Source organism: Scleropages formosus, chromosome 4, assembly GCF_900964775.1.
Source record: "Scleropages formosus chromosome 4, fSclFor1.1, whole genome shotgun sequence".
Classification (NCBI taxonomy): Eukaryota; Metazoa; Chordata; class Actinopteri; order Osteoglossiformes; family Osteoglossidae; genus Scleropages; species Scleropages formosus.
In genome coordinates, this window is record NC_041809.1 from 9,675,697 (window position 1) to 9,739,289 (window position 63,593).

At 42.6% G+C, this 63,593-nt stretch overlaps 4 protein-coding genes across 4 annotated transcripts; 2 read left to right on the forward strand and 2 right to left on the reverse strand.

The window, feature by feature from the left end:
* Positions 1–345: 345 nt before the first annotated feature.
* Positions 346–4,635, forward strand: pcbd1 (pterin-4 alpha-carbinolamine dehydratase/dimerization cofactor of hepatocyte nuclear factor 1 alpha). Its single transcript, XM_018749373.2, has 4 exons — positions 346–595; positions 2,065–2,196; positions 2,615–2,695; positions 3,940–4,635. The coding sequence occupies exons 1-4, from the start codon at positions 593–595 to the stop codon at positions 4,030–4,032; spliced, it is 309 nt and encodes a 102-aa protein (XP_018604889.2). The 5' UTR covers positions 346–592; the 3' UTR covers positions 4,033–4,635.
* Positions 4,636–6,551: 1,916 nt separating this feature from the next.
* Positions 6,552–26,655, reverse strand: sgpl1 (sphingosine-1-phosphate lyase 1). Its single transcript, XM_018749588.2, has 14 exons — positions 26,438–26,655; positions 19,425–19,590; positions 18,839–18,906; positions 17,939–18,086; positions 17,327–17,406; positions 16,528–16,656; positions 15,332–15,420; positions 14,634–14,742; positions 13,076–13,174; positions 12,406–12,552; positions 11,823–12,061; positions 11,536–11,682; positions 11,178–11,298; positions 6,552–10,804 (listed from the first exon to the last, which is right to left on the reverse strand). The coding sequence occupies exons 1-14, from the start codon at positions 26,465–26,467 to the stop codon at positions 10,661–10,663; spliced, it is 1,716 nt and encodes a 571-aa protein (XP_018605104.1). The 5' UTR covers positions 26,468–26,655; the 3' UTR covers positions 6,552–10,660.
* A 14,164-nt stretch (positions 26,656–40,819) lies between these two features.
* On the forward strand, positions 40,820–41,581 carry neurog3 (neurogenin 3). Its single transcript, XM_018749412.1, has one exon. It carries the CDS (start codon positions 40,904–40,906, stop codon positions 41,534–41,536), a length of 633 nt encoding a protein of 210 aa, XP_018604928.1. The 5' UTR covers positions 40,820–40,903; the 3' UTR covers positions 41,537–41,581.
* A 2,301-nt stretch (positions 41,582–43,882) lies between these two features.
* Positions 43,883–58,317, reverse strand: pdlim1 (PDZ and LIM domain 1 (elfin)). The gene is made up of 7 exons (XM_018749560.2): positions 58,152–58,317; positions 54,594–54,745; positions 52,005–52,089; positions 48,446–48,633; positions 46,123–46,268; positions 45,804–45,921; positions 43,883–44,956 (listed from the first exon to the last, which is right to left on the reverse strand). The coding sequence occupies exons 1-7, from the start codon at positions 58,242–58,244 to the stop codon at positions 44,770–44,772; spliced, it is 969 nt and encodes a 322-aa protein (XP_018605076.1). The 5' UTR covers positions 58,245–58,317; the 3' UTR covers positions 43,883–44,769.
* Between the last annotated feature and the right edge of the window lie 5,276 nt (positions 58,318–63,593).

Consider the following 63,593-nt stretch of genomic DNA (forward strand, 5'->3'; position numbering starts at 1 on the left):
CTTTTCGTTTCAGTAACTAGGCAATTTCCTGCTGTACATACCAAGTATGTACTCCCGACCTTCAGACAAACCTAACAGACTCATCTCAGCGGACAGCTGACTGTTTGTGTATCACAGCATAACACAACATGATGCAGTGTGAAATACGTGACACAAAACCAATTAATATTTGAAAAGCAATTTCACATAAAGACACATACAGAGTGTCTGGTGAATCACTTTGCTCTGAAAGTGAGTTCCAGCTTGGAGCACGAGGGCGAGACTGGGACATGCTGGGACACTTCCTTGGAAAATGATTAACCGATGAAGTCCAGGCGGACCTTCTCTGCAATCGAGGACGCAAGACATGTGCGGCATTGTCAGTTGCCCACATCAAGCATGGCCCCTGGGACTCTTGTGTAACCCAGAGCCTGTTGTCGAGACCGCCTCCACGGCATTCCTCCCCCGAGCTCATTTTCGCTCAGGCTTCCCCACAGCCATCTATTGTGGGCCTCGTGATCAAAGGCAGCTGTTTCGGCGAGGAGCTTAACGCGGTGTGGCGGAACAAGGACCGGAGGTGGGAACGCTCCCTTTGAGAACACACTCATAAAACATGGTAAGAGCAGTACTTCCTTCGTCTCCCGTATTCAGATAAAGATGCTTGTGGGTGAAAAACGGCTTGCTGCAAAGAGATGCCTGTTATCCACTTAGTAATTCCAAGAGATCTGCTCTTGCGGAGCAGTCAGTGCCTGCAATGGGTTATTGGGTTAGGGCGAAATCAGTGCTTAGTGGACCATGGCAAAGAATGACAAGAATTTCATCATGTTTACTGATTCATATTCTCGTCGACTAATAAGCAGCAAGTACCAATCAGGTTCTGGATTTGCCGTTGTAACAAAAGCGCCGTGCGAATGGCTCGGCAACCTGTTGAGCTACAGCTATTATTATTACAGTTATTAGGCATTAAATGTAAGTTGTTAAAATGTTACTGTCAGGCCACTCTGGACATACTCTGTGAAAGGAATAATAGTGTATTTCACAGACGATAATGTCAATTAATCGGTCAACATGCAATGAAATAAATAAATAGTCATAGATTTTCATAGTATTGCATTTTAATATGGAATAAGAAGCATTTTTTAGCATTTTTATCTGGCTTTATGAGTTTGTGCTCAGGGAAAAAAGTAGCTTTTATGCTGCAGGCTGTTCTCTCTCTGCAGCATCCAGACATTGTCTCTTTCTATTATTTTCCAAGCTCGCGTGCGATCACAGCAAACAGCGAGATGGTTCAGTTGCCATGGTACCTAACGTCATATCTATCCGCTCTGCACGGTTCATTGTGAAACGTGTTTGCTTTGAGTCAATGTTTAAAGCTCATTTTTCACATGGATTGGGGTAAAGGTGAAGGGATGGGTCTTTTTACCTGACTATGTTTTTTGAATTTAAAGTATTCGCATGTGCAAATATTTTATAAACTACATTTGAACATTAAACCATTGTTTACCCTTTTCACCCCCATCTGTACTTATTTCTGTTTTAAACATTTTATTGCTTAAATTCAAGGCAGCTGTACAGAACTGTAAAACTTTCGTCAATATGCTTTTGCACTTTCCACAAATATTTTGCCTTTTTCAGACCGTATTATATATTTTTTGTGAATGTAGATATCCTGTGAAGACTAGAGCGGCAGTAAAATCAGGAATGTCACACCAGCTGTAATGAGTTCCAGAACTGGTTGACTGCAGCCAATAAAACTTCTTGTTTTACACACTGCCCCTTTCAGAAGCTTGAATTTATACACTTCAGTCAGACTTCGCAAGGAAGACAAGCAAGCCATTGCCTGGGAAATGAGAACCCTTCCTATACCTTTACTCTCACCATTAAGCTGAAAATGGCCATAATCAGGCATTTCCCTGTACAAAGGTAAATAAAGACAAAACGATCACAAGAAATGTTGTAGGCATCTCAGTATGAACTCTAAAATATTTCTTAAAAAAAAAAAATGGAAGATTTTCGCTTGCAATAGAACTGATATGCACACCCTGGTTCAGTTGAGTGTTGAAGTAGTTATTGGTTTCCTTACAGGCTGGTAAGATCCAGAGCCTGACAGCAGAAGAGAGGGAGCACCTCCTCCCGCTCCTGAGGAATGCCCAGTGGGTGGAGGTCGTGGGCCGAGATGCCATCTACAAAGAGTTCATCTTCAAGGACTTCAACCAGGTACTTAGAGTAAATCATAGCATCCCTAGATGTTACAGGCCAGTAAACTTTTATGTATCTATCCATCCAGCTTCACCAACTGCTTATCCAGTACAGGTTCATAATGTGCAATTCTACCTCCTTTGTTGGTCTTCATTTTTGGACAAGTGCTATATGTAGGTATTGAAACTTGGGCATGGACTTGAACAATAGCTCCTGGGGCAAAAGTCCATTGGTGGAAGAATGTGTGCATGATGACTTTGATTCTAGTAAATTATTTTGGACAACTTTAGCTACAATATTACCTATTTTTTCCATAGTACCCTGCAATAAGTATACTTAACGGCTGTAACCCAGTAATGGAAAAAAGAAAACGCTAAACTCTATGCATTTGCTTTATCACGGCTGCTTCAAAAGCCTTAATTGTCATATCCACCAGGCTTTCGGCTTCATGTCCAGGGTAGCCCTGCAGGCTGAGAAAATGGACCATCACCCCGAGTGGTTTAATGTGTACAACAAGGTAAGCCTGATAATTGGGGAGTGGTGCTCATACATGCTCACTTGTTTCTGGGGGTACATGGAGATGAGGAAGAAAACAACCATAATTTATTCACAAGGACCAGCTCCTGGAGACCTACATGTCTGCAGCATGCAGGTAGAACAGCAACTTAGCACATCGCCTACAGAGGCAGAATGAATGCATGCTGAAACAATGAGCAAATGTAATGAGTAGCTTTTCTCCCTGCTAGGTTATGAATTAAAAGCATCAACTATGAAGAACTAGTTCTTAATCAGGCTGAAATTTTTTCCCAAACATTTATGTGAAATAAGAATCTTTAGGTACAAAAGTTAGTCGAGCACCTGAAGACATCTAACTTTTTCTATTTGCACTAAATTAATTAGTTTTGATTATTCAGTAGAGCTTGTGTACAACACAGAGCAACATAATTATCAGAAGCCCTCATCTTTCAAATTGAATTAAGGGTCAATTGATAGAAAAGCAGTCAAATTAGTTCACTGCAGCCAAAGTGCAAACATTTGTATATTGACAAATAAGAGCTCAGTCAACAGCTCGGTCCACCATAGTTATGAAAATGGTAATGTCAAAAATCAACATCCATAGTGAGTTAGAAGCAGCAGCTATAGAAACAGAACCAAAACAGGTGTAGTACATTGGAAGCAGAGATTTGAAGAGAGATGATCTGGGAAACCAGGTGATGTGTTGGCACAGTGGGTTTGGCCAGATCCCACTCTCTGGTGGGTCTGCGGTTCGAGTCCTGCTTGGGGTGCCTTGCGACAGACTGTTGTCCCGTCCCGCATGTATCCCCAGCTCCAGCCCCCCCTAGCCTTGTGCCCTGTGTTGCCGGGTTAGGCTCCGGATCAGCGCGACCCTGCTCGGGACAAGCAGTTTCAGACAGTATGTGTGAGATCTTGGCAACTGAAACTAAACCAGGGGTCTACAGCAATTATCAAAGAGGGGAAAAGGCAGCAGGTAGCATAGTGGTTACAGCTATCAACTTATATTCTGAAGGTTATTGGTTTGAGGTCTGGTCCCTGCTTCTGTCCCCTTGAGCAAGATATTTGTCCTGAATGCTGTAGTAAAAACACTAAACTAATGCATAAACCACTATAAGCTGATGGATAAAAAAAGAAACATATTTCTGAATGTTTTGTTAAGAAAAATGGCAGAGGGTACCTGGAAAACTGTCTGGGGTCTCATAGGTTACTGCATTTTCTATAACCCTCTGTTGCTGTTTGTCTCAGGTTCAGATCACTCTGAGCACACACGAATGTGGGGGCCTTTCGCAGAGGGACATCACTTTGGCTACCTTCATTGATCAAGCATCTGTCTTCTGAGATGCAGTTGGGGACCATTCCCAAGTTGTCCTTCATTTAGCAGTCCATGAATTTACATCTGGGGCTGGAACAAGAAGACTGCTTAAAATGTCAAATCGACACGTTTCACTCTAATAGGAAATGTTCAAATGCAAGAAATTTGTGGTCTTTGTCCAGCAGTTTTCCCCATGACTTACATTACATGTAAAGTTCTGTCAGCCTAACGATGCCAAAGAGTAGCAGGATCCTGCACAAAATCATGCTGCATGGAAGAGGAAAAACGTGAAAGGAATCTAAGATTTCATTCATTTTAAACTCAAGACTGAATAAGGCTGTGACCAAACTGATATGACAGTATTACTTTTCTCATGAAGCAAGCATGTATTGTATGTCAGTTGACTTGGTTATTCTGTGCTATCTTTAGTGTGCAGAAGATTTTCATGCAGGAAGTTGAGCTAATCGGTTAGGGAAATGATACAACGGTTGCTCCAGTACCTCTCACATAATTTACAATACATTTTGTCTGTTAAAAAGAGACGTTAGTCCTTAGAGTAGAAAAAGTGCCTTTCATTGCCATGTACCCTTGTACTTCTATTGTCAATAAAGCTGTCACATATCCCTTTCCTTCAACTTTATTTTTTTATTTTTTTTTAAAAAACTTCAGTGTTGTTAAAAAGCTATGGCTAGAAAAATCTGAACTGGTTACGGAATAGTTGCGGCAAGGCTAAGAATAAGCTGTATATGCTCAGAAACTCACAGATGTTGCTGAGCTAAAATATTTATGCATGGAGGAGTGGGCCAATATTCCCCCACAACTATGGGAGACCCAGGTCAACAGCTAAGGGAAGCATTCAGTTGCAGTCATTGCAGCTAAAGGTGACATTTTTTTCTACATGTCATTGAACATTTACCTTCTGCACCAAAGAAATTACCATATTTATCACTTTTAGTCTTCATTCATATACTGCTAGAACTGACTAAGAGGATCACATTTAATTCCATAAAGCTGCATTGAGAAAACTGGAACTACTTTTTTCACAGCACCAAAAGTGCTTTTTTCTTTGGCTCACTTCAGGTCTCAAGGATAAAGCTTTCATAAATAAAAATGCAAACAACTGTCCTTGCTGCTTTTATGGTTTGTATTTGTTACTGGTCCCTGGAGCAGTCCTGCAGGTTTTACTTTTTTGTTATTGCCTTTGCTAAGTAGGTGACCTATTCTATAAATAAATTACCTAAAGCTATTTAAGGGGAATTTAGCCTCAGTGAATTGTACTTTTCCCCTTTATTCTTATTACTGTATTGCTATTGTGTTGGTTTTGAAGGGTTTGCCTGAGCTGCTCTGAAAAATAGATTCCAGTGTGAACTAAATTTAACCTGTTGAAATGGAGGATAAATACACACATTCAAGATACAGAGGACAAGATGTTACATGCCATATTACAACGGCTGTACACAGGACCCATTTCAACCGACCTTCCCACGAAACCACAAACTAAAACATCCATCATTGCCAACATACAGCTCCATGACTTGATACCAAGAAGCTTAATTTCCTCCCTCAACCAGGGTGCCAATATGGGTATTTCATCAAGGTCGTCAAGTAGGCACCTACCTTCATTGGTGTTTTGTTGAATTAGGTCCAAGACACCTCAGGAAGGCTCAACAGTGCACTCTGGCATCCAGACCCACCCCCTTCCACCCATGTTAAATGCCCTTTACCCTCAACACCACAAACTCAACTACCCCAATTAAGCCACAGCTCCATCAATATCTTCAAACATACTACCTTCACAAACTCAAGCCATCCTGTATTACCACTATTCCTCCCACAAAAAGCTACAAATGCACCACTCCACAAACTTAAACTATCCTAATTAACAAGGCCATGCCTCCGTACCACCAGCTGCCTCCCATTACTAGCCACCTGCCACTACATCCCTCCCTCTAGCCTATAACCGCAACTACCCTGCTCTCTCCTCAACCGTAATGAATAAAATGAACAGCTTGTTGAGGGAAACTTAAGACAAGCCATAGGCCTTCAATGTGTGGAACTGTGTGCAGCAGATAGCACTGACACCTCCTAGGGTGTGGGTTGTTCAGACATGGATTCAAAATTGTCAGAGGACATTGCAGGTTAACTTCACATGCGTTTCCTTTGGGTGCTTAGGTGTCCAGTCAGTTTAAAGATGTTTATGGCTACCCTGAGATGGAGTGCTGTCCCGCCTGGGCTGTATTGCTCAGCCTGGCCACCAGTGATTGAGGCTCTAGACCACCGTGACCCTGATAAGGACAAGCAGTTAACCAAAGAAAGAGTAAGATCCTTGAGGTTGAGCAACAATGGTCTTCACCACAAACAAAGATGATGAGACCTTCTGACCATCTCCCAACTTCAGATATATGATAAAGGAAGTGAAAATTCAACCAAAGACCACATTTGTTTCCTTTATATACCCTAACTGCTAAAATTTGTCTTTTGCGAAAGCAAAGCTAAGCAACACTATACATAATAATTACAATACAAAGACACTGAAGATTTAACATAGTGAGGAATTGTTTTATTCTTTTCCCAAGGACAAAAACTCATACAAAACATGGTAGTTTCTTTCACCTACTTATAGGACTTATTTCAGATTAACAGTAAAATTGATGTCCCTGAGGTGATGCTACCTTGCTCATTCGCTCAGGCATCTAGAACAGTGGTCCTCCCTGTGGCCCTGGTGAACTCCTGGGGTGCTCTGGGTTTTCGATCCAACAACCTTCATTATCCTTCTCTTTTTATCCAATTCAAATTCACACTATTCAAATCACATTACACCAGCCACCTTACTTTAGAAATCTCGTTTTTCCACATTTTTCTGAGAGAACAACTATAACGGTGCAAAGACGGGTTAAGCAACACAAATTCGTTCCTGTATTCCACATCTATTATCAGTATTAATTACATTAAATATTAGTATTTGCTTTCATTTTAGTAAGTTTGAAAATGAACTGGAAGTACAGCTATTTTTTATAAAATGGTCTTCCAGTTCCACCAATTCATTAGACAGATTGTTACATCATGGTCAGCAAAGAACTGTGGCCAGCTAACACACAGGACATCACCAGGGCTCCGTCACTGGTCTAGGCCAAAAATGTTTGAGCTTTGAAGGCATACAGGTGAATGCAAACCACCTTTGCTATAAACTAACAAAAAACCATATTGCATTTGCAGCCTTTTTACATACAAATGTACTTGATGTTTAATGAGACAAGCATAATGTGAAATCATTCATGAGGACATTTTTGCATTTTTATAAAATAAACATATCCAAATGAAAAGGAATGGAATTAGGCTGATTTTCCCCCCATACTAGGCCTATATGACAATGTAATTTGTGGATTCTTGCCAATACTACTAACTGGAATACAATTCATTACATTTTAAATTGTTTAGATTTTTTGTGTAAATACACATCGGCTTTGTTATGTTTTAGTGGTAAAGATTCTGCATTGTTAATATCTACACCAAGTCATCCACCCATTTACTGATCCATTTATGAGTCTGAATATTGTTGTAATGCCAATATCAAAAAAAAAAAAAAATTTGCTGTGATCCACATTGCAATACTCACATTTTTAGGTTAAAAAGTTGAAACAGCCAACATTGTATTGGTGAGTAATAAAATAACTGTGGTTACAAACAGTACTAACTCTGTTGTTTATAGAATCACAGATTTGCACTTCAGGTCAAGTGTTATTTTTTGTTCATTTTGTCCCAGAGCTCCAGTGAATAATGAGCCAGAAGTAATCATTTCTGAATTATTTGGCCACCACTATAAACAGTCTAGTGCATGCATATAAAAACAACAGACAAATTAGTGGTTCTATATTAAATGAATAAAAAAAATTAACACAAGTTTTACAATAACAAAAGTTGACAAGATACAGACTACCAATTGTTAATTTTTGTATTATCTGCAAACAGCTTTCATTCCAACTTCATTAAGACAACATTTAAGAGGTCTTTTTCCCCATCTAAACTGAGATCATAAGGGGTTCTGTGCCTTTTGCAAATTGAGTACAAACACTTGCATTTTTAAAAAAAAAAAAAAAAAAACTGAGGTAGATACTGAATTGAAATACGTTTCTGAAATGACCAAAATCAAGGCAGTCAACCTACATAAAAATGGACAGTGCCGTCAACTCACACCTGCTGCACACCTAGAATTACCTCTCCCACCGTACTCGAGCACAATGTTCAGACTCATGAAGTTACAGTATATCAAATTTTTAAGGACAACTAAATGTTACTGTAGGAAAGGTCTAAAAACCAAGATTGCTCCCCTTTGCTACACCGGATTACAAGCACCTTAGATGTACATTAGTTTGTCGAAACAACACGCGTAGAACATGGTAAGAGGTTCAGGTATGAATTTCACACAGAATATCAGTGTGCCTTCCCATAACACACTGCAGCCTGTGCAGGTGTGTATCAAACATGACTCCTTCTCTGTTGCCGGAACACAGGGGCAAGGTTAGGTCTTTCTGTCTGCGACATTTAACGCATTGGTAAAAAGTGACAACTACAACTTATACTCTTTGCATAAAGGTTTGTCATAAAACTGTGACTACCTAAAAAAAAATAATTTCCCCACTTAATCTGGTATCTTAAAAACAGAAGAAATGTTCTGCAAAACCCTGCTTCGCATCTCACACGACTCATGTCCTCGCTGCATAAGATTAGTGAATTTAATGATAAGAAGAAAAAAAATACAATTTCGCTAGTTTAAACCACAGTACTGTAGTACAACTAATTGATAGTGGTTTTTAGTGTGGGCATCACTTCTGCCATTTTTTTTTTTTTCAGCGAAATTAACCCCTATCTTATTTCTAACTGCGAAGGAGACATCGTTGCTTCGAGCACATAGTGGTTAACAAGAAAATTTTTTCTAAAGGCACTTTCATTAAACCTGCAGAACCTCCACTTTAACAAGACCAAACCGCAACATCCAAAATAATAATAGAAAAAGCTATCGCTAAAGTACCCTTAAATTTCATAAATACAAATCTACCATCCTGAAACGAAGATGTGTGTGTTGCCACCAATTTGCTTTCACCTTCATAATCCCTCATGTCAGAACATTATTTTACTCTGGTAAACATTAAAAAGAATGATAAAACATTACATTAACTTTACATCTCAAAAAGCTTCACAACCACTCAAAAATACTTTCCTTTCCCTTTCATTCCCATCTTTTAATGCAAGTTTAGACAACACGTTTTTAGAAAGAAATTCCTTGGACTGACTTATTCACCTGACAGTAGAGGGGAAAAGATGTGATGTTCTATAAAGTGCATAGAAGATTTTGCAGTATGTGGGGCAAAGAAGTGTGAAAGTTCTGGTCTGCTATTTTGATGAAAGATTTTCTGTACAAAATTCTGCAGAATTCATTCTACACAGATAAGAAAACAATATATGAGCGTGAGCTGGAGACTTGAGCAGCTGTACCATCACTGAATCTAACCGGCACGATAGGTTACTACTTTTAGGTATTCATTATTATTATTATTAGTAGTAGTAGTATCATCGCTACTTAACTGATGCATAAATTCAAAGTCGCTTTAATCAGCTGGATATTTTACTGGAGCTACTCAAAGATCTGCTCAATCAGCAGGATGCATTTTGGGACTCAAAGTGGTAACTTTCAGGCTACAGTGCCTGCTTTCAACCACAATGTTAAATTTTTGCCATGGTTGCATAGCGGTTAAGGACACTACAAAATTAAAAAAAATAATTTCATTTTCAGCAAACCATGCCATATTGTTATAATGTTTTTTCCCCTTTCTAGGACTTTTTTTTTTTTTTAAATATTCCTGTGTATGTAATAGGAAAACAGGAAATGGGGAGCTCACTGCTGCTAGCTACAGTATTTTGTAAAATTTATTTCCTGCTCAAGCACTGATCTGCATTGATGCAATATTTTTTTTTTTTTTTTCAGGCAACACTCACAACTCACATTAACAGCTCAAAGAGCATTTTAACTGAAGTTTTTCATTAAGGAGTTACTTTATTAGTGGTAAGGGTGATCGAATCATACTTGAAGGGCTTCTGTACGTGTGGGCTCTCATCCTATCAAACAAGACCGTGATTAATCAATACTTCAATTTAATGAACTTGAATTAATTCTGTATACTATAGTGAAAAGATGTTTACAGTGCTATAAAACTCAAACATACACAGGCCCAACAGGACAAGGTATAAGTAACCCTTGTTTTGTACATGCCTGTTATATTATCATTTATTACATATGAATATATGTAAGCCATCTTCATAAAAGATGCTCACAATCACAGAGAACAGTATTAAACATAAGAGAGGAAAACTACCGTTACACACCGACACTCCCATCACTACCCTTCAGTTAGTATCACGTTTACAAAAAAAACAAACCATAAAAAATTTGCCAAAGTTATACTGCTTTGCACTGTTTGAGAGAATCCCAAAGCAATACCTTTCCAGGCAGCTTTTTCTAGACGTAGGACATCGAATTGTGCTTTGACAAAAATTAAAAACTCTATAGAGATTAAAACTGGTAAGGCAACAAATGATCAGATGCTAGGGGAGGGGCCCCCATCCTGAGGACTGGCTTCAGTCTCCACCCTCATGCCCTTAGTGACCCTTGGAGGTGCCATTCATGTGCTTCAGGTCGGAGGAAGGGAGTTCAGTGCTGTAAAGGCAGTCGAGGAACCCGTACGAGACCTCTGTGACCATGGATCGGTCAGGTATGGTCTGGGCCATGCCGTAAATCGCCCCCTGGAGGAGACAACACATTAAACACCAAGTGGACTGGCCAATGGTCAGATTGGACAGGGATGTGCTTAGAAGACCAAAAAAAAAAAGGATTTTTACAGAAAAATAGCCTATATACTCAACTTTACACTGTATGCTGAATTCATTTTCCTTAAAAAGCTACCATATTTAAAGTTACTGGCAAAAAGATGTTTTTTAATGCTTCTGTACAACAGAAAAAATCCTAGAAGATTTCTAAGCACTTGAGTACAAATTTGGTTAGAGAAATTCTCATTGCAGCACCTAATTACAGTGATTATATTTGTTATTGCAGTGAAATGAACAAGGTGGATATGAGAGGCCTGGCGGAGTTCAGCAGAGCACTGACATAACTCACCATGCCGGTAGTTTTCTCCTTTGGGTTCTTCATTATTATCGCCGCCTCTTGTTTAACATCGCTGACAAACTGCTCGGCAACTCCTGGCTTCGTGTGCAGCAACGTCACACAAATGTGGATGCTGTAGAGGTTAAGTGTCAAAACAGGTACGTGAATTAAATGGAACAAAAATTTTAAAAACTGACTGAATGAGCACCTTTTTTCCCCATTTACCTTCCATAAACTGGGCAAAATTTTACAGTTGTGCAGATAATTTCAAACAGACAAACCGACTAATTTTAACTGAAGATACTGAAGGTTACGAGGACAAACGATTTAGCTCATATAAAGCTGCAAAAGCTAAGCATGAAATTTCTACCTGGAAGGAAACTGTAGTGTGTTCAGACTCCAACCCCTGGACGTAAGAGCGTTGGATAACCGGAAGATATCGAAGACTTCCGAGCCCAGAGCCACGACAGAGACTTTGGGCTTCCCGAAGACAAACAAGCCGTTCACTTTGCGGATTCTGCACGCAAAAAAATCAATCGAAAACAATATGCTTTTGTCTCTTCCCAACTGATGAAATGAGCACAAGAGTCTTCTCCTGCAGTTAATTTCAGTAAAAACAAAACAAAAATTTGTAATCGTAAACAACGTAACACGTACTCCGCCTCAATGAATCGGGCAGTTTTGACGATCTTCTTGGTGGCCTCGATGTAGCCGTCCTCCCCCATGTGCATCATGGTGGCCCAGCAGGCAGCGATGATGCCGCCAGGACGAGATCCCGCCATAGAGGGCGAGGCGTAGATACCCCCCTGCCAGTCAGGGGCCACAAAGTACTGGTAATGCCTATACTTCTGATCACTGTACAAGATGACGGAGGAGCCCTTTGGCGCGTAGCCGTACTGAGGGGGAACACAGGTAATGTTAACCCATTGGCAGATATTTAAAACAATTAAGCACCATAACCATGTTATGCATATTTCTATTGAAAAAGGGTTCTTAAAAAAAAAAAAAAGCAAACTTTAGTACTTCAGTCAATGTAAAAATTATATTTTCATGCAAAAAATATCAGTAGTTATGGCAATGGATGTCTTTTGGTTAATGAAAAGAACAAGTTAAGTTTGTGTGGCCTCATAAAATTCAATCTGAGCAATTGTTTACACAACCCAGTTTTATTTTTTCCCCCCAGAAAAAGGCATATTGCTGTAGCACTACAACTGTTCAGGTAAGATCCTATTCAACTGACCTTGTGGGTATCTGCGGAGATGCTGGTCACCCCTTTGACCCGGAAGTCAAAGGGAGCCAGAGGGAAGCCAGCTTTGTCCATGAACGCGATGAGGAATCCCCCTAGACACGCGTCCACGTGAAAGGGAAGGCTGTACTTCAGCGCCAACTAGAAATGAATCAAAAAGGAAAAACAACGTACCAAACATGTTACTAAGCCAATATTCACATCAGTACCCGTCAGTCCTGAAAGGTGAATGTCAGGTTAGAATGGTTTTACTTTTACTACAAAAATTTAAAGTATTCCATGTCTCACGGTTGGGAAATATTTTTTTTGTATGTGCAATAACCGTTATCCATGCAATATTTATTGAAATTATTTTTCCGTAATGTTGGTGGATGTACTGCAAATTCCCTTGTCAAGAAGAGAGTAATACATTTTTAGTATAAATAATATTGAGATTGGGGGGCGCGGTGGCACAGTGGGTTGGACTGGGTCCTGCTCTCCGGTGGGTCTGGGGTTCGGGTCCCGCTTGGGGTGCCTTGCGGCAGACTGGCGTCCCATCCTGGGTGTGTCCCCTCCCCCTCGCGTCCTGTGTTGCCGGGTTAGGCTCCGGCTCCCCACGACCCCACACGGGACAAGCGGTTTAGACAATATGTGTGTGTGTGTGTGTGGCAAGTGCAACTCTTACCTTTGCTACTTCTTCAACGGGATCCACTACTCCATGCGGAAACTGTGGCGCAGAGCAGACCAGCATGGCCGTGTTCTTTGAGATGGCCCTCCTCATGGCCTGGGAGCAGACAGGGCAAATAAGCATTGTTTAAAAAGGAACAAAGGAAACACGTGGTGGAGGTGCGATTTAAAAGCTCCAGCTTCGTATCCTGACAGCCGCCAGAGGGGGGAGGGGGAAAAAGCCATTCAAGTTAACATGCTTCTCCCTGGATGGAACTGTGGACCGGTACGACCTTGAGGTGCTGGGAGCTCAGCAGAGGTGCAGTTTCCTTTATGGTGACAAGAGGAGACATGGAGGTCTGCAGGTGTGTTTTTACAAAAGGGATCTGGACCACTGGGGAACAGTCACGTTGCTTCAGGCCAACAAAGTCATTCAAAAGAGGGGGGTTGGACTTTGTGCAGAACAATGGATCCTCACAATTTCTGGACACCTGTGTCATGAAAAGCTATCCAATTACACAAGTTTCGTACGGAAACTTGAGAACTGACAACGGTAAGACACTGGTATACAAGTAAAATTAGTTCATATCCAAAGACTGTTTAATGTCCCACTTTTCTTGATGTCTTGCTTTTCACAGAAGACATTTCTGCATCATCAAAAAGGGGATGTGAGAAAACAACTGGATCTGAGTTACAGTGCACTGCAGGATGGCACAGCAGGTAGCACTGGTGCTTCAAAGCCCTGGGGATGTGAGTTTGGACATGGGCTGAATCTGACAGTCTGTGTGGTTTTTCCACGTCTTCCCCATTTCTTTGTTGGATTCCTCCGAGCTCTGGTTTCCTCCCACAGACCAAAGAACCTGCGACTAAGTTACCCTCAGTGTTACCCTGCCCCACTGTAAACACGAGAGTAAATAACTGTAGGTTGTTTAGCATAGGAAGTAGCTTCAGACAAAGGTGTCAGTCGGTTGTTGTTTGTTATTGTTACTAATAATTAGCTGTTTAATAATAACAATGAAAAAAGCTCCATATGACCATATCTGCTGCAGCTGCACAGTGGGGAAAAGGACTGACCTTGCCCAAACACGTGGACTAATAGCTAATGATGCAGACCGGCATGAAACAGGTTCTGTGTGGCCTTGGGGAATAAATCACATTTGTTTCCATTTTGCCGTTTTCTCCACTCTGTGAGATGAAAGACTCTGCTATGGGGGGGGTTCTTGAGCGGTTAGACCAAAACACAGTGACGCATACATCCTTTTGTTTGGACTCAAGGTCCAGACATGCTTTCCCTCTGCTGGGATCAGTTCAAAACTCCAGTGGAAAACCCCAGAAACCAGTTACATCAAGTTGCTGCGTGAACGATTACATTGTTTTAAACACAAACCGTTGGGAAAAAAAATGTTAACGAACCACTAAGGAGATCAGTCTTATCAAACCAAAAGATTGTGTCACTAGCAATTTCTGAGAAACATCAGTGTCACCTGTATGATTCAACAACTCCAAGTTCTGCTGAAATTCTGAAGGAGTATGAACCAATGGGGGGGGGGGGGGGGGGGGCGGCAAGGCGGGCGTACCTTTACACTGACTTCCATGGTTTTCGGGTCAACTGGTATGTGAACGAGTTTCATCCCGAAATAGTGCGCCGCTTTATCAAAAGCTGCATGGACGCTTAGTGGTGCAAGACTGCAGGAGGAAACAAAACAGCAGCGGAATCGATAAGCGAAGAACTTAAGAACAAAGGTAAGGTAATCGTACTGTAGTAAAACAAGTTATGCAACAAGCCGTGGGTTTGGTCAATCGTAATTAGCGTTTGCTGCTAAATAGCCGTTTAAAAAGCATGCGAGTGATCGCTATGATCTGGACTCCACTGGATGGCACTTCCGTTCATCATACCCTCTATGTGACACACAGTGTCCAGTTCACAGCTAACCCATATTTTACCCACATTAACTATAGTACAGAATGTTACTCTGATCTGGCGTAAGAACAGGCATGTACTGCAAGACATCCAACATATCTAACTGCTCAATCAATGCTCTGATTTTCACCAGAAAGGGTCCAGAGACCTTTTCATGCAGTAATCTGAAGGTTTATTTCATGGAGCAGAATCTGTTTTCCTTTTTTTTTTTTTTTTTTTTTTTATATTGGTGGGGGGGGGGGGGGGGGGAGATTGGGCAGAAAATAAGTACACAGCTCAGTTCCCCATTGATAATGCTGATCCAGTTTGTCTGGAAGCACAGCCAAGAGAGGGTACCCTCAAACTGGGACGTACATTTCTGGATGTTTGATCCCACGTTCCTGTGCCATATCTCTGTATGCCTTGCAAGCCATTAAAATGCTTTCAGTTCCGCCTGATGTAACCTGAAATGAACGAAACAAACGGAGGATTACAAATTAGACATGCCGAAATATACACATTATCTGTAACATAAACGTCTCTTGGCAGATACCTGTATACAGGGACTTAGAGCGTACATTTCTACTTTGAGCATCTCGATATTTGCTGAGTATTTACAGTACTGTGGATCCTCGTGTTATGAATGGCGGGGTTTTTAAAGATACTGAGCTTTTACTCAGTAATTTAACTGCATTTTCTTCAATGAAACTACATTGATTCCATTTATCGGCAACCGCTTGTCAGTCACTTGTACTTTACTCTTACTTGCATTTTGAAAAAATACTGTCAAGGTAAAAGCAATTGGCTTCTCCAAAAAAAAAAAATTCACCCACTAAGTACTGAGCATGAAAATTCATATATAAAATTAACTTTCATGCTCATTCTCATGAAGGGTGCGGGGGGAAAAAAAATATAGATTTTACTGTGCGCATATTTTCCCTCATTTTAAATTAATATAACAAATACAAATATGAAACATCCTTCAGAGTATTTGCGTTTGCTGAAGACAGATTTTTAGAGAACGGAACCCATAAGTAATTTGGGAGATGCCTCTATTAAGTTACTGATATCGGCTTAGCGGCAAAAGGGGGAATGTTGAAAGACAAGGACCAGCAGTTCTGAATAGCAGGGATTTCCTGGAGCTTCCGTACAGCGAAACTCAAATGGAAAATTTTTGAGGACTGTGCGTTTTGTATTTATGGTGACTTTCTGACGGCGACATTTGCTCTCCGAAATTCTTTCCGACTTACAATTTACCACGAAGGGGGGTACGGCTCAAATGACAACTTAAAGCATGTAAACCAAAAGAAAAGGAAAATTTTTTACACAAAAAATAAATTTTATATTGGTAAATATTTTATTACCTCATTATTTTACTACTACATTATTTTATGTACACATGGATTTATCCATCTATACGATTACTATTAATATTGTTGCTGCAGTCAAATGGCGACGCATCCGATCCATCGTTCTCTTTCAACACGACCCATCCCGTGCCGTTTCTGCGCCACGCACGATGTAACGAGAGCTCCAAACGCTCGGGAACAAGGCTGACAGGCGATACAAACCGTCCCACAGGAGTTGGGCCCCCCATGGAAAAGGGTGCAGGCCATCCTGACCACCTCGGCCTCCATCTTGCGGACTCCTGGGAAAATGTCCGGATGCAGGGGGTTGCTCCACGCAAAGTGACCGTACACCTGACATCAGAAGCATTTTTGTTTACTTTTCAGCATTCACAACTCATTATTTTCATTTTAACTTTCCTATTAATTATGTATAAGGGCAGCAGTGGTTGGCACAGAACTGCCTGCTTGCACCCAAAGAACCCAGGTATGAATCCCACCTCCTGCCGTAGTACCCTTGAGAAAGGTACTTACTCTAAATAGCTCCGGTAACAATTCCCTGGCTGTATAAACTCGTAAATAACCAAGTAGCTTAACGCTGCAAATCGCTTCGAAGAAAAGCGCCAGCTAAAGCGATAAATATAATTTATACAGAGTAACAATTCCGATTTTTGTCAAAACATTTCTTCAGCCTAACGGTCCAAGTTCCTTCAAAGGGCTTCGACTTTTTAAATGCAGATAAGAAAGCTATTTTAGAACAACTAAAACGAAACGTTTCACGGCGTATTTGTAATTGCCTCGGAAAATATCCGATATGGGAAAATACGTAAAGAATAATTCTCAACTCGAAAGTATATAGGGGCGCTATAAAAATGGTGTTAAAAATACACAGTGCAGAGGGTGATGTGGCAGCCCCTAACATGAAGATTATTTCTCACTAGTGTTGAGTACTAGTGAGGTACTATACTTCACGTTAAGGGCTTTATTTCGTAAAGGACACCGGCACTGGGCATCGCTGTGGTACCTTCACCAGGAGGTTGGTGAGCTTCTCATCTCCGCTGTACACGGCTCCCGAGACCTTGCCTTTCTCCCACTGGACCTCACCTTGGAAAGAGAAACGTTTCATTCGGTCTCCCAGGCGACAGCGCCCCGGGGCGACGGACGAGTCAAGTCGCGAACAAGCCGAGGCCGAACGACGCCCCGACAATAACGCGACTGCACGACAACAACTGGCTCTCCTTCTCGGTTCCAATATTGCCTTTTCCCCTGAATGCAGATCGGAACCCCGCAGCAAGTCCCGGACTACCCGTACTTGGGTGTCGCACCTCTGGCTCAGGGGTTCAGCTAACCAGAGCATCTCCTACTGGTGCACGGCTACCAAATATTAAATGTCATCATAAAGCACTGTAATAATAGGCTTTGAGTATCTTAACACCATAACTGAGGAGCAACTGGTAGCATAATGGTTAGACCTGCTGCCTTTAGACACAAAGGTCGCGGGTTCAAATCCCCCCTCTGGCTGTAGTACTCGAGAGCAAGGTGCTTACCCTAAATTCCTCCAGTATAAATTGGTAAATAATTCTAAGTTGCTGTGGAGAAAAGCATCAGCTACATGAATAAAGGTAAGGAAACTCACCAAGTGAGTCATACTCCTTGATCTTCTCCAGGACCTCTGCTTGAGGAAGGCCGTGGCTCGGCAGGCACTGGGCGTAGCTCATGCCGTTTTTCAGCGTGAACAAGCTCATCGACATGTCGTCCAGCGCCTTGTTCAGCTGGGCCTGGATCTGCCAGCGAACAGAGCAACGAGAAACAGAAAAACACTCCTCAAGGGTAAGGAAATCGCAGAATTACGGACACGAATACTTTCCGGTATCAAAACGTAAAAAAATGCTCCCTAAATTAACCCAAAATGGTATCAGCTCACACTCCATACTTTCACATGTATATTCTTTAAATACAAAAAAAAAAAAAAAAGAAAAAAAAAAACCCTGATTACCGAAGCTGTAATTTTATGGACTTAGGCCTTATTTGTGTTGTTTAACTACCTAATGTAGAGCGAAATCAGCATCTAGACGGATAAGATATGCTCAGTTATACAGCAGAGAATTAAGACACAATTACTACATTTTCTTCGAAAATAGACATTTTTCCACAAGGGAACAATACCTCTTACGTTAATCAAACACACAGTTCAACACAATTAGGTCAACTTTGAAAGATTAATTCCGAACTCTTAATCGTAACAGAAATAAGGGTTTACAAGCGAATTGGTATGAAGCACTTAGGTGTGGCTTAATGACTTCAAGTACAGACTGATCCAACGTCTCGACGGCGAAGGTTACCACCACCGCGCGCGCGCGTTTCAGAAGGGTTCACGGTAAGACGACGACACGCAGTAACCCTGAGGCTGATGACGGCCTTGTGATAAACACCACAGCTTCTAACATCAGCAGAATGACAGTTGACTCAGACAGCTCAGATGACTCAAAGACGTGTGACAAGGCTTACGAACCAAAAAAAAAAAAATCGTACTTACTGATGCACCTATAAATGGTATTTTTCTTATAATTCTGAAGAACTGTTTCTTTAGTCGTGATCTCAGACCTGCAAGGGAGACAAAGATCTCGGGAAACTGCGGCCTCTAACCCTAAAAAACTGGTATACCTAGTCCATGTGATGGTCATTATTCTTGTAAAAAGTATTAAACTAATCAGAAAATTAATAAATCGCTATGATTTACACCCCTGATTACTTACCTACTTGGTTTAACTAAGACAGTTGGGGCTTCACTTATTTTTGCATCTAGACTACTTCTGTGTTCCTACTACACACATCATTTCCTCTCAAGTAACATACAGTATGGAACTGATCACACACATATTATGCCGGATGAGAAAGAATGGTTCTCGTTAAATAACCGTTTCATGGTGAAACTAAGGGACGCAAGGGGTTCACACACTTTCAACCAGTGACTACATACTTATATAACAATTAATAATAAAGATCAGCTCCCGAAATGCGTCTTTGTTTAAAAGGACGTGAGGATCCTACTGCGAAGATGCGGCCACCTATACTACATGAAGCGTCCTTATGATTCACGAGGAAAGCAGGTGGGTTCTTACTCTCGCGCTGGAACAGAAACCCTTCGAGCCAGACGGCCGCCAGGGTGAGCAGCGTGGTCACGGCGATTATCTGCCAGGGTTCCATACGACTGCACCTCGAGTTCACAAAGCGTCGAGCCCCATCCACGTACAGCAGGAGCATCTCTTTGTACGCCTCCAGAGCACCCTGGAAAAGAAGGGAGCCGTCGGCCGGGCCGTCAAACTCACGGGATGTCATCGGGTCCATCGGGGCAAAGGGGAAAACATTATAATTTACATTCCACACTGATTACATTTTTTTTTTTTTTTACACTAAGCATACACTAAAATTCTTATATTAGTATACCACTTTGGGGGGGGTAAATGTAATTTTGCAGGACAACTGAGCCTCCCCGATTCCCAGGAAAAACGTGACTATTATGAGGCAGACTGTAAATGTGAGCGATACCTGTCTAGTAATACTAGATTTACTTGTCACAATAAAGAAAAAAAGTCTTTTCAGTGCATCCAGCTGAGAGCATAGTGACATTGCCATTTGTTATGGTCAGCGAGCGCGGTAGCGGTTACAGCCCAGGCCGTGGAAGCGGGAAGTGCCAGGTTCGAACCCCAACCCTCTTTTAATACCCTTGAGCAAGGTGCATACCCCAAATTCATAGTGAAAGTTACCCAGCTGTTTAGGTGCGTAAATCACTATGCAAACCTAAATTGCCCAGGTCAAAAAACAGGTAATAACCAGTAAATTTACATTTATTCCTTGCATTGATGCTTTTCTCCAAAGTGACTTATGTTAATCTGCTTACAATTATTTAACCATTTACCCATCTGGGTAATTTTACTGCAGGAATTTTAAGTACCTTGCTTAAGGGTGCTACGGCTGGAGGTGGGATTCGAACCCGCAACCTTTGGGTCCAAAAGCAGCAGTGCTAAACACTACACTACCAGCCACCCCACAATAATAACCCCACTAAATGGCTGCTTGTCAAACATGTGGCTCAGTGGCTGCCCGCTTCAGAGTGCTGTACATGACACCATCCCTTCCCCTCCTTCCCCCCGCTGTTCTATTAACACAAAAATGCATTTTTAGGCGCAGAGTCGAGACACGTGAGCACCGCAGACGCTGAGGCGGCGGAGTTCCTCACACCCCCCGCGGGTTCCGTGATGCGACCGACCGTCTGCGGTCCTCGCTGCAGAAACCCCCTTAGTGGCTGTCATGCGGAACGTTTACTTGAGCAACACACCGGTGTGGCTTTCTTTAGCGGCACGTGCAGGAGGATCATAGTGATCATCTGGCCAAAAATCATTTTTCATACACAAACCCACACTACATATTAAAAGAAATATAACCTTGATGTAACAAATAAGGGGGTAATGGTCTAAGATGCAACGTAAGCTATTTAAACAACATCCTATTATGGTTTTCTTCTGTTTTATACACCAAAAAGACATTTCTGCTATTCATCCTCTAATATATACATATTATAAATGAAAAGAATGTGCCAATAAGTACACTAGTTTTCTCACTTGTCTTTTCGTGCCTTACAAGACCATCAATGGATCTGCTCCCTCGTACCTATGGGACCCAAACCGAAAGCTTGGAAGTTCTCGGTTCTAGCTTCAATTTGGTGCCATGGGCTCCCTCTGTCCCTCAGAACTGCTGAGTCCTCATCAACATTCTAGAAGGGTCTCAAAACATCTCTTTCGGGCCCACTTCTCTCCAAACCTACAATCTACTACAAAGACTTGTATTACATTATCTGTTTAAATACAACAACACGATCTACTCAACCAGTTCCATCAGCCTGTGTAATGTATTCTGGATAAACGGTGGTACTGGAGTAACGTACTGTACTTTGAGAACCATGCGTGCATCCATCTCTCTCTGTCTGCTGGTAAAATACATTTTTACTCCAACTTGTACGTCGCTTTCGAATATAAGCACCGGGGGGGTACCTCATTCAAGGGTAAAACAGTGGAAGTGGCCATTAAAACCTGGGTCCTTTCACTGTAGGGTGTTGGATGCAGCTTTTCAAGAGACAAGGGATATTTCTGGAAGGGAGGAAAAAAAATAAAAATCCAACTAGTTCCATGAGATCATCTGGAACAGGACCATTTTGTGCTGGAAAAATTACTTTGAACCAGAAAAGACCGAACTGGTGCGGGACCCTCCCCTGACTCTGGGACGCCCGTTTTTGGAAAAGAGCACAAACGGCAGAGAAGATCTCTACGTCAAGTCACAGGCCGGACTTCGGATACGTACCGGAACCTCTGGGGAACCGGATTAACGCCACTTGTCCTGAGAAGGGTCCATGTTGGGCGGGTTCGAGCGAATCACCCCTCCCCCCCCCCCCCCCACGTATTCTTTGCATTAATTCAGTCACAGCACAAAAACTCCCTCCTCTGTACCCGAGAGGCATCGCATCCGTTACCATCCACGAGGCGTAAGGCCTGCCCCAGACCGCGCAGCGCACACAGTGCCAGGGTAAACTGTCAGGATGTGTCGCAAGAACCGGTTCCGAAGAGATCACAGGATTTGCTGAAGCTGAGGTCACATACATGGTAAAAGCGTACGGACTGCGAGAAGCTCGTTCCCAGAGCTCAACGTCGCTTTGGACTTATTTACTGCCGGCCCTAACCTCTGGAAAGTAAACGCACGGAAACAAATCTGACTGCTGGATCCCATCCGATTGCGCGAGCGCGGAGGAAAGCGGAACAGGAGGACCTGCGGAGAACTGTAGTCCACGCTGCTTGTCGATTACTTTATTTTACAGCTTCGTTGTAACGACGAGGGCGAGTTAAAAAAAAAAAAAAAAGCACGGGCAATATTGAAATTGTGAGCGCGGCTAATTATTGTGGATACTTCTTGAATCTGGATGTTTTTGCGGCACCAATTCACGCTTTTATATAAATTGCACAAGGTCCAAGATGCCACCCCCGCCCCTCCCCCACAGCTGAAACTACCATCAGCTGCATGTCCTTAACCGCCGTGCAGCCTGAAGATACTGCACGTGGGCTGCGTGTGAACCCGTGTGCTTCCAACTGTGTTTCGCCAGCTAACGCTTGAAAAAGTCGAACGGAAAGGAAGAGGACGACGGGGCGCCATACGGATAGACCCGCTAGAGATACAAGTACAAAGGGAACATTCTGGAGAGACTTCGGCGGCACGGCGAGTAGCGCTGTTGTCTCGCAGCGTCTGGGTGGTGAGAGAGGATGTGGGTTCGATCCCCACTCAGCCTGTGTGGCGTTTTCCTGTTCCCCCAGGTCCGCGTGGGTTTCCTCTGGGCGCTCTGGTTTCCGCCCACAGTCCGAAGACACGCTGTTCAGCTTCACCCATAGCGTGCGAGTGACAGAGCGTGTTCCACTGACGTATAGATGAGTGACCCATTGTAAGTAGTGTATCTAGCAGTGTAAGTCACCGCGGTGAATAAGGTGTGTGGGCTGATGAAGTCGCTTTGAAGCATCTGCTATATGAAGCAATGTAACTTTGTTTACATGGTTGCTAAGTGCCGACATAGTTTTACCGTTAAGTGCTGCCGAGTCCAACTGCCAGCGCAGCAAAAGCTCCGCACGCTGATTTTACGCTTCGGCTCGGTATTCCCGCACACGTCCGCGAGGCCGAGACAACGAGGTCTTTGATCGCTCACTTTTGGAGAAATGAAAACGGAATGAAGAAGCGGGCCCTTGCAGCAGCCCGTTAGTTTTGCTCGTGCCGCATCCGGTTCGAGCGCCCTGCCGCAAGACCGCCCTCCGTAAATTATTTATTTCACAAGAGCCGTAAAAAGAAGAGGTCGGCTTCTGCGCCCTCTTACCCTTCGGTTGCCGATCCCTGAGAGATAGACACCCGATACAGGTACCACTGGGACCGGTGCTGACGGCACCATGGAGATGATATCTGTAGAAGCCTGCTGTAAATCCATTAAATATTGTGCGAGAAGTCCACGTGACGTGGGAAATCAACTTTTCGCCGAACATCAAGGTTGTTTCTGACCACGTGAAACAAAACCGCAGAAACAGATACTGTGGGAGGCGGTGGGGTCGGGGGGGGTCGAAATTCCCCATCGGATCACTGATATTCATCTGCAGCGATCATCAGTTTTCTGTGTCGGTTCTGTCTCAAGGGTCACCTCCTGAAAACCCCCCCCCAGCACCACAAAGTGCTGCCAAACGCCCATCGTTCGAAACAGACTGTACTCCTTAGCTACAGAGCCGGCTGTCATCCCCCCCCATAAACCAATGACGTTAAAGGACTAACTTGGTTTTCGACACCAGGAAGACCAGGGGTCCCGCGCCGTCGTAACTACGGCGACGCACTGCACCCGTCCGCTTTTAATTCGAAACTGCGCGCTTTCCGTAAGTTACTCGTCACGTAGCGAAAGTTAAACGCTGCTGGTTGCGGCTCCTCTTCCGACGGCGGGGAAGCGGGGGAGGCGACGGCGGCGGCGGCGCAGTCTCGCGGGCCGCGTTCCGCACGCCGAGGTCGTTCAATCCCGATTTTCTTCTCACAATTGTTAGAGAGACGCCCACTTGTTTTGGAATCGGGACTTCGCCGTCCCTAAGGGGAGGGAATCTAAGGCTGCTGGAGCCACTTGGCCACCGAAACAATGGCCCGGTATCCCCTCGGGGGCGGATTTTTCTACAAACGCACAGGGGCGTCATCGCAGACTCAAAATGCACAATCGCATCCTGGCCTTTTTTTTTTTTTGCTGTGGCCCGACCCCACCGAGCGACGTGATGTCACTGGGCAGCTCCCACTTTCTAAACATAAACTCGGTGTCCATTTACAATGCCAGTGCTTCCCGCGCCGAGTAGAAGGACCAACCTCATCGAGCGTGCACACACACACTTTCTGAACCGCTTGTCCCATACGGGGTCGTGGGGAGCCGGAGCCTAACCCAGCAACACAGGGCGTAAGGCCGGAGGGGGAGGGGACACACCCAGGACGGGACGCCAGTCCATTGCAAGGCACCCGAAGCGGGACTCGAACCCCAGACCCACCAGAGAGCAGGACCCGGGCCAACCCACTGCGCCCCCCCCAGTCCTCACCAAGCAGAAACATCAAATACTGGATTAGGACATAAATACGACAAACATACGATATAAACCGCGTTGTGCCGTAAATTGGTAGCGAAACGAGGCGATTCATAATCGTTATTCTTTTTAAAACAAAGAACAGACTTACATAGTAACTATATATTCAGATTTATTTATACTGCTCATACGGTCTTGGGCAACTTTCTTCACAATGTTTCTCATTATCGAGGAAATCAAATTATAAATATTGGTGTAAAAGGCACTGCTCGATTTCATGAACGTTTGTAAAAGACTAACGAGACACTTCTGACGCTGGGGCATAATGGATCACATGTGTGGGAGCCAAAAATATTAACTATTGACACCGGTGGTATTGATACTGATGAACTATTGATACAAACAGTATCAATGGAGTTATACACAAGTTTGCTTGAACACCATTATAAAAACAGCACAAACTGAAAGTCACCATCACAACATTACTAATGTGTCTATGCACCCATAACAAGATATGAAATATTTATACATTAAGAGGACTGCCTGGCTACACAAGGTGGTTTATTTACACGTTAAACCAGGTTACATAGTAAACAAAGATAAATGTTTAGTGATTTATTGGCCAAAGTGTTTCCACATCCCTGCTGCTGTAGTTTTAAAACAAAATAAGGGCAACCGGCAACGTAATGTTCAGAGCTGCTGCCTTTGGACCCAAAGGTTGCAGGTTCGAATCCCACCTCCGGTTGTAGTCCCCTTGAGCCCAAGGGACTTATCCTAAATTGCTTCAGTAAAGTTACCCAATTATATAAATACTGGGCATCCACACATACACACTTACTTGCTGAAGCCGCTCATCACAAGCAGGGTCGCGGTGAGCCGGAGCCTAACCCGGCAACACAGAGTGTAAGGCTGGAGGGGGAGGGGACACACCCAGGATGGGACGCCAGTCCATCGCAAGGCACCTCAAGCGGGACTTGAACCCCTGACCAGCCAGAGAGCAGAGCCCGGTCAAGCCCGCTGCGCCCCCCATCGGGTATTTATATAGATAGACATATATTTATACTGGATAAATAACTGTAAGCTTGTGATAACTGTAACCTTAACACTGTAAGTAGTTTGGGAGAAAAGTGTAAGATACATGAATCAGTGTCAATGAATTAGATGCATCGGCACCTTTTTAGTGCTACAGTCACGTCACTGCTCTAAGTTCAACTCATCAAAGCGGGACAGAAAACTGCGTGTTTTGGACAAGAGGAGCAGGACACGTCCAGGTGCGGACACGAGGATACCTGTCAATCACACAGCGCCGTCACGTGTCCGTGCTTTATAATATAATAAGCTTTATTATAAGGCAAGAGCGCTGTGCCAAACTCACCCAGAGCAAGAAAGGGCCAAGGACGTGTTTTTACACTGATCTGGTCACAGCTTCTCCGCGAGACAAGGAGGACTGTGTCGGAGTTTTATCCAAATTACTGCCGCTTTAACGGCCACTTCTCTCTGACTGACTCTGTTCTCGTGGAGACGCGACGCGACACTTTTGTGTCCGTCACGCCGTGGAGAGAAGTCAACGAGCGGCTCGGTTCGGCTTCTTCCCTCCCCGTCTTCCCTCCGACACGTTCCGCGCGTACGTCACGTGGCCGCTTGGCCGCTAATCAAGAGGATGAAAGGGCCCCCGCGCGACCCCGCCGCGCACTTCAAAGCGACACGCGACGCGTCCCGCACGTGCGGCTCCATCGCATCGTCTTGTGTGACGACACGACGACGGTGGCGGACCGCGGACACTTAGTTTGTCCAGCTCTCTGAAGCACCTGAACCTTGAGGAAAAGTGCCGCGGAGGTTTCCAAGGAGAACCGCCCGCATTTCACGCAGGACGCTTCCACGCCTTAATCCTTCGCCCCCCCGACAACTTTGCTTCTTTGTCCGCGGAGCTAACCCTGCTAACCCGAAGCCCAGAGAGCCGCGCTTTTGCATGATCATGCCGAGCTCGAGTGGCTTTCTCCTCCACTTACCAAGCTGTCCATCCTGTCCCCCGTGGACATGTCGCGTACGAGTCCCCGATGTGGCTACAGTGGATGAGCTGCGCACTCGAAGGCTCCGTGGCTGCCTGCACTCGCCCTGTGACCGAAGACCCGCTCCTGCCCGCTGGATCTACGCGACCTTCCTCACTTCAGGAAGTTAGCGACTGGATTGGCGGAGCAGCTCCGTTCAGACGCCCCCCCACATGTGGGCTGGTCACATGACCCCGTCATTGTCGCCGGCAGGCAGCCATGTTGAGTGTGGCACATGACAGCGATCTGTAACATTGCAACGCGTCAAAAATTGTCACTAATAATACTTTTCTTCCTATTTAACAGCTGGACTGAGAGATCTGCTTTATTCTGCCCACGGACCCCAGGAATAAATATGGGCCGGTCACGTGACCCGAGTGCTTCGCCTATTGTCGGCAGCCATATTGAGTGTGGCACAAATTATTGACGTAACTTTGTACCACATAATTAGACTGATTATGGCAAACAGGAAGTTCACAGCTGGATGAGCTAATATACGGAAGGGTAACATTGTAACGCAGGAAGTTATGCCGCGCGCCGGTGTACAGTTGTAACAAATTATTATTAAAATTAAAGTTTACTTAATGGAATGGCAACGCCGTCATGTTTAGGAAGCAGTCCCGTGGACGGGGATTTAAAATAAATCAGTCATCAGTAGGCATTGCATGGGCTCTGTGCAAAGAATGCGTTTTTATTTCCAGATACTATATTTTAATTTAGCTCTGCCTTAATCAACACTGAAAGAAAATCATAGTCTTTAAAATGATTTCTGCAGCTATCTCTGAGATTTTTACAGAACCTAACCAAAGTGGGACATTGGCTTTATTAATAGCACACTATTCTAAAGTAGTAATCATTTATAAAGTTTATATTGATCAGACTTAGGTTACTAGTGACTTAAATTCACCAATACCTGAGAATGAACACAATTTTAGGTAAATTTACACATCCTGTTATGGATGATGACAATGATATAAAGCAATAAGATCATTGACATTTCTGGAAACTTTGACAAGTTGTTTTTTTTTTTTTTAATTGTCAAACTGTACATGTAAAAATTCACCCAGTTCTGGAACCTATAAATAATAATTGAAGTAATTACTTGATGCTGCCTGGAGTGAATATTAACATCCACACATAAATATACTTAGGAGACTACAAACAATTATCATATGTATAACTGGTAGCAGTAACATTATACACCACTGCCTCTCACTATAGTCTATACTGCAGCTGTGTTACACTGTGTTGGAAAGAGTGATATTTCTGACGTGTTTATTCTACACTGCAGTAAATTTTCCTTCTTTAATCTTCTGTAATTGATATTTATTGAATAAATAATGGTATTAAAATTACAATGCTAAAGATACAATTTTGAAAAAAAAAAAAACTGCAGAAGTTGTAAAAGTCCAGAAAAACGAACTTTTTCTTTCTTTCTTTCTTGTTACACATCCTTCATAAGAGCTACTGTACAGCAGCTGGTGTGAGGAGCGCTCTCGCCTCTCGGAGTTACTACCACATTCCTCCACACGGTGGCACTATTTCTCAGCTACATCCAATGCCTTTTAACAGCCACTTGGAAGAAACCACAACCACTTCTGTTACTCTATGGGCGCCACCACATGATGGCACTTCCTTGTATGGAAGAAATCACACCCTGCAGATGCACAAAATGCATAGAAGTAACAAGGGTCGGTGGGTGGGGGTGGGGGTGGGGGGTACAGCAGGTCATGCACCCCCATTGTTCAAACAAACATGTAAAGGTGCAGAGAACAGGACTGAATGTCCCCAAATACCTGACTAGTTCTTCTGCCACCAGTTAAAAAGGGCCACAAGACTGAAAAGTCATACAGATCCACATGTGTGTATCCTATTTTGTCCTGTTCTGAATTTACTTTTATTTATTTAGCAACACGTGGGGGGCACGGTGGTGCAGTGGGTTGGACTGGGTCCTGTCCTCCGGTGGGTCTGGGGTTCGAGTCCCGCTTGGGGTGCCTTGCGACGGACTGGCATCCCGTCCCGGGTGTGTCCCCTCCCCCTCTGGCATTATGCCCTGTGTTGCTGGGTAGGCTCCGGTTCTCTGCGACCCCCTATGGGACAAGCGGTTCAGAAAGTGTGTGTGTGTGTGTGTGTGTGTGTGTGTGTGTGTGTGTGTGTGTGTGTGTGTGTGTGTGTGTATTTAGCAACACACACCTTATTCACCAAGGTGACTTACACTGCTAGATACACTACTTACAATGAGTCACTCATCCATACATCAGTACACACTCTCTCTGTCACTCACACACTACAGGTGAACCTGAACCTGTCTTTGGACTGTGGGAGGAAACCAGAGCACCTGGAGGAAACCCACACAGACATGGGGAAAACATGCAGATTCTAGACAGACTGAGCAGGGATCAAACCCACATCCTCTTGTACCACCCAGGCACTGTTGCTACTTGCTGTACCACTGTGCCACCTATGTCCTGTCCTCTCCTAAGGTCTCACGTATGGGCACTGTTAGAAGAGCTCTGGTTGTACCAGTTACGGTGTGAAAGGGTGTAACAGTGTTTCCCTGATGAAGGGCTCAGAAATCTGCCCAACAAGGCCTGCAGGATCTGCAGGTTTTAACTGTACCCCCCGCTGCCCCACTAAACCGTTGCGCTAATGGGCGAAAGAAGTAGCCCACCCTGCCCTTGAGCAAGATTTTGTATTTCTGCTCGAGTTACTTGTGGAGGTTGAGATTTTCTTTTAGAAACATTTAATTTCTTTCAAAGTCTAGTGGTAAATGTTATGCAGCTATTATGTTTTACTGGCACCCGTTTTATTGGCTAGGATCTTTCCTTTGGTTAATAATGGTGTTAACTTGTTTGGATTCTTTTGCTACAGGAGGAAAAAAATAAATAAAAGTCCCTTCATTTTACCACAGCATTGTCATTGAATGAGAAACAGTATTTTTCATGTGACATAATAGGTGTGTAATGACCAATTCCATATGTTGGTTTAGAGAAAATCATGTGTGTCGTAGAAACACAGAAGTAGCGCAGGTGCAAAAATAATGTTTTCATTTTATAAGTGTATTTTAACATTTGAGATTTAGATTTTAATATTTTATGCAAAAATAATGACCATCCCTACAGGGTTCGAATTATTTCAAGCAGCATTGTCGATCATGAGTTCTGGAGCAATGTGCTCTGAACCGAAGAGTTGGATGCATATTTGACTACATATCCAAATTCCATGTTTGGTGGAAAGCAAACACTGTGTTCAAACATGAGAACCTCTCCTGTACCATCTTTAAAAGTGATGGCAGGAGGATTGTGATTCGGGGCTGCTTTGCTGCTTCAGGGCCAGGACAACTTGCTCTTCTTCAGCCAGCTATGAAATTCCAAAATGCCTCGTGGAATAACGTTGCGGAACATCAGGATGTCTGTCAAAAAATGGAAGGTGAATCGAAATAGCGTCATTGAGCGGGACAACGAACTGAAACATATAAGCAAATCCATAAATCAGTGCACTAGTAAGGAAAAACAGGCAAAGTCGAAGTTTAGGTTTAAACCCAATGAATGATGAGAACTGGAAACATGCTCTATGTGCAAAAAAACCTCCAAACATCAAGCAGTTGAACCTCTTCTGTTGGTAAGAGTGAGTTAAAATTTCTTATAGGTGTAAGAGACTGATAGTTCCAAAAAAAAGCTTCCAAGTTCAAGTTGTTTTTCTTGTCATTCCTCAGTATAACTTGGAACAAAATGTCATTTCTCCACAGACCATGGTGCAACACAGCACAGGAGTGCAGAACAATAAATACACAGGACAAAACAAAAAAAGCGCTGTACTGAAGGCAGTTTGTAGCGTATGGAGTCATGCTGGGTTAGCTGTTTGACTGTGCCAGGTGAGCGTTGGGAGGCAGCAGGGTGTTGAGTAATCTGACTGCCTCATGGAAGAAACTGTTGCGGAGTCTGCTGGCGGTGGCACGGATGCTCCTCTACCTTCTGCCATATGGCAAAAGGACGAAGAGTCCATGAGAGGGGTTGTCCACAATGCTGGTGGCTTTGCAGATGCAGCGGTTGTTATATGAGGTGTCGATGGTAGTAGAGAGACTCCAATGATCTTTTCAGATGTTCTCACAATTCGCTGTAGGATCTGGCGGTCGGAGGCTGTGCAGTTCCCGTACCACACGGTGAGACAGCTGGTCAGGATGGTCTCTTCTTGGCTCAATTCAGCCTCTGTAAGAAATGAAGACGCTCCTGGGCCTTCTTGGCTAGGCAGGTGGTGTCGAGAGTCTAGGAGAGGCCCTCCGTCATGTGCACACCAAGAATCTTGGAGCTTTTGACTCTTTCCACAGCTGTTCCGTTGATGTGCAGTGGTGAGTGGTCTACTCGGGTCCTCCTGAAGTCCACAATCATCTCTTTAGTCTTATCAACATTTAGAGATAGATTGCTGTCTCTACACCATTCTGAGAGCTGGGTCACCTCCTCGCTATCCGCTGACTCATCATTGTTGCCGATGAGGCCAACAACTGTAGTGTCGTCAGCAAACTCGATGATATGATTTGAACTGTACTTTGGAGCACAGTCATGAGTCAGTAGGGTTTCATGTGCTTATTTCAGCAAAAAAAGGCCAACACATGGTAATTAATCCAGACATGTTCTCCCTTTTTCCATCAGAAGAAACTGTATCCGTCCATCCATCCGTCCATCCGTCCATCCATCCATCCATCCATCCATCCATCCATCCATCCATCCATCCATCCATCCATCACCATTTGTGCAATCCAGGGATGGGGTGGTCTAGAACCCATCCCCAAAGTACAGGTTATGAAGCAGGGTAGATGGATCACCGACCATGATCACGAAGCTTAAATTGACAAGATGTCAGTCTTTGCAGGACAGTTCCACATACACTTATTCACTTACATTATGGTTAATTCAGAAACTGGAGGGAAGCAGAGCACCCACAGGAAACCTGCACAAACATGCGACAAACATTCAAACTTCACACAGACTGAGCTTGATTTAAACCCTCAATCCAGGAGCTGTGAGATACATGTGCTCTATTGAATTTTCAGATGAAATAATTGTACAAATTTCCAGCATTATTAAATACTAGAAAAATTTTTCACTTTAACCAATTGATAGCACTTCAGTGAGGATGAGATGTCCACGTAGTCCACATCAACATGTGACATAACTCAGGTGGCAGAACTTTCTAGACTTTTGAGGGGGGGTACTTACATTTTTATGCCACTATAGAAACATCCCATAATTCAGGCCCATTGTGGACCAAGCAGAGGAGAAGCACAGTCCACTCACCCATTCCTGGAAATAGAAACGACGACTGGAGAAGGTGGATCACAAGCGCCACACTTTTGGCTTTGGTCTTTACCAATGTCGCTGTCATGCCCATGACCACATCCCAAACATAAGCACCTGGTTGTGATCAGCAGGGTAGGGTATAAAAGGTGCCACTCCACCGCACCCAGGTCACGGAATGTCGTAAGAGGCAACTGTCCCACCTGCGTTCTCAATGTTTACCTTTGCCTTGCATGACCTTCGCCTCCCATTCCCCTACCTTGCTCCCTTGTTCACCTCCTTATCCCCGAGCCCTTCGACCATCACCTCGCCTCATTGACCACGACCTCGGCTCATCCCTCGGAACAACGTTCGCATGGTTTTATCGCAAGCATAACAATGGCGGGGGGTGGATGTGTCCCCTCGGTGCTCAAGCAGACCTTCACAGTAATTGTGCAAACCCCACCAATACTTTTTGGTTCCCCCATTTACCTGTAAGAGGAACAGCCTCAGCACTCACTGGAGCCGATCACTAGTCTCATCCTGTACTACTGCAGGGGAAGTTGGTGGGGCAGTGGTTGGAGCTGCTGCCTTTGGACCCAAAGACTACAGGTTTGAATCCCACTCCTAACTGTCTTACCCTTGAACATGGTAATTACCCTAAAATTACTTCAGTAGAAATCACCCAGCTCTATAAATGGGTAAAAAATTGTAGGTAAATTAATATTGTAAGTCACATCGGAGGAGAGCATCAGATAAATATCAACTAATTGACTGATTTCTAAGCCCACTGCATAAAATTGTCTATTTTTCCAAAATTGCCTAAGTACGGAATAACCCTTAAAGTGGGGAATCTCTCAATTTACAGTAAATATTATCCTAAGGATGCAGTTATGAAAATTTCTATACTACATGATCAATTGTATCAATAATCTTTTTTCATAATCAACGAAAATATGTTTTGAGGTGCCCTCTGTCACACGTTCACTTTATTATATAAAGCATTTTAACATAATGGTATGATACAAGAAATGGAAGAAATGACATTTGGGCTGAAGTAGCATGAAAAAAGTCCCCTAACACTGATTATGGTAAACACTGTATTCAATAAAATAATTTTCAGAGAAAAAAATGCTGTGCTCTTTATAACGTTGTTGATAAGTTCTGAAAAGTAACTATGCATGAGGCTCCTGGGAATGTTCATAATTGCACCAGAAATTCTCTATGATCACCTTCAATTACTCTCCCTCTAGTTAATTCATCAGGTTTACATTTTTACCAAAATGTGGTCATTTCTTACTGTTATCTCTCATTAAAATGTGCAGACAACATGAAGTCTTTCGAGATGTATATTAAACATAAAAATGGAACTACCGATTGCCATAATTTATAGACCCTGTAGAAACTGTGCGTCCTCATCGGATTTTAGTCCCGATACAATTAATGTACGTATTTAATTTTAATATTGACACTGATGTTGAGATAGATGCACTGCAGAAAATCTTTCGAGCTCTCCTGGATTCTTTGGTATTAACCAGTTTTAAACTGGATTAACATATTGGAATGGGTTAGGGTTAGGGATTACAATCGCTCATTAAGGCTGAAGCAGATGCCCAAATATTAATGCTTCACTAGACAATCACACGGTTTCTGAGCATCGTTTCATTGCCTTTGACGTGCTGCTACCTTCCTGAGGAGCTCAGCAGAAGACATCTAGATGATGTTCCGTCATAGCTTGCCGACAAAGTGCAAAAGCTCAGTATTTTGGATTCTTAGGCAATTAATTGTCTGGTAATCTGAATTATGAACACATTTGTTTCCCAGCTGTAACACTCTACGCTGCTGGCATTAGCCTAATTTTTAAAAAAATATTCCTCCTGTGATGCAAAAACAAAAACCTGCCTTTGCTGTTGCGCATGGTGATGAGAAAGATAACCCCTGCAAAATGATATGAACATTTTTTTTTTCCTGGCTTATTTAACACTTTCTTCACTTTTGAGTCACAGCATTTAAATGATCATATTTACTACCATGAATGAAAAGTTCAATACGACTCTCATTTCTACACACTTCACAGTAGAGCATTCATAAAGGATAAAAAAAAAAAAAAAAATGTGTCTTAGATAGGCTCTTGGGTCACTAGTTATTTATGGTATGTTTAAATAATAAAGTTCCCATCCTAAGGTTTAACATGGAGCACAGAAATAATTCCTAGTAATCTCAGTGAGACAAATAGGGAAATACTTAAATTACTTGTCCTCCAAGAATTACCCAGTGTTTTTCTGCATAACAGTAACCATTTCAGCCGATTTTCAGAGACAAAATAAAAACAAAACACTTTTTAAAAGCCGTTCGGGACTCTTTTTTGCCCTTAAAATATGTGAATGGAACCGGCATATTGGAGAGAAATTAATTTTATTTTGAAAGGCCGCTTCTTGCGTAAATGGCGCCTCAGCGCGCAGCAGCAGAGACACTTCGCCTCTTTCCTTAACAGCCCCTTTAGGTAACTGTCTTTTCCACAGTGCGACACATCTCCCCAAAACCATGAACAAAAGAACGTTTCGACGTGCGCGGAAGGGACCCGCGCGCGCGCGTGCGTTGTTTCACGGCCAGAATGGACTGTGCGCCACAGACGCGCATCCAGGGCCGCGGATGCGTTACGATTGGACGGGTTTATATGGGGGACGAGCAGCTGCTCTTCGCAAGTGTCCACGATTTCAGCGAGCATATGTCACGAGGAATCACTGCTCCTTTCAAATAATGCACATACATTGAGAAGACAGACCTGCAGTCTGGAGGAGACCGTGAGAGAAACAGGTGTTCCGCGGTGCGCGTAACGATGCCTTTGACGCAGGAGTCCCCCCCTCCCCCTCCTCACCTTGCTGGGGTCTGGGGGGGCGATGCCTCGTCTCTATCGCTCGGACAAAGAGTGTGTCACCCCCTCCCCACCCAATTAAAACCCTGAATAAGTCCCAGTGGAGCTTCCCCCCTCGTGCGTCCTGACATTGCCAAACCAATGAGGTGTCACAGACCTCACCAAAAGTCAAGGGCGCACGAGATCGTATTAGGAAGACATTAATAATAACGCGTGATTTTACACGCGCACATACACGCACGCAGCAGATCTGCGCGGTTTATCTTGCTTGTAACACATTTAAAGCAAAGCCAGTGCGGCTCAGCGATAAGTAAGATTACAAAACCTGTCTTGGACACTCAGGCTAAATGTGTGTTCTGGGAAGGATCTGATAACCATATGCTTTCAATAAAATAGACAAATATGGCTGTGAGATAGGGGATGCTGCCTTGCTGCTATAAAAGGCACAAAATAATCCAAAGTAAACGGAATATTACCGCTTTACAAATAACCATTTGATGCCAAAATCCATAGTGGGGCATTTCGGGGCAGGTGTCACTTTTGCTCCTTGATTTTTTATCAGTGTCATGTGTAATATCCTGCTTGTTATGCAAAGTGTAGGCAAACACAGGCGAGCAGTTGCTGTGGAAATTGTAGATATCGGGGAAAAGACTTGGTCTGAAAATGATTTAACAATATTTAACAATGAACGGGTCCGGCTCGAGAGCAGGTGATACCTGCCCCAAGCCTCGTGATTAATACTTCCTCAACTGCTTCACTTTACAATCTGCTGTAATTATTTATTAAACGAAATCTATTTATTATTATTTTAGCAAACAGTGGTACCAGGTGGGGCTTTATTTTCGTCTTCAGCTTTTGTTTGAAGGGCGTTTGAAGTGGCCAATCTGAGTCTGAAAACTCGCTGACCAGATTGTTGCCATCCATTTGTTCCAAACTGCCTGGCAATCCATTGAGTTTTTTTTTTCTTCCCCCTCCTCTCTTGTTCTGACACGTAAAAGGCTACGCATAAAGAAGAAAAGGGAAAGTTCGCATAGGAAGAAGGGGGGAAAAAAAAAACTTTAAAAACATTAATTACAACCCAGATGCCATATGTACACCACTTGTGAGAAGCCAAACAATGTGTCCTTTTCTTCAAAAAAATCAAATGTGCGCCTTTGGAGACGTGTGCGCCTTTGGAGAGGTGTGCGCACGGTGACCAGAATGACCCTAGACACACTTTAAGAAAGGGCTAATTCAGTTTTAATGTGCTGCACGGTTACTTCTTCATGGGACACGCATTGTGTTCCAGAACATTTGCTTTTGATGACAATGTGCACCAATTACAACTGAATAACAAAGTAGACCCGTGCCAAAAAGTGCTCTCATTGTGCTCATCGGGTCACGCAAATGAATCGAGTTATTGCTTTTTGTCCTTCCTAAGATAAAGTCTTTGGAAATTAGCCTTTCGAAGCTCTAATTTATAAATAAAGAGAAGGAAACACTGTGATGTTCCCAGATCCTTGTGTCTGGTCGCGTTCTCTTCAGGTTTGGGGCGCTCTTTTCTCCGACTTTGCAAAGCGCAAAGTGGAAACGGGGCTCCCCTCTTTTCTTCTGAAGACAAATGCATGGCATTTTTTATATGGCATTATTTTTGAATTAACAAAAAATGTATAAGCAATTAAAGATTAAGTCGTAAAAAGAAATAAAAAAACAGAAAAGTTGTTTCATTTACAGACTTGGAAAACTTTGCAATGATGTCCCATAGTTTGAAACCTTCACAACATATTTTCAAAACCCTCCACGGTAAATAATTCCATACATCATATGAAATATCAAAAAAATGTGAATTACCGACGTGAAATTCACTTGCATCAAAGAAACAAGACTGGGATGTTTTTGCTTACTATTTACGTGCCTTTTTCACAGTGACGCGCATCACAGCTCTTGGATACGAACGTGGCTTTAATGTTACCTTAACATGACCCTATAACACAACTACTCATATATTGGATAAAAAAAAAATCAGTTTTGTCACAAAATGTTACACTTCTTTATTTTCTGTCGTATATTTTGCTCTAAATAAGAATGCTGTTCACTCAAAATGGGTAGAATTCCAACCAGTTTAAATCTGATCCCTAGCTAGAAAAGGCAGCATTATTGGCTACACTTTACACACACTGCATATTTATGATTATAGTGGATAGTGGATTATCATTCATTTTCTGCAATTAAAGAATAAATAAAGCATCATTTATTATTTTGAAAAAATTATTTTTATCAGTTCACAGGTAAAAATGTTCGTATAGAGAGACACTACCTTCTTACTCCATTTAATATTAATATTTTGTTGAAAGATATTGGTCTTCTAAACAGGTACCTGTTGGGTCTTTCACATTGGCTCATAAATCTGGGCAACAAATAAAACAGCTGTATTGGGTTTAAATATTTTAAAGCACTTATATTTCTGACATTAAATCGTGGGGACATTTAAATATAACGTTACCAGTAAACTTTATTTTTATGTAGTGCTGTTCTCAGCAGAGCAAAAATAAATGTATTTAGATCTGAAGGTTCAATACAGGTATTCCAGTATTATAAATGGTGTTTTAGAAGGAAAGTTGCCCCTCATTCCTGAGGACATCCTTGCAATGTGCTGGGTAAATGTGGTAAATGTGTCACCTGTCACCATGTCACAGTAACATGTTTTACTTTGCACCTGATACATCGGCTTGGATGTTTGTGCCTTTATTTTTGACATGATATACAATATGGTAATATAAATCAGAAAACATCCCTTTGTTTGGCTTACTCTTTTCTCTAATGTAGCTTACTGTGTTATTTCCCCATTCATACAACTGGGCAATTTTACCAGAACAATTCAGGGTGAGTACCTTGCTCAAGGGTACTACAGCTGGAAATGGGATTTGAACCTATGACCTTTGGGTACAGAGGCAGCAGCTATAATCACTATGCTGCCAGCTTCCCCTCATATAAAATTCCTCAATATGAACTGCTAGTGAGACAATTATTTTAACAATGCATTTATCACTTTGCTCAGAGACATATTTCTATTTGGAAGAAACATGCTGCCCAGCATCCCTGACTCTTGAGTTCATCAACTCTTGAGAATGCAGCTTTTCCTGTGGCGCTTTGGCTTTTGACCCACACCCTGACAGTTTTACACTAGTTTACACTCGTTTACACTATCCGCTCCCCTTTGCGACTTGGTAAGAAGACCGTTAGAATGACACAGTGCCTGGGTTTCAGTCATGGCGATGGATGGTGGAAGGAGTCCCAGAGGTCACCTGCAATTGTGTTGGGCATGAGCGGGATTTCTGAGCATTAAAAATTTGTGAGCAACGTGTCTGCAGTCAGAAGTTAACAAATTCAAATCCCACAAAGTGTGCTCTTTAGATACTCTTGGTACTTAAGTTATTCAAAAACGTCAAGCAGACGAAGGATTTGTGATGCAGTTGTGTCTCCTGCCTCTTTCCATCGGCTGTAGTAGGAAAATACCCAGGAGCCTCGCGCTTTGTTTACTTTTCAGGACTTAGCATTTTTTCTGTGATTTTTTTTATTCTGTATAATGTTTACCATAATCAATGTTAGGTGATTTTTTTTTATCTTACTTCTTACATTTTATGAGCCCAAATATTATGTTTTGTTAATTTTTCCAAATGAAAATATTTTGTTCAGAATATTGGTTACATTTACAACACACATATATATATGGGGTGGAGGGGGTGCAGCAGCACAGCAAGTTTGGCATGTGCCTACTCTGTAGCAGCCTAGGGTTCAAGTCCTGCTTGGGGTGCCTTGTGGCAGGCTGGCATCCCCTCCTGGGTGTGTCGTCTTATTTTACTGGGTTAGGTTCTGGCTTACTGTAAGCGCTGTTGGGGACAAGTAGTTTCAGTAACTTTTTGTTTATATATAGTCAAGACTCATTCCAGAAAGAAAGGGCAGACTCAGTTGCAGAGTGCATGGGTGTTTATTTGGGAATAAGCCAGGAACAGGCAAGGATCTTCAAACAGCGAGGCAAGGAGGCAAGGAGGCAAGGAGGCAAGGAGGCAAGGAGGCAAGGAGGCAAGGAGGCAAGGAGGCAAGGAGGCAAGGAGGCAAGGAGGCAAGGAGGCAAGGAGGCAAGGAGGCAAGGAGGCAAGGAGGCAAGGAGGCAAGGAGGCAAGGAGGCAAGGAGGCTTCTACAACACACTTTCCCCGCTTCTGCCTTTTATGTTGTCATCCTTGTTGAGCCCCAGGTGTAACCAGTTATGCCGGTGGTGTGGGCGTGGCATATATTTGCTTTTAAAGAGCAGCTAACCCTAACCCTACTATCAGGCCTAAAACCTCATGATGACATCACAGGTCGAGGACTAGGAACCTCTCTCAACCTTGCGATAAACAATATTTGTCCTGGTTTGTCCAAGAGTATCAAAACACTTTGCTTATGGTTCTTAATTATTAATTGAGTGGATAAAAATGATTAATCTCCTAAATGAAAGCAAGTGATCGGGCTCAGAGTTGTACTATTAAGAACGATGTTGGAAATCCACAGAAATGTGTCATTCCGGGATTTCGCACACCTGTGGAACACTATTTAACCTGCGCACTTTGAGGAGCTCTGGTAACTATAATTAAGGGGGGGTTGTCCCACTTCCTCTCTTAATGATTAGTTGAAATAATTAGGTAAAAGTAATGTTCCAAGTGTGTACATTGGTAATTGAAGGGCAAATCCAAAAGCATAGACATAATGTGGCTTTTGGAGACTCCAAAGGTCATTTTGATCTCACCTGAATTCCTGCCTCAGTGCAGCACAAGAACTATATAAATAGCGGCCGCACATGCATATTTTACAACTACGTACTATACTGTAAAGTGTGATACACAGTGCGATTCTTTTGTCACATTCAATTAAAATATGTGCAAAATCTCTCTATATATAGTTAAACACACACACTATCTGAAGCTGCTAGTCCCAAGTGGGGTCGCGGTGAGCCAGAGCGTAACCTGGCAACACAGGGCGCAAGGCTGGAGGGGCAGGGGACACACCCAGGATGGGATGCCAGACTGTCGCAAGGCATCCCAAGCAGGACTCGAACCCCAGACTCGCCAGAGAGCGGGACGCGGCCAAACCCACTGCACCACCATGGCCCCCTTATACAGTTATATTTATTTTATATACATTGTTCACTTGAGGGGGTGCGGTGGCACGGTGGTGCAGCGGGTTGGACCACAGTCCTGCTATCCCGTGGGTCTGGGGTTCGAGTCCCGCTTGGGGTGCCTTGCGGCAGACTGGCGTCCCGTCCTGGGTATGTCCCCTCCCCCTCCGGCCTTACGCCCTGTGTTGCCAGGTAGGCTCCGGCTCCCCGTGACCCCATATGGGACAAGCGGTTCTGAAAATGTGTGTGTTCACTTGATTTTTTAATTTAATATGTTTAACTACATTACACACACACACACACACACACACACACACACTGCCTGAAACCGCTTGTTCATTACACTAATCTAACTATATTTAAGTAAAATTGAAAATATTTACCATCAGATTAAATTTACAAGAAGGCCTTCCTTTGGGTTAAGTATCTGCTTGAGAATTACCAACAGAATGAAATATGAACCTAATCTGTTACTTTATTGTGGAGAATCTGCAAAAATAACTGATTATTTACTGTATCGAACTTGGACTGGAAAAGCTGTAACTCTCCATGTCCAATAGCAGTAATACAAAGTGTTTCTTCTAATCCTGGGAACATGTTGCCAGCCCGACCCTTGAGGGCTTTCTTTGGTCGACGGTGTTCTTCATCAAAGAAGTCCAAGTGTCTTCCTCTTTGTGTTGGAACCTCGGGAGGCTGCTGGGTTCCCAGGGTCCCTCCTCTGATTGGACACTTGTCAGGTGCGCATCACCCACACATACCTCGGAGGGGCAACATAAGATAAAGGCAGAAATAAATGGCCATTGTGAGTTGTTCATATAAACAGGACACACGTGTCACACTGATGATCACAGCCGAGAGACGCTGAAATATATGAATCCAAGTGATCGAGACTCTTAGGCGGCGTCACTCTCTGCTCCCTCGTTTCTAAGGTAAGACTTAGTAAGAGCTGTGATTTTTTTTTTTTTTTTTTTTTTTTACTGAGAAATTCCATATATATGGATATTAGGCATGTTTTACCATTTCAGGTTTCAGTTTGTGCATTTTTATATGGCTCAGATTTGGATGTTTTCGTGCGAATTTGTCTGTTTTGTCGGGCTCTTTTTGCGCGTCACACGTACGATTTTATGTATTTGTGCGACCCAGGATGTTACCTTTAATAAATGGCCCCGCTCTCAAGAAGCGGGAGTTTTGCACAGCCGCGGAAGAGAAGAGGTCTCCTAAAGGTCCGACTTGCAGCTCTGAGAGCAGAAACGCTTCCGCCGCGGAGGAGCTCGGGTGCGAAGAACACGTGGAGCCAAACGGAGCGGCTGCGCGTAAAGTTTGCCGAGTCCGCTGCGCAACTGCGCGTCGATCCAAAAAGGCTCGATCCCGAGGGAAGCAGGAGACTCTGCACACCAAGGTGAGGGTGAACCGCAGGATGAAGGCGAACGACAGGGAGAGGAACCGCATGCACAACCTGAACTCGGCCCTTGACGCGCTGAGAAGCGTCCTGCCCTCCCTTCCCGACGACGCAAAACTGACCAAGATCGAAACGCTGCGCTTTGCGCACAACTACATCTGGGCCTTGAGCGAGACCCTGAGAATGGAGGAGCACTGGGGCCACCAGGAGATGATGAGAGCGTGTTTCCACCTTCACGGCGCTTTGGATGCCGAGTGTCAATGTCCCCCCACCTTCTGGACACTTGACTGGGACCCTGAGCCATTCTGGTCGCAGTCATTGGACGCAAAGGGTCCACTTGGGGGAGGAACTATCCAGCCTGCAGAGCCATGGCTCTGACTGCGTGAATGAATTCAGCATTTCTCCCGTGCCCTCTTACTTCTTCCGCTGACAGACATATTTTCCAAGAACTGAACCGGGAAAAAAAAGCAGATATCATTCATTACACCATTAAATAACAGTACATATCTGTTACATATTTCATATTCTCTTTTGTATTTCCAAATGCCACATGAATAAGTGGTTTTGTAGAATGTCTTTCCATTGCTGCATTTAATCTCGACGAGTGGAAGTGATTTGCCGCTCACCTGTTTACAGGCTGTCTCCTCTATGTCTTCTCAGCTACACTTCCATCTGGTCATTCAAGACTTCTTTTGATGATCCTTGTTATATATGTGATTTCGTATTTTTATTTTGTATTCTAAAACAGCTGGGAGTGTGGTACGTTTTAATACTTTGCGTGATAAGTTGTTGTTGCGTAAATACTGAAGGACGAGTCTGAATTATCTTTTGGAACGTGTTTAATTCATCACAGGGCATCTCCGTTTTTGGAGATTCGGCTGTAGTTCGCCTGAAGCCAAAGACCCCCGTAAATGGTACCAGCGGGACAGAGCAGAACTGGACACGACAACATAGGGAGAGAATCAGGACACGGAGAAAATTCCCATTCGTAGATATTATGACACTGGGGCACAAGGTTATGAAATTGAGCGGGGCTGGTCACAGCACTACCCAAGAAGTTCCAAAAAATGTGGCCAGTTTGCAGAATTCATATTTGCCAGCTGGTTGAGAAATAATTTTTCTAGCAGAAAAAAAGTTTCACGCTTGATAAACGAGCTTGAGGTGCAGACCATAAGAGGACAAATCTAACTTTTTTTAAAGACATTTTAAAATGACAAAGGATAGGTGATAGTGTGGTGGTTAGAACTGCTGCTTTGAGATCTGAAGGTTGCTGGTTTGAATCCCACCTACTGCTACAGTACTCCTAAGCAAAGCACTTACCTTACATTACCCTGTGGGACACATGGGTAAATAGTGGTAGGCACTTTAACAGTGAGATGTTGGAGGAAAGTGTCAGATATTTGAATGAATATTATATTCCCAGAGCATATGTGTCAAAGGGCCTGGATCAGCTTCTTTAATGATGCTTTATTATGATCATTAATAATCCCGAACATTTAATTCGAAGCCATTCTGGATACACCTGCCGACCCGCTCCCTCACCACCTTGCTCTCCCACAGACCTTCATTAGCAATAATGTGTGGTCCACTGCAGGGTCGCAGTGGTCTGGAGCTTATCCAGGAAGAGCAAGAGACAGAATGGGGTGGCAGTCTATTACAGAGCAATCACATACAAACATTCATACACTAGGAGGGTTTCAGACTCACCGGTTCACCTGAAACACACCTTATGACTGCGGGGTGGAGCTGAGACACCAGTAACCTGCCCCCCTCCCCCATGCACAAAACATACTGTTCATATTGAGCGAAATAGGGAAGGAAACAGGTAGCAATACTAAGACAGGGATCTGAAATTAATTTTTATTTGCCTCATATGTAACTTTTTTTAACTGAGAATTTTAATTGGATTCACCTCTTTGTTGAAGCAGCTGTAGTTGTTTGGTAATAATCAGGTTATTCATTTAAACATTTCAGCATCACAGCTGGACCCCGAACCGTAACGGCACACAGAAATGTTTGACATGCAGGCTAATGGAAAGTTCGGATAAAAATGAAAAAAGAAAGTAAAATTTTGTACTGCTAATTGTACGGTACATCGAACCGATACATTCTAAGAGATGCTGTGTCCCTTTGCAGCATTTTGCTTGATGGAGTGAAACACCTGGTGGTTACAGGTACGAGTGGGCGCATGCTCGCTCGCCCCCTTGTGGTCACTAAGGGAATATTCATTCTCTAAATGAATATATTCATTCAGCTGACGACTTTATCTAAAGCAACTAATAAATATTAAGCTACTTACAATTTACCCATTTATACAGCTGGCTCATTTTTACTAGAGCCATTTAGGGTAAGGACCTTTCTCAAGGGTACAACAATCAGAGGTTAAGCTCAAACCTCTGACTACTATGCTACAATAAGGAATGCATTCAATTAACTATTGTTGACAAAGTGTTTAACCTGCACAAGAGCTGAATGGTGGGGGGGGTGTAACCGTGCAGGTTCGGCCGGTGCCTGCTGCGTGGCAGATCTGGGGTTCGAGTCCTGCTTCGGGGGAGGACCATGTGACAGCGTGTCCCCTCCCCCTTCAACCTTGCACCGGGTTGCTAGGTAAGGCTGCGGCTGGCTGCGACCCCCGCTTGGGTCGAGCACTTGACAAGGGAAGTGCTGAGTGACAAAACACAAGCAGTCCAGCATCTGTTTTATTCCTTAAAGAATCAAAGGTAATTTCTGCAATGAGGAGTTTTATTGCAGTTTGAAAACAACCATACCAAACAGTTTACAGCACAGCAACCCGCTGATGGGTTTTGTCTGTCAACACCTTACATCTGGCCAATATGTAAGATTGAGGGTGGGAGGGGGAAAAAAAAAAAAAAAAAAAAAAAAAAATTACATTCAGTCACAGTCATGTCCACATCCTATAGAGAAACCGAGCATAAAGTATAAATCCATTTTAATACATTCAACACCGGTACTAGTATTGTTTAACTACATAGACACCACACTTTTGGTTAAATTCCTGTTAAATGTGCATTCCAGTTTAAAAGGGGAACCTGCAGCCATAACTTCAGTCTCAATTTTTGTAAAAATAATCATTCCCTGTCAACAGTATGAAAGAAGGCAAACACTTGATTAAAAAAAATTATTTATTCAGATATCAAATTGCTTTCATTAAAAAAAAAAGTGGTGAAAGTCAGCATTAGAAAGCAGTGATTAGACTACTCTATTGCTAGAAGCTGGTAACGTGCCCACATAATATACTTTATTCATACATTTTACATTAGTGGTCCTGTTCGTAACTCCTAAAGGGAATTTACTACTATCAGCTAACTTCAAAGCACACTTTGGGTTCAGATGTCAAAAGAGAATCTCGCAAGCGCCTGAACTCGCAACCAATCGTGGTGCTGGATCAAAGACTGTCCCAAAGTGATGCGAGGTAAACCGCACAGACTGTTTAGCTTTGAAAGAGAAACATGTTTTAAAGGAATGTTCGAAGTACTCTATTGAGGACCAAAATGACCTCTTCGGCGCTTCTTTGCAAGGCGTGCAGCCGTATGGCAGAGACTCAGGAGGATCGTTTACAACGTGGTCGGGGACGCTGGTGGCATTCCGCTCTACTTGGGATAAACTGTGACTACGTCGTACCCCTCAGGCGGGGCCATGCGATCGCGGGCATGCTTCTCGCAGTAGATCTTGTCCTCCACGAAGAAGTAGCCCTTCTGCTTGAGGTTCACGTTACAGTCCGTGCAGACGAGGCATTCTGGATGACGGACCTTGTCCCGAAGTTTAACCACCAGGCCACTTCATTTGGCAAAGGGTTTTTTTAAAAAGATAAAAACAAAATTTGTTAGATACAGATAACACAGCATCCTGATACAGTTTTAGTCTCACCCTGAGAACTGGCATTTTGTGGCACAAAAACAACAAAACTAGGTGAATGTCAAAATCCAGGAGGCCATTATATATATATATTGCACATTATAATATGCACTCTCTCCTCCTGTCTAGAACACACATCATAAAACTTTCACAGGCCTGGAACAGATGACACTCTGCTCAAGCTGTAACCTGTCTGACGTTAACCAGGTGTGACATCATGGCCCGTTTCCCTAAATGAGCATAGCTCAAGGGGGAGGATGGAGCCAGACCCAGGCGGTTAAAGCTCTGAGAGATGACTAATCCATGTGAGATTTGACACTGCGCTCTTGGGTTGTGCATCGCGTTTTTAAGACAGGCTACAGCATGCCAGGATCTCCCAGGATCCGAAGCCACCGAGATGCAGAGTGTGCAAGAATCTGCTCAGTGAGTTCGTGAGCAGCACATTAGCATTTTAAAATGACCTGAATAATTTAAGACAAGGGTCAAACTCAAGCTCTGGTGACCTCAGTGTGTATTTTTGCTTTAGTCTGCCCCCTTAAATATTCAGTAATCTGAATTAAAAATAAATGACAGCCGTTTCGAGAAAATGCTTTTGTATCAATTTAAGAACTTCACTAGCCATTTTAGGAAGAAAAGCAATGGATTAGATGAGCGTAAAAGCCATACAAAAGGAAACATCCCCCAACAACCATTAACTGTCTTAAGATGTGTCGACAGAAAAATCGAAATGCCGCAGAATAACTGGAAGACACCGAAAAGAAACACTTACATAATGCCCGATCCACATTTGTCGCATATGGGCAGTTTGTCTGCATTTCCAACAGAGGAGCCGATCTTTGCGGTCGGAGCTTTCACACTCCTGAACCCAGATGGTCGGTCAGAATCTCCTGTAAGGAGAACAGGACGGTATGACCAGAAATAGTTTCAAACCGCAAAGGAATTTTACAGACTCTGCATCTATTCACAGAAGCTGTGAACAGCTGAAGATTCTCACTACTGTAACAGGCTTTTTTAATCTGGTCCGATATGATGCTCATGAAACCGACCCAATGGTCACTCATCACTGAAGACTCGGGACTAAGCAGTACCAGACTCCAGGATCTCCTGCAGCACGTTGAATGAGGCCGACTGCCGAGGAGGCTCCTTCGACTCCTGGTTCTCCTGCAGCATCTTGTACACCTCAGAGTCCGCAGCTATCGGCGGCCTTCCGCTCGTTGGTTTCGCAGGGTCAGGGCTATCGAGGACAAATTTAATATACATGCAATTACTTATGGATCACATCCACCATGGATCCAAAAAGCACTTGATTTTATGATCATCTCACTGTAGAAAACATTGTACAAGCAAGCCGGGTTCACCCCAACACGGCAGCACAGCAAGTAGCGCTGCTGTCTCACAGCGCCTGGGTGGTGCGAGAGGATGTGGGTTCAATCCCTGCTCAGTCTGTGTCGAGTCTGCATGTTTTCCCCATGTCTGTATGGGTTCTCTTTGGGTACTCTGGTTTCCTCCCACAGTCCAAAGATATGCTGTTCACCCATAGTGTGTGACAGTGTGTTCTGTGGATGTATGGATGAGTGACCCATGTAAGTAGTGTATCTAGCAGTGCAAGTCACCTTGGTGAATAAGGCATGTGGGCTGATAGCACTACATAGAGTTCATTAGAAGTGGCTTTGGGGAAAGTGTCTACTAAAATAAATGTAAACAGTATGTAAATTACAAATGCAGTCTCGCAGGACAATGTGCAAGGTGGCCACCAGGAGGCGCCTGTCAACAAGCTGAACAAAGTACTCAGAAAGTTCAAAGAACCCAGGGTGTTTTTATGATTATTTAAATTTTGGCATATGAGCTCCCATTATAGCATCTAGATTATGACTGAGCAAATAGCCTTCAGGCCTATTTCAGATTCATTTCAGCAAAAGTCCTACCTACCAACATCAGGTTTCAACTTTCTGCATGGTATATTATACAGATAATGACAGCTCAAAGCAGTACAGAGAACTGAATAATTACTAATAATTACATGGGAGCTGATTTATTTACACAAAACATACGCAAGGGTTCCGCCTTGTTTTAAACGTTTAAAGAATTACATTCTATATATTACCTGACCTAAACTGCATACATGCCCTTTTGCAAAAGTGCAGTGGAATACTGCACACCAAATTTTAGTTTACTACTCTGTGAAATACAAGCTCACGTCTTGGGGGATTATTCCACAGAGTTAGACTGCGGTTGTGTTTCTGATGACACTGTTCAGATGATGTATTGGGCTCAGAATAATGGCTCATTTCCTGTTCTCCACTGTTTTTCGCTCGTTTCCAAAACACTGCCACGGATGCCTAGTTTGAGTCCAGGAATGTGGTCATACCCATGTGCTGTCTAACATGAGGCCATATGTTCAGCTGCTATTTGGGGTTCCTCGGATGAAATTCATTTACTTGCAGTCCATATTTAAGAGCATTTACTCCAAGTCACCGGAAACCTGATTCAGCCCTTCAGAGCCAAACTTAATATCCAACTTTGCATTTTGTCAATTTTTGCCCATTCTGAACATTTTTATGGCATAAGTCTTTACACCAACACATGCTGAAAGCAACCCGCGACTCTAGCCACGTCAGTTTTAATAAACAGCACAAGGATATTTATGAGCATCCTTGCCTACTTAATATATGCATCTTAATATATGCATTAAGTCTTACTTATTCTCAACTTCCTTCACTTAAAGAAGGTGTGCATTACAAGGCAGTCCTAATGACAGCAAGCGTTCCCTCCAACCCCATTTATACAACTGAAGCGTTAAAGGATTGGCAGGAATTGCACAGAAAGGCATTCTCGCTGCAAGCATCAGGGCTGCTTTACACAGACAAGAGCAGGCTGGCTACTGTTACACCAGGTGCTTCACATGGAAATGTGTGCAAGTTGAGCGTGTCCACGCCAGCCACTTATCACTCGCCTGTTTTGAATTACTTGAAGTGAAATCCACACTGTGAAAAGACAAAGTAACACCTCAAAACTCAGGTGACTATACATACAGCACAAGAATGTGCTTTTTATAATTAATAATTGTGACATACAGTGGCTTCTCCAAAGCAGGGAAACATTTTCTCTCGAGCAATTTATTGTTTTCTATACTAAAGGACTTTAAATTTACTTATTTATACAGGCGATTCATTTCTACTCAACTCACAGTATCTACCTTGCTTAAGGGTACTGCAGCAGGAAGGGGAATTAAAGCCAAAGTCCTTCAAGTAGAAGGCAATGGCCCCAACCTTTGTAGTACATGTTGCCCCTGTATAGTGCAAACCCCAAGAGAAGCATCATCCAACCTACAAAAGTCAAACTATCCAGGACCAGAAGATTAACAGCACCAGAGTGGCCCAAATTTGACGGGCAGGCCTTGATCCAGCTTACTTTTTTCCGGGCTCAGCAGTGCCAGAGCCTCTGGCCCCATCCACGGCACTGTTGAAGCTCTTGATGTTCTCAGAAGAGTACAGGCCAGCTGGGTTGTTGTACTGGTTGGTGACCACCTTGGGGCTGGATCCGGCAGGAGAAAATGGTAATGCGCTCCGGTTGTGGGCAGATCCTATGTGTTTTACCTCCTGCATGCAGTCAGTGAGGGTGATGTGGGGGGTGAGGGGTGGTGCAGGAGGGGAGAGCAAGAACAGGCAATGTGTCACACCAGGTGAGGCAGCATGCAAAACACACCAATCAGTAATAACACTGAGAAAAGCAACACTGGGAATATGAAATGGTGCTCCAAGCAGTACTTTACAGGCCAGTAATTCACAGTGAGCTCATTTATAGTGAGAATTTAACAAAACAAACCTGTTAAATTTCATTGCTGTTTGTTATACAAGTGCATTAAGCAGCAACCTCAGGAACTGTGCACAACCTGAGAATTAAACATTTAACTTGCTTTTCTCAATTTAAGTGTGTAACTGCTGATAATTGGTTCATAAACTAAATTAAAAGTACACCTTGGGGCATATTAAGTCTTCTGCCAGGCCACCTCAAATTTAGAGAAAAACTAAAATGTGGAAAATGATTCCAGATGTAGCATAAAATTGACCCAAAGTAAAATGTATATAATCACAGCACTTCATGTGTACATTAAGCATTTCATCCATCATTGCATCTTTTCACCATCAAATGTGATCAGATCTGTCAGTTTTAGTAGAATATGAATCAAGCCTGAAAGTGGCACCAGAATTGATTGGTCTTTCCCTGGTGTGGAAGACATTTGCAGTCACAGGTGTGAGAAGCAGCCAATAACTGGTTGCATCACCTTTAGCTGCAATGACTGCAACTGAACACTACCTGTAGCTGGAGACGGCATCTCAAGTCGGTAGGAGGGGAATTTAGGTTCATTCCTTCATGTAAAACTGCTTTAGTTCCGCAACATTTGAACAGCTCTTGCTATAACATCTCAGCCAAATTCAGGTCAGGATTTCAACTAGTTCATTCCACAATTAATCCCCACCCACACCCACCAAGCCATTCTGATTTTAGTTTGCTTGCATTTGGGATCATTGTCTTGTCGCAAGACCCAGCTGCATATTTAAAGCTCACAGACTGATGGCCTGGCATTCACCTTCAGAATTTGATACAAAAAAGGAATCCATGGTTCCTTCAGTGATGAAGTCAGCCACATCTCATGTGGCTGGAGAATATCCCCCAACCCTCACCATGCTTGAATGTAAAGAGTTAAAATTTTCAAGGAGGCCCATTTCAGGCAAAAAGTTGGACTTTCAGTTAATCAATCCTCAGACTCTCAGGAGTCTTCAGATCCATCCAGGTGCAAGGACATCAACTTCACTTTTTGGTAAGCAAGAGCAGACAGTTGCCTGGATATTCTGGGGTTCTTTGAGCTGATTTTACACTGTGAACACAGATGTTGGCAGGACAGTCACTCCTGCATTAATTCATCCTTTCCAAACTTGTTTAATTTACGAGAATGTTTTGACAGTAGTTTATTTGTGATTCAGACCTATAGAAAGGCTACTTAACCCTGTGCTAACTCCATTTTCAACAGCTCTTCAGAAATTCACTGCAGCATTAAGTGCTGTTATGAATGCAAGTTTTGCTGCTGAAGGTATAAATAGCTCAAAATGAAATTAAATAGGGCTGGCTCTCATCATGCTTGACTACTTACGTAGATCAAAGTTAGGTGCGATTTCATTATATAATACATGGAAATAAACACACACCAGTCTATCCCACCATGCCACTGTTCATTCAAGCAGTAGAATTTACAAAAAAATGCAATGAACTTAATACCAAAAGCTACAAAAAAGGAAATTGGAACAGGGCAAATACTTTTTCATAACATTGTACCAAAAAACATGGACAGCCCTGAGAAGTCCTACCATAATCAATGGTGAGCTTTATAATAACAAAAAAACTAAATCAAAACAAGTATTAAAAGTGCTAATTTCCAGCCAAGTGAATCATCACACAAAGGGACGTAGACTGTGCTAAGACTTTAATCCCAACAACACAAGGACAAGACCATCTGGCATCTAAGGTCTCTGCAACATTCGAGTAATTTAACCGTATGTGGAAGGGATTAGTGAAAACCCGAGTGTGTCCGTTTCCTGCCGGCATGCTGGTCGATGCGATAACACAAGCTGGCTGCATTCTTCGCATCTGCATTCCAGACTGGAGGCCTGGACAGAGGTGGAGCTGACCTTAAATGCCTTGCACACTAATAATAGGGTCTAGGATAACATGGCATAGTTTCCCCTGTGATGTAATCCCTCCTGGAACAAGTTAAAAACCAAACTTCACCAACCTGTCACTTCCTTCTATGGGCAGGAAAATTTGTTAAAAAGTTAAGCATTTTTGGAAACGTTCCCCACAAACAACTTTCGTTTTCATCTTTCCTTATAAAGATGCTGGAATTCATAATGCATTTCAGACATGCACACCACAAAGAGGCCTTAAAAAAGGGAGGGGGGCAAACCATTCATTACATATGTCCTGATAAAAACAGCTATAATAATGTAAGCTAATGGGAATTCCTGGCTATGTGATCTATTTACACAGCTGGACATTTGCCTGAGGCAGACAGACAAAGCACCCCACCCAAAAAACAGTGCAAGAACCATGACCCGCCCAGGAAACAATCACACAACCCTCTGATACCAGCTCCCACTCTCCAACTCCCCCATCCACATCCCTGCCCAAAGATCCTTAACATCAGTCTCTCCTTTAATGTTGGAGATTTTCAGCTTCCTGACACTGGCTGGAATGACTTAGGCAGCTTAACAGCTACATACACTTCGTACAGTGGTAAATTTTAGTGCAGCAATTTAGATCAAGTAGCATAATCCAAGGTTCAATGGAACTACCCCTCCATCAAGCTGGTTAAAAACCTAAATCCAGCTGCTGGGAAAATATAGTATACACTACAAACAAGGCATATTTATTTATAAATGTCATGCCATAATTTTTATGCACCATTAACATAACTCTTAAAGTATATTCATAACAAAATGTTCAATGTACTTTAGGGTAGGAGATGGCAGCCCACAGTCGGAAGTAGTTTATCACATGGTTTTCACACCTCAGGCTATCAAGAGCACATGGTCCTGTTCTGCATGACGACTCTCCCACTGGACTCGTTGCACTTTATGGCAAGCAGGTACAGGAACACACCTCGGGCTCTCAGGCGATAAAAGTCAGTTTCCCTTGGATATCTACTGTTTTGACATAAACACTGAACGCGGCTTTGGCAGCTCGTGAACCAATCCTTTGTTTACATAATAGCGAGGAAAAGGGGAGAAACAAAACAAAACAAAAAAAAAAAGCTGACTGGACAGTGTATAAACTCCAAGTGTTGGAAGGGAACAGTTTTGGCCAAGGCTTGTTTTGTAAAGACTTTACTCATTAAGAGTAAAACTTTACTAGGCCACATTTGGAAATTACCTTTCCTCTGTGGTCTTTTGGCTTGGCTAGAAGCAACACTTACTTGTGGCTTGGAGGCTAGGTTCATCTTGTACGGATTGGTCTTCCCTTCTTCAGATGAAAGCGGAGACCACATTTTGCTCTCTGACCTAGACAAAAAGGGTGACATATGGTTAAGATTTAAATCAGCTCCACAATCCAATGTGAAATAATTCAAACAAACAGTTTAAGACATAACAAGAGTAGAATTGGTGTCCTTTGAACCAACGAAATACAATGTCTCTTTGTAAGTGAAGCGCTCCCAGCCCTCTGGCTCCACTAAGGAGCTCCAGGTCCTAGCATATGCGGTCCAGAAGTACTAGAAGCAGTGTGGGACTGAGGCATGTTTTTGCATGACAAGAGGGCACAACATCAATTTGGGCCAAATGCCAAGAATATAAATTCGTAATCCAAGAAATGAAGTCACGAATGTTCTTCTGCAGAATATGTAACTTCAGGTTTCAGTGTTAATCCAACCTTATGTAATCATGTCACAGATTTTTTTTTTTTTTTTGGGGGGGGGTCATTTTATTTAGTTAGGACAGTGCATTAAGATTTTTATTTAAATTAGAAGCTATTAAAAATATGTACATTTGTTACACACATGGAAGACCAGACACCAGCATTCAGAGAAAAAAACAGGGTGATTACACATTGCCTTACTTAGTGAACTGCCCAATGATGTTAAAGACTTCAGCTGTGGTCATATTTGGAGCTTTAGTTTGAGAAAGCAATTCTCAAAAATGCATAAATGGATATAGTTTGACATACTGGTTTAGCCATGCATCCGAAGGGATGAAAAGATACATACTGAAATGTGGTAGACGGGTGACTATTTTAAAAATGCTACAGGGTCAGACACTTCAGGATAACCTGGTTACAAAGAAACCTGCCTACAACGGTAACTTTAGCAACGTCGTCATTTCACCACAGTGAGGTCATGAGTGACTTAATTATCTTTCACTATAATTAACAAGAACTGATCGGAATCCAAATCCAAGGAAACTTCCTAAAAATATCCACACTGTGGTCCAGCTGACTCTGGGGGGGGGGGGGGGGGGGGACTACTGGTCCATGTATTGAGGAATGGCACAAAATCAAGTACTCTACAATGATCTATAAAGGAATTCCAATACGTGTGCGCTAAAAATAATCTTGTGTGAGAAGAAGTGGTTATTTTCTTTACTGCTAAACCCTTTGTCAGAAAAAGGCCTGTCAGAGGTGATGGATTCTGTAACCACAATGTTACTATGGCTACAAAGTTGTTGCTTGAGTAGAAGCAGAAGGAACCCACACCCAAAAGATAGTGATAACATTGTGAAATGTGTTATTCAGCAAAGCAGCACCACTTACAACTTCTCTCCAATGAAAATGGAGAAAGCAGAGGAGTGGGGAAGAAAGTTCCTTTAAATGGGTATTTTCCAAAATACTCATTTCTACATAATGAAAATTAAATCTCAGGTGAAAAATTCCCCCCCGCCTTGAATCATCTACTTCACACTTGTGTCCAGCAGGTACCTATTCTTAAAATCGTGGCACATGATCCAGCTGAAGCCATTTTTCTGTATAAATAGCCTGCAGTGCCGTGAAAGAATTTAAACACAAACACCGAATTCCTCAAGGGGGCACAGGGTTCTCTCTGCCATGAGAAATGCTGTGACACTTAGATGCAGTACAGACAGGACAAAAACTCTTAGTTGGTATGAACACAAACAAGGTGCCACACATTTTAAAGTTAAGAGAACTATATCTCTCTCTCTCACACACACACACACACACACACACACACACACACACCACCTGAAACTGCTTGTCCTATACGGGGTCGCAGGGAGCCGGAGCCTAACCTGGCAACACAGGACGTAAAGCTGGAGAGGGAGGGGACACAGCCAGGAGGGGACTCCAGTCTGTCACAATGCACCCTAAGCGGGACTCGAACCCCAGACCCACCAGAGAGCAGGAGCCGGTCAAACCCACTGCACCACCACACATACATATATACACACACACACACACACACACACACACACACACACACACATATATTATATACATACATACATACACACACACACACACACACACACACACACACACACAAATAAATAAAATAAAACACACATACAGAAATTTTGCTATTATAACTAAGAAAATATATATTTTACACACGCACAGGGAGCATGAGACAGACATGATATAAAGCACTTAAACTGAATAGTTCTTCAATACTTAGTTTCTTTACTTGCCAATGTACTGGCTCCCTGTGCTGTGAACAGCTGAGTTACAAATTTTAGAAGATACAAACATTTGCTTCATTATTTCCTAATATTTTATTATCCTACATTAACAGAAGGAACATGACTGCTGTATTACCATTGAGCAAGGTTCTTCTCACAATAAAAATTAATCTGCTGAATAAATGGGTAAATAATTGCAAGCCCCTTAATGTTACTTTGGAGAAAAGCATCAGCCAAGTCAGTAAATGAAAGTGCATAAATACACCTTGTCTTGAGGGCTTTTGCCGGGAACACAAGTGTGTCGAGTCTCTGCCTGGGCTTGCACGTGACTGCTACCGCATGTATCACCCAGCACATCAGAGCAGAACATAGCCTACCTGTCGATGGAGAGAACCATTTCATCAACGCAGGCCTTGATCTTGTTCTGGGCAGCCAGATGCGTCATGCCGTCTGTTGACTCGCCATCGATGGCCAAGATCATGTCTCCAACGCACAGATTGGCCTCGGCTGCCTTGCTGTCGGGGTTCACCTGCAAATACGCATGTCGATCATCAACAACTTAAAGGGAGGGAATACTAAACTGATGTGACATCACCATTGACACCGATGCTACGGGTTCCCATCTTTCATTGTCTCCATTAGTCACTGAGAAACTCAATCATGTTGACAGTTTTGGCAACGGCAAAAGTTTTTGAAATGACAAACGCCTGGAGTGCACAAGTCATTTCTCTTCTGCAAGAACTCACAAAAAAGATCTTCAGTAATACTGATACTTGACATGCCATATAAGTAAACTTGAAAGCTATGCAAGGTGCAAGAAAAAGGCAGACAAACGATGGCACACTTTCTCAATGCTGGAAATCCATCCAAGGCATTCCTCCTGACAGTGAAAACAATGACATACTTTATCACTAAGCTGGTAAGCGTAAACAGTCCCTGCTTCCTCCAGTATAGTAATTTATGACAGACAGTGGAGGACTGGGGGAAGGGGGCCAAGGAGGAAGTATCTGCCAGGGCAAGAGTGTAAAGAGACAAAAGGAAGAGATAACAGTTCAGGCAACTTGTGCAACGCAGCACAGGACTTTTACTCCGAGACAAAAGTAGCCACCCCATATACGAGGTGCACCAGTCACTCAGTCTGTGCCACTTTCCTTCCAATGCCAATTCAACACTCAAAAGGATGTTCTGGTTCCAGATGAGCGTTATATGGGGGTGGGAATCTATTCAGCCATACATCAATAACTACCTGAACAACACAGGTAGAATACGGTCTGGTTACAAGACATAGTGTACCCTGGACAAGATGCCAATCCATCACAGGACAGTCACACACGCGATCATTTACTCACACACGAAGGGCAATTTCGAATCACTGAAACATATGTTTACACTGTGGGCAGAAGCTTGCGCAAACATGAAGAAAACATTTGGACTCCACACAGACTAAGCTGGATTCAAACCCAGAGCCCAGGAGCCATGAGGTACTATTACCACGCCCTGTGCAACCCCTTCCATCACCAAATTTATCCATATATTGAAATATCTTTTGTATGTCAGAAGTGACAGTTTGCATTACAGCAAAATTTTCCCACCTGTGGCTCTCATCCTCATACCATTCCTGCAGCGACTGCTTTGACTGTGCTGGGTGGTGAGGTCCAGCTATCTCCCCACCTCATCAAACATCATCCTTTGTGGAAAATTTGCACCAGTCTGTTTTAATTGCACTGGTGCCAAGTTTTCTCAATTCAATGGGGGGGTTGTCCAAATTATAGCACTCACACACCTCAGTAACACCGTGCTTGTGTAAGGCACCCATCATTTCTTGCTGCATCGGGATAAACCATTCACCTCCAGGTTAGTGACCAACCCATGAGGCCACATGACAAATACTTTGTCAAACTTGGATCATATAATAGGGGGGGAGTATGCTTAGTGGGAAGACATCACAGGGATTCAAAGAGAAGACTAAAGAATACCACACAGTGAGTCACAGTACCAAAAGCTGGAAAGAGGTCAAGAAGAATCTGATGAGAAAAGTAGAACAAGAGGGTTTTGTTTTATAGGATGAGTTAAGGAAATTGCTGGTAAGGCCAACTTCAGCAAAGTGATTTATCCAAAACATCAGAGGGGATTAAGAGTAGAGGGGAAAGTTAATGTCCAACACTGCACTGCAACTCTTTCAGGGAAGAGGAGCCTGTTGGCAAGACTGAACTTGCAGGGCTGATTTCCACCCAAACTGCCGAAATGTGACATGTATACAGATCAGATGTGACCCCTAGAGGTTTCATCCCTGACTTGAAGGTTGCAAGAGTATATTTTTCTAATGCCTCTCGAGAGATCCTAAGATTAATTCCATCCGTGAGAATATGTAGTTAAGATTTTCTGAAGTTCTCTCTTCTGCTTTGCTTTCAAAGTACAAGCCAGCCTGATATGTTTAAAAAAAACCATATTTAATAATTATGTTAAGCTTTTTGGCTGAGGAGGCCAAACCATGCTAACCGTACATTTGTCATGGATGGCCGAAGTGCCGTGAGCAGGAGGATGGAGGAACTAACCATTACATCACCCACTTTATCACAGAGGGTCAAAGAAGAACAGGGTTGAAAGGGTACGTTATCTGCCTAATACTATGACACGGTTCAGAACTTTTTGTGCTTCAGGGATGAGTCATATTTGAAATTCCACACTTTACATGGTACTTCATCTGGCTTCAATTAATGCAGATCCTGCAGCACACTGAGGTGTAAAGGAGAGTCCTGCTCAGCCCTAGTCAGCCAGGCTAATGATATCAACAAAAATGGTTAATAAAAGCCTGGAAAATAATTTTTAAAAATGGATCAGAGTTTGGGGTCCAGGGGCAATTAAACTGCATCAGGACAGTTTAATTACGATGATCTGGACCGAGCATCAATATTCAAGGCTGGGGAGGACAATTAAGTCACTGGTTATTTGGAAAGAGAAACTGAAAGCAACCGGTATGAAAACATTTTGATAACTCGACGATGAGCGTCCTGTTGAGGACATGGGCTTTTGATGGAACCAAAGGAATGGTGGCATTCCTAGCTCAGAAGAAAACGAGGGACACTGTCTACTGTAGACTGGAGTGTCAACCCAGCAGGACACACACTGACTTCACCAAATATCTCTTTTTAACAAAGAATATCCAAAGCAAGAAAACCTGTGGAAAGAAGGCCTAGCATGGCATAAATGAAAGAACAAGGAAATCAAAACTGGAGGGGGAAGGGGGGGGGGGGAAAAAAAAAAAAAAAAAAAAAAAAAAAAAAAAAAAAACTTGGAAGCAAGTATGTGAATTTCGTGCCAAACCCAGAGCACACCTTATTTATTAAAGCAAAACACTACATTTGATTTGGCCAATAGGGAACACAATCATTATTAATTTGTGAAAAATTGAACTGCAGCTAAAACTTTTTGCCTCAGAGTCAGAGGCTTTTTTTTTTAATTTTTTAAAAAAAAATCGTCACGGTCATGTCAAGTAACGCACAACCTATTTCAGCAGGCCTCAGATATTTGGTCTCAAACAACACTGGGAAATCCTCGCATGATGTTCTTGAAACATGTTCGAGGTATTTCAATGTAAGACTTTAAGTAAAACTTCCTGGCTTCTTGACACAGTAAGTAACCGGCAGCGTTTCTACCGTGTTCCTCATCATCCATCGCAGTCGTACTACAACACACACCGTTTGCGAAACACCACACCAAATTGGGGGCACACAGCAATGCCGTGCACGCGCCCTCCACTATTATTCGGTTATTAATTTCCAGCCGCGCGCACGAACGGTTTGACAAGCAGCAAAAAAGAGCGCTTTGGACGAGCGCTGAGACAAAACCGCGAGCGGCGCACGAGCTCCCGCACCTCGAGTCGAAGCGAAACTAGTAAGTAGTATGCACGCGAGATGCGCTCCTCGCATACTCACGCGGGAGATGGTCAAAGGTTGCTCGAAGTCTTTGCCCCCCACGAGGCGGAAGCCCCAGGGCCCCGGCCCTTTCATCACGACCCTCAGCGGCATGTTCTTCACCCCCCGAGTCGAGCAAAGTCCCGCAAGGAAACGGCTGGCGTGTCCGCAGGGGTGTATAAGAGGTGTCCTGCACGGGAGGGGGTGAGGGGCGGGGCTTTCCACTCCGCGCGACCGTGGGCGGAGCCATCCTGGAACTCCTCCCCTGCGTTCCCTCGTTTCCTTCATTTCCCTCGTTTCCCATGTTTGTTTAGGGCCGCGCGCTTGCGTCACTCGCGCGGCACTGCTGACCTTTTATGGAAGAGATCGAGCGGAGGATACGGGATTCCGGGCAGCCCGCAGGGGCAGCATAGGACCGCGAGATAGGGCCCCCCGACAGAGACATTTACATACATTGATTTAATATTCATTTAGCAGACGCTTTTCTCCAAAGCGACGTACATCAGAGAAATCCAAATTTGTGCATTACATGGGAGAAAGAGAGTCGGAGTGCGTTGTAGACGCGTGTGATTCTTAAGTAAACTTGGTTTGTTTTTTCCACCGTATGCAACGATCTTCATCGCACGAAGGTCAAGGTGCATAAAACTGGAATATTATAGACGGGACAGGACAGAAGAAACGTGACCCAGTAACGTGAAGCGTGACCAGAACTGAACCGAAAGCGACAGACAAAAACATTTCCAAAATATGACTGACAAAGACCGAAACGTCTTATAGATTCGTGAACACGTGTTACCAGTTTACCATACTTTCGTGGTTTTAAGGAATTTGATGGAATATTTTTATGAACTGTAATGGGAAATGCGCAGCAGATGTCCCGGTGTGTCCGCCCTATGCCTCCGGGATAGGCTCCGGAGCTCCCCTACCCTCAGCTGGACAGGCAGTAGTTATTGATGAGGGATGGCTAGACAGATGGATGGATGGATGGATCTTAAAAATCTCGGTATCCATCATGTTTGGTGAAATTGTCGCAGTGATTTCCCCCACGTCACGTATGCTTCACATCTACATACTTTGAAATATGAAAATATGTTCACAAATGAAAGCAATTACTCTACTTGAAGCTTTTACATTCATCACTTCTCCAAAGTACATTTAACAAGAGGGGAATTTTTGCGCTAAAACCACCCTGCTTTCTCTTCTGTTCATATTAGGCGGCGTTTTGGTAACAATTGAAAGTTTAATTAAAATTCATTTAGTTATTGGTGGTTATTTTCTTAGAGTGTGCAGAGATTATCTGCATTGTACACAGACATAGACATAACCCTACAATAAACACACACAAACACACACACTATTACAGTACATACATGTTTCACTACGTCTGGCTCTTCATGTTGACACAGGAAGAACATTCTGCCTCCTGCTGTGTGTGTGTGTGTGTGTGTGTGTGTGTGTGTGTGTGTGTGTGTGTTTGTGTGAGAGAGAGCGAGAGCTCAGGTAGGGGTTAAATAATACTGTGTAAGGGATGAGCACAATGTGGTTCCAGTGTGACATTAGGTAATGCTGTGACATAGAGCTTATGGAATGTGCTTTTATTCTGGATACTGAGCGAATCTCAGCATCATATTGCTTCTTCATGAATGATGTAATATCCTGTAGTGACTTAAACTACATCTGAAATAAACCTTTTAAAAATAAAAAGAGCATTTGCGTATCACAGAAATATTCAACTACAGCTGTGGTGGATTTAAGTCCTTAAGGTTTTTGTACCAAACAGAGTTATCTTCCACATTTACATTTGGCACTTAGTCTTGCTAAGGTGTGTGTGTGTGTGTGTGTGTGTGTGTGTGTGTGTGTGTGGGGCTGAACCTTTAAAATGAGTTTCTAAAACCCTATCAAATGGCAGAGAAAAAATAAACATACATTTGTTCAGTTATATGCTTTAATATGGTTTATTAAATATTGCATAATACTGAAATCACAGCATAAATTTTCCATTTTAATTTAGTATTGTCATTGTAACAGCACCGCAAATAGAAGCAAACAAACAAACCCATGTTTAGGATGTGCATTGCAACAAACTGCAGTATATATAACATGATCCTTAATAATGTATTAGAAGCATTATGTTACACTGTACTCATACTGGTAATTATACTGTATTTCTCCCATCACATACAGTAAAACTTGTGGTAAAACAGGAATAATAACCTTTTACAGGAAATGGATACATTTTTTTCTTTGAAAACAATAAAGAAAATTAATGGACGATTCAATAAAAAACGTGATATAAGGCATGGTTACTCATTTCAACAAAGTGACATTATGACATTCGTTCCTACGCGTATTAAGAGTGCTCAGCTCTTAACCTGTGCTTTGCCAAATCCTTTGGGTAAATAAAATGGAAAATTCAAAGCGCTTAATAACTTTGTTTTCCATTATTGGTATTCCTCTCTGTAATATACATATTTACAATCTTACTTTCGGCAGGCTGATAAACTGTGTACATGTGCATTCATGCTTAAAGTACTGAGAACTTTATGTTAACGTGTAACACTTGTCCTCACATTCATACATTCTTATCATCTTGTGATGCGGTGTTGCTGTGGCTGATTTTTGCATATCTTCTCTTCATTAGATCACTGATAGAAGTAGGTGACTTATTCTTCTGGGTGGTCTTTAAATGACCACAGGAAGGCCATATTCATTTTGAACCAGACATTAAACTGATTACTCTTTCCATCTGCTGGATCAAGAGAGTTCTGGGATTGATTTCTGGCATCAGAAAGTGTGTATATTTGGGAGGTAGTCATGTGAAGTAACTGACAGCAACACTACAACATCACATCACATCAACAACGCTTTCATGTGATACGCATGTCACTGCAACTAGCATTCAGATAACAGTAAGTCCGTTCTGTTCAGTTCCAGGTAAGGGTGTCCAGATGTTTACTGGCAGTAACGGTTTCATTTGAAGAGTGAGACCAAATTAAATGCTGGTATGACCATTTTTAAATGCTTGAGCCTAGCGCTTCCCCCATTCTTAATGAAGGAATTATGCAGGCATCATGTCATCTACATGCTGCAATGTAAATGTTCATAATAATAGATAATAATAAAGTGTTTCTATGAACACACCATGGGATAATGCAAGGTGTACATGTTTAGTCCAGGTCATTGGACTAGTACACAGATGATAAATATGATTGCGCAAATCTGTTACTGTAATCTGTTTTGAATTTTCAACCTGTTTCTAGTCCAACTATTCTTAATCCAATGCTCCAAAAAATACAGCTCTGTAAATTAACCCTCCAGTGTCAGAAATTACTGACTGAATACATCAGACATTAAATCATCTTTTGGGGTTGTGGAATGCTATATATGAGAAATGGGAGAAAATTATGAGATGCTGCCCCAAGAAAATGTTTCACGAACACAAGGCCTGGAGCACATATGAGTGACTGAAAATGTCTTTATGCACCCAATCAAATGCACGTGAACTGCAGTTTGGGGTTCATTAAAAAATAATCCGACAAGACACTCATAAAACACACTGGCTTGGCTATGAGTGCAGCTTGCAATATGTAAGAAAGGAAAACTTACACCAAATCGTGCAGTATATTCACTGTATAAATATTAGTTACATTATCTAAAACAAATTCATTCTAGATATTCTTCCTTTCTATCACTTTATTCAGTTGCATTTCAAAATCATTCGTGTTAGTTATTTTAGTCTTCGATGTAATAAAGACAAACAACCCAAAACAAGCATTTAACAAAACAGAACTGGGTAACACACAGAAAGGTTTGGTTACAAGCTACAAATAATGCATTTAAAGAAAAATTCCTCGATTTTAAAAGGAAATAATTTAAAATTTTCCTCCTTTCTGTTTCACTTACAAAATATTACCTAGATTAAAACAGTTGAATTATTTTGTCTTTATGCAAGAAACTATGTGATTTCAAATAACTGCATATTTGCTGCATATCCCCAAGAAGACACAGAATTATGAGCTATGTGCATATTAAACGGCAGGTAAGGATGGTATATATTGCTAAACTGAAAATAGTTAGATTTCACGCCAATATTTCTTACACTATCTTTTATTTTTGTCAACCAAATACCTTTCTTTCTCGACTGCCATAGAATTCACCCTCTGCAGAATCATTAAAGGTAGAAGTGGAACATGACTAAAACTGTCCTAGGACTGTTATTGGTTTTTATTTTTCATACATGGTACTCCTGATACTTTAAGCTTCCCTGTGCTTTAAGGTGTATCTTATGCATCAGATGTTAGCAAAAAAACTAGTATTCAGAAAAATTCTCAGTTAATTCAGTTATCTTGAACTGGATTAGAATGTGAAGAAACAGTATTCATATTTGTTAAATTTGTTATTCGTTAAATTATATTTGGATATTTGTTAAAGGCTGTGTTCTCACAATATTTTACTTTGCGCTCAGGGTTAAAGTGAAGAGATGTAATGTGCTGTGCAGTTACAAAAATAGCAATATTTCATTGGTTTAAAACTAACACCAATGGAAACAGGATTTAATCCATATTAAATTTCTTATTCTTAGACCATGACGAAAATATTATTTAAGGAACTAAGACCCTAAGAGAACAAAAAAAAAGGTTTTATCCAATTACTTTATTTTTAAGAAGGCTTTCATTTCATTACATATCTGGGCTTTTTGATGATCCTTATGGTTTCTTACATAGTATTGGTAAAAAAAATAATAGTCTGGTAATAAATTTAGTGATTATAATGATTATGACAAAAATGTAAATATTTTTGCCCTTGCCAAATGTCTTTTTTTTGCTAAATAATTTTGCCCATGTATTTTTAAAGTTATGTTCTTAAAATAAATGTTTGCTTAGAATGAAATTTGTTACATTCTTAAATAATGTTAACGGGGAGAAATTCCCACTCAATTTTCCACAATTTTGCCCACAAATCCCACAAATTGTGACAACCGTAACTGTTAGTCATTACTGACAGTAAAATCTTTTTTTTTGTTTTTTTTTTTTTTTACAGACAGCAATGTAACCATTATTAAGCTGGAGACGGTACGGTATTAAGGGGAAATGAACTATCTGTTAGGAAAATGAGTAGTTGTAACAGTTATTAACATAAACCCATATAATAAGAAACCATGAGGCTTATTACAAGTTGTTTCGGCTACATCGGGATATGTTATGAAACCATAAACCATGACTAAACCGTAGTATAAAATGATGTGATATTACAACGTGAATAATTACTGTCATATAAAACTCAAGAGCTTAAGAAAAATAAATAATAAATACTTCTAATAGAAGATATCACCTTATTGCTTGTAAATGCATATACATATACACTGAAGTCTTAAATGCACATTCGTTGTGATGAAGCTGCAATACGTCACAATCAACAAACGATGGCGGCCTAGCTACACTGTTGCTCAGGTACACACACGCA

Excerpts from the sequence above, each read along its gene's own strand:
- pcbd1 (XM_018749373.2), top strand. Across the intron at positions 2,197-2,614 it reads TCTTCAAGGACTTCAACCAG|GCTTTCGGCTTCATGTCCAG; the intron begins GTACTTAGAGTA and ends CATATCCACCAG. Across the intron at positions 2,696-3,939 it reads GGTTTAATGTGTACAACAAG|GTTCAGATCACTCTGAGCAC; the intron begins GTAAGCCTGATA and ends TGTTTGTCTCAG.
- sgpl1 (XM_018749588.2), bottom strand. The coding sequence starts at position 26,467 with ATGTCCACGGGGGACAGGATGGACAGCTTG. Across the intron at positions 16,657-17,326 it reads TCACCAACCTCCTGGTGAAG|GTGTACGGTCACTTTGCGTG; the intron begins GTACCACAGCGA and ends TTCTGATGTCAG. Across the intron at positions 11,683-11,822 it reads GCCCGATTCATTGAGGCGGA|AATCCGCAAAGTGAACGGCT; the intron begins GTACGTGTTACG and ends TTTTGCGTGCAG.
- neurog3 (XM_018749412.1), top strand. The coding sequence starts at position 40,904 with ATGTTACCTTTAATAAATGGCCCCGCTCTCAAGAAGCGGGAGTTTTGC.
- pdlim1 (XM_018749560.2), bottom strand. The coding sequence starts at position 58,244 with ATGCCGCTGAGGGTCGTGATGAAAGGGCCGGGGCCCTGGGGCTTCCGC. Across the intron at positions 52,090-54,593 it reads ATGGTTCTCTCCATCGACAG|GTCAGAGAGCAAAATGTGGT; the intron begins GTAGGCTATGTT and ends CTTTTTGTCTAG. Across the intron at positions 45,922-46,122 it reads GCAGGAGATCCTGGAGTCTG|GAGATTCTGACCGACCATCT; the intron begins GTACTGCTTAGT and ends TTCTCCTTACAG.